The sequence below is a fragment of the Lagopus muta genome, chromosome 32 (assembly GCF_023343835.1).
Source record: "Lagopus muta isolate bLagMut1 chromosome 32, bLagMut1 primary, whole genome shotgun sequence".
NCBI lineage: Eukaryota > Metazoa > Chordata > Aves > Galliformes > Phasianidae > Lagopus > Lagopus muta.
Window position 1 is genome coordinate 310,771 of NC_064464.1, and position 68,736 is coordinate 379,506.

A 68,736-nucleotide genomic window follows, 5' to 3' on the forward strand; every position below is an offset into this window, starting at 1 on the left:
TCCAACTGTTTGTGGAAGGCCTCATCAACCTCCTCCTCCTGATCAGGAAGATCAAAAGAATCAGGAAGAGCAAAAATCCAGATTGTAGGAAAAAACACGCATTTGTAGCAGAAAAACCCGTGATTTAAGGGAAAAACAGGGATTTCTGGCAGAAAAAGACATATTTCATGGAAAAACCCCAGTTTTAATGGAAAAGCAGGGATTTCTGTCAGAAAAAGCCATATTTAAGGGGAAAAACAGGGATTTCTAAGAGAAAAAGGCGTATTTCAGAGGAAAAACCCAGATGTAAGGGACAAAACAGATTTCTAGGAGGAAAAGACGTATTTAATGAGAAATAGCCCAGATTTAATGGAAAAACAGGGATTGATGGTAGAAAACCCCAGATTGAAGGGCAAAACAGGGATTTCTTCCAGGAAAAGCCATATTCAATGGGAAAAGCAGGGATTTCTCAGAGAAAAAGCCATATTTAATGGGAAAAGACCCCAGATTTAAGGGGAAAAACAGGCATCTCTAGGAGAAAACCCCAGATTTAAGGGGAGAAACAGGGATTTCCGTGAGAAAAAGCCATATTTAATGGGAAAAGACCCCAGATTTAAGGGGCAAAACAGGGATTTATGGTAGGAAACCCCAGATTTAATGGGAAAAACCCAGATTTAAGGAGAAAAGCAGGGTTTTATGGTAGAAAATTGCAGATTTGAGGGGAAAAAACGGATTTCTAGAAGAAAAAGCCAAATTTAAGGGGAAAAACCCCAGATTTAAGGGACAAGCAGGGATTTCCAGCAGAAAAAAAACCCATATTTAAGGTAAAAAACCCCAGATTAAATGGAAAACCAGGGATTCTGGGGGAGAAAACCCCAGATTTCAGGGGAAAAGCAGGGATTTCGAGCAAAAAAGACCATATTTAAAAAGAAAAAACCCAGATTTAATGGAAAAACAGGGATATTTAGGAGAAAACCCTAGATTTAAGGGGAAAAACAGGGATTTCTAGGAGAAAAAGCCATATTTAAGAGCAAAAACCCAGATTGTAGGGAAAAAACATGCATTTGTAGCAAAAAAATCCGTATTTAAGGTGCACAGCAGGGATTTCTAGCAGAAAAAGCCATATTTAATGGGAGAAACCCCTGATTTGAGGGGCACAACAGGGATTTCTGGCAGAAAAATCCATATTTAAGGGGAAAAACCCGAGATTTAGGGGGAAAAGCAGGGATTTCTGGCAGAAAAATCCATATTTAAGGGGAAAAACAGGGATTTCTAGAAGAAAAAGCCAGATTGAAGGGGAAAAATAGGGATTTCTGGCAGGAAAAGCCATATTTAAGTGGAAAAAGCCTAGATTTAATGGGAAAAACAGGGATTTCTGGGGGAAAAAAAAACCAAGACCTAATTGAAAAACAGGAATTTCTCTCAGGAAAAGCCATAGTTAAGGGGGAAGAACCTGAGATTTAAGGGGACAAACGGGGATTTATGGTAGAAAACCCGAGATTTAAGGGGAAAAACAGGGATTTCTTGCAGAAATGTTTTGTTTGTATATATTAAGCATGATGTAGTGATGTAGAATAACGGGGGGAATGTCATGGTTTTGTGCTTTGGGTTCTCAGCATTGCACACCATCTCATCATGTCATGCACTGGGGGTTTGGCTGCTGATGCTCAAGTTGCGGGTGCCTGTCTGGAGGAGAAGAACCACGTTTCCCCAGGGGGCTTTGCGGTCAGCAAGGACACACAGCTCCTGGCCAAGTCCCCTGATGTTCTCGTCTTCGCCTGCGCTTCTCCGCCTGCTTTTCTTCCTGGGCTCAACTGGACTGCAGTTCTCAGCTCAGCGCTGTGGTGAGGCCTATCCACCTTTCAGACACACTCTCTCTCTCTCTCGCTCTCATTCTATTTTGCTGATACCATATTTAGTAAATTAGTTTGTTGCACCTCAGATCATTGCCACTGTTTTTAATCATTTTGGGTTCCCGTTTCCCTTTTCCGGTCCCGCGGATCCCTCCGCCCCGCTGGTCATGGAACCGGGCCGAAGCAGCCCATCAAGCACTGACATTGAGGCATCTCCACTTGAGAGCTGGATAGAGAGCGGGGAGAGAAAGAAAGGGGAAGGGAGGGGAGAGGAGGAGAGGGGAACAGAGGGGAAGGAAGGAAGAAAGGGAAGGAAAAGGGCAGTGTGAAGGGGAAGAGAAGGAAGAGAAAAGGAAAGGAAAAGCCAAGAGAAGAAAGGAAGAGAAAGGAAAAGGAAAGGGAAGAGAAAGAAGGGAAAGGAAAAGGGGGAGGAAGGAGAAGGAGAGAAGGAGAAAAGTCGCGCGGCTCCGGCGCCATCCGAGAGGAATCCGGCCCCACTCCACCCCCAGGCCCCGGCCGCCCGCAGGCCGCCCATAGCAACGTGACGCCGCAGGCGGTTGCTAGGGCCCGGGCCGGAAGTGCTTCGTGCCGGCGGAGAGCACTTCCGGGGCGGCGCGGCTCGGAGCGGTGAGCGGGGCCGGGAGGAGCGGGCTCCGTGCCGGGAACCGGGTCGGGCCTCGGCGCGGGGGCATAGAGGGGCTGTCGGGGGAGGAGCTGGCGGCGCCGCCGGCAGCCAGAGGCGGGTCCCGGCTGGCGGCTTAGCGGGCCGCGCGGCCTCGCGAGGGCTGCGGGTGCCGGGGCGCAGCCCGAGGCGAACGGGGCGGCTCCCGGGCGGCGGCAGCGCCGCGCTCCGTCGCGCGGTGGGAGCCGTCGCGCTGCGATCCGGTGCCGTCGCTCTTCGTTTGGACGTGGCGGGGAAGCCGGCGTCTCGCTCGCTCTCGCTGAGCGTCGTTTTCATGGCGGTGGTCCTTGGAGATGGCGGCGGGGAAGCGCGGGGCTCCGTCCGGATGGCGAGTTTGGCTTTTGGCCTCGCTCGGTGGAGTTTTGCTTTCGGCCCGGAGTGCGCCGGCAGGAGGCTGCGGATGGCGGGGCCTGATGGTGCAGCAAGGATGGCGATGGGCTCCTGTGGCTGCGGCGTCGGCCGGCCGGAAAAGCGTGGCTGGAGTCTGATTCCTTTTCTGATTGCCTTTTCTGATGCACTGTTGTGCGTTGGTGTTTCAGGTGTGTGAATAAGGACTCCCCGCTGGAATTTGTGCCGAGCAAAGCTGGACGAGGAGTGGATCCACGCACGTGCCTGGTACTCTGTTTGAGTGGGGGAGGAGCAGGCACGGCTGAAGGTTTGTCCCTGGCTCTGGATGTCAGTGAGCGGGATGAGTGCGGGCTGAAGTTCTGTGTGATTCTGTTTGTTGCTTGGGAAGGGCTGCCCTGATGGATTGGTGGGAGGGAGGGCGGGTGAGAGAGATGTGAAAGCGGCAAGCAGTGAGGAGCGCGCGTGGCGTCTCTGCCCGCTTTGGTGGCGCTGTTCTTAGTCTTTGGGCGCACAGTGAGGCTGTGTCCAGCGTCCCAATTCAAAGGCAGGATTCGATCCAGTCTCAGCCCATCCGTCCCAGGCAAACGCTTCTCTGAGCTGGTCCTCTGAGCCAGCAGCGTCAGGGATTTCAGTGTGTGTGTGTGTGTGTGTGTGTGTGTGTCAGTAGCTGGCAGCACTTGAAGTTGGGAAGGCCTTGGTGTGTTTTTATGTTGCCAATAGGATGCCACCCTTGAGCTGCATTAGAAGCAAGCGTTCGTGTGTGGGGCTGGTCACAGTTGGACTCGGTGGCCTTTGTGGGTCCTGTCCAGCCTTGGCTGCTCTCTGGTTGTATGAGCAGAGGCTGGGGCTGATTTGGCGCAAGCTCCCATTCTGCGTTCGGCATCGGAGGTGCTGTCAGGAGCCGAGCTGGGTGCCGTGGGGGGCAGCTCCCAGTGAACGTGTTGGCCCACGCAGCCGCTGCAGGCTGTGCTTTTGCTGGTTTGGCACAAAGCCCCGCTCGGTCCGTATGGACGCAGCCACGGTGGCAAGAAGAGCGAGCAGGTGCTTTCCCAGCCGTGTCTCAGCACAGCAGCCAGAGCTTCCTGCGCACGGCCGTAGCGCTCCCGCTGCTCTCGGCAGGCACGGCAGCCTGCGTCCCGCATCAGGTGTCTGCCTGTTAGCCTGGTTTTCCCTCGTCCCCTGCCAAGAGAAAGTGCAAAGCAGAGAAGCTGTGTGGGAGCTGGCAGAAGCTGCCCCCGCTGATGTAGGCTGCAGGGCTTTATAAGCGAGGCGAGTAACAAACAGCCTTGCTGAGGAAGCTTGTTCCCTATACTGTATTCCCTCAGAGACTCAGAAAGTTTTGTTGAGAACTCCCTTGGATGTATTTACGTAAGTAATGTTTGAGTGCCCAGACGCTCACTGTTTGAGCCGCAGGAAGAGGCGCTGGGTGCTGAAATGGAAGCCGGGGCTTCTGTCTCCCCGCAGGCAGGCACCGTCAGGTCTGATCTGGAGCGCGCTGTTGTTTGCGCTGACCTCAGGAGATCCCTGAGCGTGCCCTGAGTGTTGTGTGCTGCGTGGCCCAGCACCAGAAGGGGATTCCCACGTGGCAGGAGAGAGAGGGCGAAGGAGGCCGAGGGCCCTTTTCTCGGGGCCGGCTCCTGTGTGGCCTCTTGCTTGCCGGAGAGAAGGGCTGCCCGCTGGGCACAGGGGGTGCCTTCTAGCTGCCGTCCCGTGCCCTGTCCTGCAGCCCCCTCCTCATGCTATGTGGAACGCCATGGCCAGCAGTGCGGCTGCCATTTTAGAACCTTCGCCGCATCACAGCCGTCACCTTGGTCACCGCTGCCCCGGCCAACGCACTCGCCTCTGAGAGCTCTGGCAGCCATGTCAGGAGCAAAGAGAGCGAGGGGTGAAGCTTGCCCAATTTCCAATAGGAAGGGAGAGCTGGGGGCCCCAGAAGCGAAGAGGAGGAGGGGGGCCGCCTTGAAGATCAAGCGGAGGAGGAAGGAAAAGAGAGTGCGTTTCCATCGCGCCTGGACCAGCGCTGTGACCACCTCCGTGGAGCCCATGGAGGTGGATCCACCTCTGGATGAGCCCATGGAGGTGGATCCACCTCCGGATGAGCCCATGGAGGTGGATCCGCCTGCGGCACAGCTGGCCTGGCACCACACCACCGTGCCAGGCCCCGCATCGGCGCCGTCCCACCGCCGCTGGTCCAGGCGCTCGGCTCCCTACCCGCTGCGCGGCCCCCGCCCCCAGCATTAGCTGGGTGGCATTAGTTTCCATCAGCTCCTCCTCTGGAGCCAATTCTGCGGGCCCCCAGCTCCATCTTCACCCTGTTATGTCCCCGTCCCTGTTTTTCTTGTTGATTTTAGTGTTAAGTTTAGTGTTAGTGTTAGGAGTAGGTTATTGTTCATGTTTTAGAGTTAGGTATAGGTTACTCGTAGTCTTTTAGTGTTAGGCATAGGTTCCTGTTCTTCTGTTCGAGTTAGGCATAGGTTAGTTGTAGTCTTTTAGTGTTAGGCATAGGTTCCTGTTCATACTTGACAGTTAGGGGTGGATTGCTGGTGTCAGGTGGAAGTGAGCAGCGCTCACTCGGTAAGCACACGGCTGATTGATCGTGCGAAGACATGAGTGCGAGTGCCGTGAGCACGGAGGCCCGATGGCATCTTGGATGGATTGAATTTGCAGCTTGTGACTTTTGTGTTGCAGACCGTCGAGGAGCAGAGTGTGAGTGGCTGCGACCTTGCGTTGGGCCTCAGGAGAACAGTGTGTGACTGTGTCTCGAGCATCCTGCGTGGCCGTTGCCAGGTAGGTGTGCCTTCCTTTGCAGTAAGCAGTGCTTAGGCGTGAGCCCAGCTCATCCCCCTGTCCTCAGCAGGTGGGCTTTCTGCGTGCTTTATTGCTGTGCTTGGTGCCGTCCGGCACAGCAGCAGCAAGGCCGTGAACACGTACGTAGCCAGGTAGATGCAAATGTGCAAGTGATGGTATGAATACTCTTGTTGTTAGTGTTCATGAGACAGTGGTCGTGCGTGTGTGATCAAGCTCAGGGAGAAGTTGATTCTTGCGTGTTCAGCTGTTGCTGAAATGCAAGTTTGGCGTCCCTGCTTGTGGTTGGGTCGGAAGACCAAGGATATGTTCAGAGCACGTCTGTGAGTCAGGCTGGGAGGTTTTGCTAGCAGGAAGTCACAGCGTCGGAGCGCACGAATGGAATGATGGCTCTCGTTTCCCCCTTGTAGAAAGCAGCCTCCTGGAGAGCAGCAGAGCAGCAGGCTGTCTGCGCTATGGCCGCTGAACTGCATTTCTCGCCCCGTGAGATCCCTGAGCCCACGCTGATGGAGAACGTGCTGCGCTCCGGCCTCTTCTTTGGAGCCGTTTTGCAGCTTGTGTGCGTGCTGGCCATAACCCTGCCAGTTCCCAAGTGCCCAGAGACAGTAAGTAGCGCTCTGTTTGATAGAGGTTGATAGAAATGCTGAGGAAATGGGCTGGGAGGGAAGCAGCTGGAGCCGTGGCCTACGGTAGCGCGCCGCGGCATTGCTGAGAGTGCGGCAGTTTGTTCTGTCCTTCCTTGGGCGTGCGTGCTGTTCCTGGTGGCACGCAAGGAGCCTGGAGGTGCAAGCTCATCTTATGGTGGTGCTGCTGCTGGTGCTGCTGGTGCTGCTGCTTCTGTGGGCTGTGAGTGGCAGGCAGGGCGTCCCCCTGTGCAGGGACTGCCTTGCAGGCAAGGCCTGTAGACTGTAGCTTCCGTGGGATTTTGGGGAACAAGAGAGAGGTGGAGTTTCTGTTGTGCCCTGATGTCAGGAAGGCAGTGTGCAGCAGTGGCACCCAAAGCTGCCCAGTCAGGTGTCTTGAGCTCCCAAAGCGAGCTGTCAGGCAATTGTCAGAAAGTTCCCTGACTGTTTGTGAATTGATTCCTGTAGGACTGGGACGGCTTGGAGTCTAAGACTTGGGAGACGGTGAAGAAACCAAAGGCAAGTGCTGCACAGCTAAGCAAGAAAGCCAAGAAGGAAAGCAAAAAGCAACGGTGAGGGCTTGAGCGCTAAGCCTCAAAGGCCAAAGGAAGCAGCGGGAATGCTTGCTGAGAGGTGCTCCAAAGGCAGCGCACTGTCCGTCTGGTTTTGTGGCGTGGCCGTGCTTTCCCTTGCCCGGACATTGGAGAGGAACTGAGGAAGCTGGAAGGGCTTCTGATGCGTGACAAACAAATCGGACTTTGCCTGTGCGGGATTTCATGTGTGGCAAGAGCTGGGGACGCCGCATTCCTTCAGGGTCCTTCAGCTCGATAGCTGTTTCAGAATGTTGATGATGAGGTGAACTTACCGCATGTGGTTGGTCATGAGCGGTATCCAGGCTATTTTATTTTCTGTTGACATATCTACAAAAGGCAACCCAAATCCCTTTGTTTAAAATAAAAGGGAAAGCAACCTTTTACACCTGGTGCTGCCTCTTTCAGTAGCTGGTCCAAACATGCCTGGCTTGGGCTGGCAGTGGCAGGGCGATGAACCGGCCGGCTTCACGTCCCTCCGTGGAGATGGAGCTGCTTTTCCCGCGTTTCCATGTTGGTCTTGCCAAGTGGTGGCCTTTCAGCCAACGCGTAAGTGCTAGCGAAGCGTGTGAGCATCAGCTTGCTCTGTGAGGCCTGAGAGCAACAAAAGGAGAGGAAGCAGCGCGCGAGGAAGCAAGGTGTCCCTGCACTCAGCCCCTTGAGCTTGTCTCTCCAGCTTGCCTGGTGACTTTTTCAGCCTTGTGTAGCACTGACTGTTCCTGCTTGCCCTGGGAAGGCCAGCTGCAGCTGCGGGCAGCCGTGGCCTGCACGTCAGGCTCCCGTTGAGCCGCGAGGAGTTCAAGTGCGGGTGGGCTGGTGTGAAGAGCAGCGCTGGGAGTGGGGCAGGAGGAGAGGGCAGCGGGAGGGCTGCAGGTGAGCGCGCCTCGGGCCCAGAGCTCAGGCGTGAGCCGGGAGGGCAGCGAGCCGTGCTGCGCTGCTTCAGCTGCAATGGCTTTGAGCGCGTCATGGGCAGCGCCGCGTGTTGAGCGTCTGGGTGCTGCGAGGGCACCTTGCTGAGCCGGAGCCCGAGAGAGGACAGGAGAGGAGAGCAGAGGAGAGGCTGCACGTCAAGAGTGTCTGCCTGCCATTTTGGCTTGGCGCGTCGGCGTCTTCCTCCTTCCACGAAGGAGCCTGCACGGTGCACTGGGTCCAGCGTGCTACACGGCACTGCCTTCTGCTGCCTGCCTGCCTGCCCGCCTGCCTGCCTACTGCCCTGCTGGAGGGGAAAGAGCGGATTGTCGGGCTGCGTGCAGCCAAGGAGCTGGCTGCCAAGGAGGGAAACGGAGTATTGAGGAGCGGTTAGTGCGTGTTAGGTTTGGGTGTGGATGCAGCGGGGGCTGAGTCACCTCCATCAGCTGGTGGGGGCTGGGGCCGAGCCCGGTGCATGGGGCTGCGCTGTGGGCAGGAGGGCTGCGGGGCTGGGGCAGTGGTGTGGGTGCAGCACATGGGGTCGTGAGAGGGCGTGCAGCAGGGAGGGCGTTGGGCCCGAGCCGCGCTCGTGTTTGTGGCAGCACAGGGGCTGCAGGGGATGGCAGGAGCGCAGAGCAGAGCGGGGAGAGCCGGGCTGTATGAAGGCCAGGGCATGAAATCTTGCCTTGGCAGCTACGTAGCTGCTGAGCTTTTCCCCCAAGTCTTCAGACTGTGGGGTGATAAGGCTCCGCAGCAAAGGCAGCCGGGCCCTCCTGATACTTGGGGGTTAGGAAAGGGCAAAACAAATGAGTGTCTTTCAAGAGCACAAAGCAGTGAAGCAGAGCACAAGCCATTTATTGCCTGCGTAGGTGATCTTCTCCAGGCATGTCCATTGGAGATGTGCAGACTGAGTGTGGACAGAAAGCAAAGGGAAGGGAAGGGAGAGGAGGGGAAGAAAGTAAGAAATGAAAGGAAAGAGAAAGGGAAATGTGAAGGGGAAGAGAGAAAGAGAAAAGGAAAGGAAGAGAAAAGAGAAGCAAGGCAAAGAAAAGAAAGGCAAAGGAAAGCAAAAGGGGGCAAAGGGAAAAGGCAGAGAAGGAGAAGAAGACAAGTTGCATGCCGCCGGCGCCAGCCGAGGGGAATCCGGCAGCGGACCCCCGCAGCTGCCGCTCCCCCTCCTGCAGGCCCCGGGCCGCCCCCAGGCCGGCCTTAGCAACGTGAGGCCGCAGGCGGTTGGTAGGGCCGGGGCAGGAAGTGCTTCGTGGCGGCGGAGAGCACTTCCGGGGCAGCGCGGCATGGCGGCGCCGGGCCGGTGAGCGGGGCCGGGAGGAGCGGGCTGTGTGCTGGGAGCGGGGTCGGGCCTCGGTGCGGGGGCATGGAGGGGCGCTCGGGGGAGGAGCTGGCGGTGCTGCCGGCACGCAGAGGCGATGCGTGCGGCGCCGGCGAGTGGTGCGGGGTCGGGGGGCAGCTTCCTCTCAGGGAAGGCCGTGCGAGTGCGGAGCTTTGTTGGTGTTTCGGGCGTGTGAAGGAGGAGGCCCCGTAGGGCCTAGTTGTGGCCACAAAGCCCGGGCGGGCAGTGGAGCAAGGCGCCCGGGTGCTGTGTTGGCCGGAGGGTGCGGAGCTGGAAGAAGGTTTGTCAAATATGATGGAGAGCAGCTCAGCAATTACCTCAACCAGCTCCTTCAGAATCCTGGGATGCACACCATCTGGCACCATGGACTTGTACGCATTCAGTCCTTGACAGCAGCCCTGCAGAGAAGGACCTGGGGGTCCTGATGGATGAAAAGCTTAACATGAGCCAGCAGTGTGCCCTTGCAGCTCAGAAAGCAAGTGGCATCCTGGGCTCCATCAGAAGAGGGGTGGCCAGCAGGGACAGGGAGGTGATTGTCCCCTTCTACTCTGCTCTTGTGAGGCCCCTCTGGAGTACTGTGTCCAGGTCTGGAGCCCCCAGTACAAGAAAGACAGGGAGCTGTTGGAGAGGGTCCAGAGGAGGGCCACAGAAATGATTGGAGGGCTGGAGCACCTCCCCTACAAAGACAGGCTGAGGGAGCTGGGCTTGTTCAGCCTGGGGAAAAGAAGGCTGCGGGGTGACCTCATTGCAGCGTTCCAGTACCTAAAGGGAGCCTACAAACAGGAGGGGAGTCAACTCTTTACAAGGGTAGATAACTGCAGGACAAGGGGAAATGGTTTTAAGTTGAAGGGGGGAAGATTTAGGTTGGGTATCAGGGGGAAGTTCTTTACTATGAGAATGGTGAGGTGCTGGAACAGGCTGCCCAGAGAGGTGGTGGATGCCCCATCCCTGGAGGTGTTCAAGGCCAGATTGGATGGGGCCCTGGGCAGCCTGGTCTGGTATTAAACATGAAGGCTAGTGGCCCTGCATGTGGCAGGGGGCTTGGAGATTCATGATCCTTGAGGTGCCTTCCAAGCTGGGCCATTCTGTGATTCTGTGAAGATGTGCTTCCTGTGGACGTCCGTTGTCGGGCCGAGCCAGGGCTGCAGTTGTGTGTGATTGTGTTTGTTGCTTGGGAGAAGTGCTGCCTTAGTAGGCTGGGGGGGAGGGAGAGGGAGATTTTCAGACTGGCATCAGTCAGGAGCGCGGCACGTTTCTGCGTGCTTTGCTCATGCTGTTGTGTGGGTCCCCGCGAAGCATGGGTGAGCCAGGGTGGCCCCGTGTGTGTGTGCCAGCATTGTGCGCGGGTTTGGAATGGAGTCAGAGTGATTGTAATGACAATGCAGCTGGCGGTATTTCTGGTAGGGAATGGTTGAATCCCCAGCCGTGAGGCGCAAGAAGAGGCGCTGGATGCTAAGGTGGAAAGCGGAGCTTGTGTGTGCCAGGAGGCAGGCGTGGTGAGGTGCGCTTTGGAGCGTGCTGTTGTTGGCGCTGGGCTCGGGAGGCCCCTGAACATGGCGCTGTGTGCTGCGTGTGCCAGCCCCAAGAGATTCCCGTGTGGAAGAAGGGAGAGGATGAAGGAGGCCGAGGGCCCTTTTCTCGGGGCCGGCTCCTGTGTGGCCTCTTGCTTGCCGGAGAGAAGGGCTGCCCGCTGGGCACAGGGGGTGCCTTCTAGCTGCCGTCCCGTGCCCTGTCCTGCAGCCCCCTCCTCATGCTATGTGGAACGCCATGGCCAGCAGTGCGGCTGCCATTTTAGAACCTTCGCCGCATCACAGCCGTCACCTTGGTCACCGCTGCCCCGGCCAACGCACTCGCCTCTGAGAGCTCTGGCAGCCATGTCAGGAGCAAAGAGAGCGAGGGGCGAAGCTTGCCCAATTTCCAATAGGAAGGGAGAGCTGGGGGCCCCAGAAGCGAAGAGGAGGAGGGGGGCCGCCTTGAAGATCAAGCGGAGGAGGAAGGAAAAGAGAGTGCGTTTCCATCGCGCCTGGACCAGCGCTGTGACCACCTCCGTGGAGCCCATGGAGGTGGATCCACCTCCGGATGAGCCCATGGAGGTGGATCCACCTCCGGATGAGCCCATGGAGGTGGATCCGCCTGCGGCACAGCTGGCCTGGCACCACACCACCGTGCCAGGCCCCGCATCGGCGCCGTCCCACCGCCGCTGGTCCAGGCGCTCGGCTCCCTACCCGCTGCGCGGCCCCCGCCCCCAGCATTAGCTGGGTGGCATTAGTTTCCATCAGCTCCTCCTCTGGAGCCAATTCTGCGGGCCCCCAGCTCCATCTTCACCCTGTTATGTCCCCGTCCCTGTTTTTCTTGTTGATTTTAGTGTTAAGTTTAGTGTTAGTGTTAGGAGTAGGTTATTGTTCATGTTTTAGAGTTAGGCATAGGTTACTCGTAGTCTTTTAGTGTTAGGCATAGGTTCCTGTTCTTGAGTTAGGCATAGGTTAGTTGTAGTCTTTTAGTGTTAGGCATAGGTTCCTGTTCTTCTGTTCGAGTTAGGCATAGGTTAGTTGTAGTCTTTTAGTGTTAGGCATAGGTTCCTGTTCATACTTGACAGTTAGGGGTGGATTGCTGGTGTCAGGTGGAAGTGAGCAGCGCTCACTCGGTAAGCACACGGCTGATTGATCGTGCGAAGACATGAGTGCGAGTGCCGTGAGCACGGAGGCCCGATGGCATCTTGGATGGATTGAATTTGCAGCTTGTGACTTTTGTGTTGCAGACCGTCGAGGAGCAGAGTGTGAGTGGCTGCGACCTTGCGTTGGGCCTCAGGAGAACAGTGTGTGACTGTGTCTCGAGCATCCTGCGTGGCCGTTGCCAGGTAGGTGTGCCTTCCTTTGCAGTAAGCAGTGCTTAGGCGTGAGCCCAGCTCATCCCCCTGTCCTCAGCAGGTGGGCTTTCTGCGTGCTTTATTGCTGTGCTTGGTGCCGTCCGGCACAGCAGCAGCAAGGCCGTGAACACGTACGTAGCCAGGTAGATGCAAATGTGCAAGTGATGGTATGAATACTCTTGTTGTTAGTGTTCATGAGACAGTGGTCGTGCGTGTGTGATCAAGCTCAGGGAGAAGTTGATTCTTGCGTGTTCAGCTGTTGCTGAAATGCAAGTTTGGCGTCCCTGCTTGTGGTTGGGTCGGAAGACCAAGGATATGTTCAGAGCACGTCTGTGAGTCAGGCTGGGAGGTTTTGCTAGCAGGAAGTCACAGCGTCGGAGCGCACGAATGGAATGATGGCTCTCGTTTCCCCCTTGTAGAAAGCAGCCTCCTGGAGAGCAGCAGAGCAGCAGGCTGTCTGCGCTATGGCCGCTGAACTGCATTTCTCGCCCCGTGAGATCCCTGAGCCCACGCTGATGGAGAACGTGCTGCGCTCCGGCCTCTTCTTTGGAGCCGTTTTGCAGCTTGTGTGCGTGCTGGCCATAACCCTGCCAGTTCCCAAGTGCCCAGAGACAGTAAGTAGCGCTCTGTTTGATAGAGGTTGATAGAAATGCTGAGGAAATGGGCTGGGAGGGAAGCAGCTGGAGCCGTGGCCTACGGTAGCGCGCCGCGGCATTGCTGAGAGTGCGGCAGTTTGTTCTGTCCTTCCTTGGGCGTGCGTGCTGTTCCTGGTGGCACGCAAGGAGCCTGGAGGTGCAAGCTCATCTTATGGTGGTGCTGCTGCTGGTGCTGCTGGTGCTGCTGCTTCTGTGGGCTGTGAGTGGCAGGCAGGGCGTCCCCCTGTGCAGGGACTGCCTTGCAGGCAAGGCCTGTAGACTGTAGCTTCCGTGGGATTTTGGGGAACAAGAGAGAGGTGGAGTTTCTGTTGTGCCCTGATGTCAGGAAGGCAGTGTGCAGCAGTGGCACCCAAAGCTGCCCAGTCAGGTGTCTTGAGCTCCCAAAGCGAGCTGTCAGGCAATTGTCAGAAAGTTCCCTGACTGTTTGTGAATTGATTCCTGTAGGACTGGGACGGCTTGGAGTCTAAGACTTGGGAGACGGTGAAGAAACCAAAGGCAAGTGCTGCACAGCTAAGCAAGAAAGCCAAGAAGGAAAGCAAAAAGCAACGGTGAGGGCTTGAGCGCTAAGCCTCAAAGGCCAAAGGAAGCAGCGGGAATGCTTGCTGAGAGGTGCTCCAAAGGCAGCGCACTGTCCGTCTGGTTTTGTGGCGTGGCCGTGCTTTCCCTTGCCCGGACATTGGAGAGGAACTGAGGAAGCTGGAAGGGCTTCTGATGCGTGACAAACAAATCGGACTTTGCCTGTGCGGGATTTCATGTGTGGCAAGAGCTGGGGACGCCGCATTCCTTCAGGGTCCTTCAGCTCGATAGCTGTTTCAGAATGTTGATGATGAGGTGAACTTACCGCATGTGGTTGGTCATGAGCGGTATCCAGGCTATTTTATTTTCTGTTGACATATCTACAAAAGGCAACCCAAATCCCTTTGTTTAAAATAAAAGGGAAAGCAACCTTTTACACCTGGTGCTGCCTCTTTCAGTAGCTGGTCCAAACATGCCTGGCTTGGGCTGGCAGTGGCAGGGCGATGAACCGGCCGGCTTCACGTCCCTCCGTGGAGATGGAGCTGCTTTTCCCGCGTTTCCATGTTGGTCTTGCCAAGTGGTGGCCTTTCAGCCAACGCGTAAGTGCTAGCGAAGCGTGTGAGCATCAGCTTGCTCTGTGAGGCCTGAGAGCAACAAAAGGAGAGGAAGCAGCGCGCGAGGAAGCAAGGTGTCCCTGCACTCAGCCCCTTGAGCTTGTCTCTCCAGCTTGCCTGGTGACTTTTTCAGCCTTGTGTAGCACTGACTGTTCCTGCTTGCCCTGGGAAGGCCAGCTGCAGCTGCGGGCAGCCGTGGCCTGCACGTCAGGCTCCCGTTGAGCCGCGAGGAGTTCAAGTGCGGGTGGGCTGGTGTGAAGAGCAGCGCTGGGAGTGGGGCAGGAGGAGAGGGCAGCGGGAGGGCTGCAGGTGAGCGCGCCTCGGGCCCAGAGCTCAGGCGTGAGCCGGGAGGGCAGCGAGCCGTGCTGCGCTGCTTCAGCTGCAATGGCTTTGAGCGCGTCATGGGCAGCGCCGCGTGTTGAGCGTCTGGGTGCTGCGAGGGCACCTTGCTGAGCCGGAGCCCGAGAGAGGACAGGAGAGGAGAGGAGAGCAGAGGAGAGGCTGCACGTCAAGAGTGTCTGCCTGCCATTTTGGCTTGGCGCGTCGGCGTCTTCCTCCTTCCACGAAGGAGCCTGCACGGTGCACTGGGTCCAGCGTGCTACACGGCACTGCCTTCTGCTGCCTGCCTGCCTGCCCGCCTGCCTGCCTACTGCCCTGCTGGAGGGGAAAGAGCGGATTGTCGGGCTGCGTGCAGCCAAGGAGCTGGCTGCCAAGGAGGGAAACGGAGTATTGAGGAGCGGTTAGTGCGTGTTAGGTTTGGGTGTGGATGCAGCGGGGGCTGAGTCACCTCCATCAGCTGGTGGGGGCTGGGGCCGAGCCCGGTGCGTGGGGCTGCGCTGTGGGCAGGAGGGCTGCGGGGCTGGGGCAGTGGTGTGGGTGCAGCACATGGGGTCGTGAGAGGGCGTGCAGCAGGGAGGGCGTTGGGCCCGAGCCGCGCTCGTGTTTGTGGCAGCACAGGGGCTGCAGGGGATGGCAGGAGCGCAGAGCAGAGCGGGGAGAGCCGGGCTGTATGAAGGCCAGGGCATGAAATCTTGCCTTGGCAGCTACGTAGCTGCTGAGCTTTTCCCCCAAGTCTTCAGACTGTGGGGTGATAAGGCTCCGCAGCAAAGGCAGCCGGGCCCTCCTGATACTTGGGGGTTAGGAAAGGGCAAAACAAATGAGTGTCTTTCAAGAGCACAAAGCAGTGAAGCAGAGCACAAGGCATTTATTGCCTGCGTAGGTGATCTTCTCCAGGCATGTCCATTGGAGATGTGCAGACTGAGTGTGGACAGAAAGCAAAGGGAAGGGAAGGGAGAGGAGGGGAAGAAAGTAAGAAATGAAAGGAAAGAGAAAGGGAAATGTGAAGGGGAAGAGAGAAAGAGAGAAGGAAAGGAAGAGAAAAGAGAAGCAAGGCAAAGAAAAGAAAGGCAAAGGAAAGCAAAAGGGGGCAAAGGGAAAAGGCAGAGAAGGAGAAGAAGACAAGTTGCATGCCGCCGGCGCCAGCCGAGGGGAATCCGGCAGCGGACCCCCGCAGCTGCCGCTCCCCCTCCTGCAGGCCCCGGGCCGCCCCCAGGCCGGCCTTAGCAACGTGAGGCCGCAGGCGGTTGGTAGGGCCGGGGCAGGAAGTGCTTCGTGGCGGCGGAGAGCACTTCCGGGGCAGCGCGGCATGGCGGCGCCGGGCCGGTGAGCGGGGCCGGGAGGAGCGGGCTGTGTGCTGGGAGCGGGGTCGGGCCTCGGTGCGGGGGCATGGAGGGGCGCTCGGGGGAGGAGCTGGCGGTGCTGCCGGCACGCAGAGGCGATGCGTGCGGCGCCGGCGAGTGGTGCGGGGTCGGGGGGCAGCTTCCTCTCAGGGAAGGCCGTGCGAGTGCGGAGCTTTGTTGGTGTTTCGGGCGTGTGAAGGAGGAGGCCCCGTAGGGCCTAGTTGTGGCCACAAAGCCCGGGCGGGCAGTGGAGCAAGGCGCCCGGGTGCTGTGTTGGCCGGAGGGTGCGGAGCTGGAAGAAGGTTTGTCAAATATGATGGAGAGCAGCTCAGCAATTACCTCAACCAGCTCCTTCAGAATCCTGGGATGCACACCATCTGGCACCATGGACTTGTACGCATTCAGTCCTTGACAGCAGCCCTGCAGAGAAGGACCTGGGGGTCCTGATGGATGAAAAGCTTAACATGAGCCAGCAGTGTGCCCTTGCAGCTCAGAAAGCAAGTGGCATCCTGGGCTCCATCAGAAGAGGGGTGGCCAGCAGGGACAGGGAGGTGATTGTCCCCTTCTACTCTGCTCTTGTGAGGCCCCTCTGGAGTACTGTGTCCAGGTCTGGAGCCCCCAGTACAAGAAAGACAGGGAGCTGTTGGAGAGGGTCCAGAGGAGGGCCACAGAAATGATTGGAGGGCTGGAGCACCTCCCCTACAAAGACAGGCTGAGGGAGCTGGGCTTGTTCAGCCTGGGGAAAAGAAGGCTGCGGGGTGACCTCATTGCAGCGTTCCAGTACCTAAAGGGAGCCTACAAACAGGAGGGGAGTCAACTCTTTACAAGGGTAGATAACTGCAGGACAAGGGGAAATGGTTTTAAGTTGAAGGGGGGAAGATTTAGGTTGGGTATCAGGGGGAAGTTCTTTACTATGAGAATGGTGAGGTGCTGGAACAGGCTGCCCAGAGAGGTGGTGGATGCCCCATCCCTGGAGGTGTTCAAGGCCAGATTGGATGGGGCCCTGGGCAGCCTGGTCTGGTATTAAACATGAAGGCTAGTGGCCCTGCATGTGGCAGGGGGCTTGGAGATTCATGATCCTTGAGGTGCCTTCCAAGCTGGGCCATTCTGTGATTCTGTGAAGATGTGCTTCCTGTGGACGTCCGTTGTCGGGCCGAGCCAGGGCTGCAGTTGTGTGTGATTGTGTTTGTTGCTTGGGAGAAGTGCTGCCTTAGTAGGCTGGGGGGGAGGGAGAGGGAGATTTTCAGACTGGCATCAGTCAGGAGCGCGGCACGTTTCTGCGTGCTTTGCTCATGCTGTTGTGTGGGTCCCCGCGAAGCATGGGTGAGCCAGGGTGGCCCCGTGTGTGTGTGCCAGCATTGTGCGCGGGTTTGGAATGGAGTCAGAGTGATTGTAAAGACAATGCAGCTGGCGGTATTTCTGGTAGGGAATGGTTGAATCCCCAGCCGTGAGGCGCAAGAAGAGGCGCTGGATGCTAAGGTGGAAAGCGGAGCTTGTGTGTGCCAGGAGGCAGGCGTGGTGAGGTGCGCTTTGGAGCGTGCTGTTGTTGGCGCTGGGCTCGGGAGGCCCCTGAACATGGCGCTGTGTGCTGCGTGTGCCAGCCCCAAGAGATTCCCGTGTGGAAGAAGGGAGAGGATGAAGGAGGCCGAGGGCCCTTTTCTCGGGGCCGGCTCCTCTGTGGCCTCTTGCTTGCCGGAGAGAAGGGCTGCCCGCTGGGCACAGGGGGTGCCTTCTAGCTGCCGTCCCGTGCCCTGTCCTGCAGCCCCCTCCTCATGCTATGTGGAACGCCATGGCCAGCAGTGCGGCTGCCATTTTAGAACCTTCGCCGCATCACAGCCGTCACCTTGGTCACCGCTGCCCCGGCCAACGCACTCGCCTCTGAGAGCTCTGGCAGCCATGTCAGGAGCAAAGAGAGCGAGGGGCGAAGCTTGCCCAATTTCCAATAGGAAGGGAGAGCTGGGGGCCCCAGAAGCGAAGAGGAGGAGGGGGGCCGCCTTTAAGATCAAGCGGAGGAGGAAGGAAAAGAGAGTGCGTTTCCATCGCGCCTGGACCAGCGCTGTGACCACCTCCGTGGAGCCCATGGAGGTGGATCCACCTCCGGATGAGCCCATGGAGGTGGATCCACCTCCGGATGAGCCCATGGAGGTGGATCCGCCTGCGGCACAGCTGGCCTGGCACCACACCACCGTGCCAGGCCCCGCATCGGCGCCGTCCCACCGCCGCTGGTCCAGGCGCTCGGCTCCCTACCCGCTGCGCGGCCCCCGCCCCCAGCATTAGCTGGGTGGCATTAGTTTCCATCAGCTCCTCCTCTGGAGCCAATTCTGCGGGCCCCCAGCTCCATCTTCACCCTGTTATGTCCCCGTCCCTGTTTTTCTTGTTGATTTTAGTGTTAAGATTAGTGTTAGTGTTAGGAGTAGGTTATTGTTCATGTTTTAGAGTTAGGCATAGGTTACTCGTAGTCTTTTAGTGTTAGGCATAGGTTCCTGTTCTTCTGTTCGAGTTAGGCATAGGTTAGTTGTAGTCTTTTAGTGTTAGGCATAGGTTCCTGTTCATACTTGACAGTTAGGGGTCGATTGCTGGTGTCAGGTGGAAGTGAGCAGCGCTCACTCGGTAAGCACACGGCTGATTGATGGTGCGAAGACATGAGTGCGAGTGCCGTGAGCACGGAGGCCCGATGGCATCTTGGATGGATTGAATTTGCAGCTTGTGACTTTTGTGTTGCAGACCGTCGAGGAGCAGAGTGTGAGTGGCTGCGACATTGCGTTGGGCCTCAGGAGAACAGTGTGTGACTGTGTCTCGAGCATCCTGCGTGGCCGTTGCCAGGTAGGTGTGCCTTCCTTTGCAGTAAGCAGTGCTTAGGCGTGAGCCCAGCTCATCCCCCTGTCCTCAGCAGGTGGGCTTTCTGCGTGCTTTATTGCTGTGCTTGGTGCCGTCCGGCACAGCAGCAGCAAGGCCGTGAACACGTACGTAGCCAGGTAGATGCAAATGTGCAAGTGATGGTATGAATACTCTTGTTGTTAGTGTTCATGAGACAGTGGTCGTGCGTGTGTGATCAAGCTCAGGGAGAAGTTGATTCTTGCGTGTTCAGCTGTTGCTGAAATGCAAGTTTGGCGTCCCTGCTTGTGGTTGGGTCGGAAGACCAAGGATATGTTCAGAGCACGTCTGTGAGTCAGGCTGGGAGTTTTTGCTAGCAGGAAGTCACAGCGTCAGAGCGCAGGAATGGAATGATGGCTCTCGTTTCCCCCTTGTAGAAAGCAGCCTCCTGGAGAGCAGCAGAGCAGCAGGCTGTCTGCGCTATGGCCGCTGAACTGCATTTCTCGCCCCGTGAGATCCCTGAGCCCGCGCTGATGGAGAACGTGCTGCGCTCCGGCCTCTTCTTTGGAGCCGTTTTCCAGCTGGTGTGCGTGCTGGCCATAACCCTGCCAGTTCCCAAGTGCCCAGAGACAGTAAGTAGCGCTCTGTTTGATAGAGGTTGATAGAAATGCTGAGGAAATGGGCTGGGAGGGAAGCAGCTGGAGCCGTGGCCTACGGTAGCGCGCCGCGGCATTGCTGAGAGTGCGGCAGTTTGTTCTGTCCTTCCTTGGGCGTGCGTGCTGTTCCTGGTGGCACGCAAGGAGCCTGGAGGTGCAAGCTCATCTTATCGTGGTGCTGCTGCTGGTGCTGCTGCTTCTGTGGGGTGTGAGTGGCAGGCAGGGCGTCCCCCTGTGCAGGGACTGCCTTGCAGGCAAGGCCTGTAGACTGTAGCTTCCGTGGGATTTTGGGGAACAAGAGAGAGGTGGAGTTTCTGTTGTGCCCTGATGTCAGGAAGGCAGTGTGCAGCAGTGGCACCCAAAGCTGCCCAGTCAGGTGTCTTGAGCTCCCAAAGCGAGCTGTCAGGCAATTGTCAGAAAGTTCCCTGACTGTTTGTGAATTGATTCCTGTAGGACTGGGACGGCTTGGAGTCTAAGACTTGGGAGACGGTGAAGAAACCAAAGGCAAGTGCTGCACAGCTAAGCAAGAAAGCCAAGAAGGAAAGCAAAAAGAAACGGTGAGGGCTTGAGCGCTAAGCCTCAAAGGCCAAAGGAAGCAGCGGGAATGCTTGCTGAGAGGTGCTCCAAAGGCAGCGCACTGTACGTCTGGTTTTGTGGCGTGGCCGTGCTTTCCCTTGCCCGGACATTGGAGAGGAACTGAGGAAGCTGGAAGGGCTTCTGATGCGTGACAAACAAATCGGACTTTGCCTGTGCGGGATCTCATGTGTGGCAAGAGCTGGGGACGCTGCATTCCTTCAGGGTCCTTCAGCTCGATAGCTGTTTCAGAATGTTGATGATGAGGTGAACTTACCGCATGTGGTTGGTCATGAGCGGTATCCAGGCTATTTTATTTTCTGTTGACATATCTACAAAAGGCAACCCAAATCCCTTTGTTTAAAATAAAAGGGAAAGCAACCTTTTACACCTGGTGCTGCCTCTTTCAGTAGCTGGTCCAAACATGCCTGGCTTGGGCTGGCAGTGGCAGGGCGATGAACCGGCCGGCTTCACGTCCCTCCGTGGAGATGGAGCTGCTTTTCCCGCGTTTCCATGTTGGTCTTGCCAAGTGGTGGCCTTTCAGCCAAAGCGTAAGTGCTAGCGAAGCGTGTGAGCATCAGCTTGCTCTGTGAGGCCTGAGAGCAACAAAAGGAGAGGAAGCAGCGCGCGAGGAAGCAAGGTGTCCCTGCACTCAGCCCCTTGAGCTTGTCTCTCCAGCTTGCCTGGTGGCTTTTTGAGCCTTGTGTAGCACTGACTGTTCCTGCTTGCCCTGGGAAGGCCAGCTGCAGCTGCGGGCAGCCGTGGCCTGCACGTCAGGCTCCCGTTGAGCAGCGAGGAGTTCAAGTGCGGGTGGGCTGGTGTGAAGAGCAGCGCTGGGAGTGGGGCAGGAGGAGAGGGCAGCGGGAGGGCTGCAGGTGAGCGCGCCTCGGGCCCAGAGCTCAGGCGTGAGCCGGGAGGGCAGCGAGCCGTGCTGCGCTGCTTCAGCTGCAATGGCTTTGAGCGCGTCATGGGCAGTGCCGCGTGTTGAGCGTCTGAGTGCTGCGCGGGCACCTTGCTGAGCCGGAGCCCGAGAGAGGAGAGGAGAGGAGAGGAGAGGAGAGCAGAGGAGAGGCTGCACGTCAAGAGTGTCTGCCTGCCATTTTGGCTTGGCGCGTCGGCGTGTTCCTCCTTCCACGAAGGAGCCTGCACGGTGCACTGGGTCCAGCGTGCTACACGGCACTGCCTTCTGCTGCCTGCCTGCCTGCCCGCCTGCCTGCCTACTGCCCTGCTGAAGGGGAAAGAGCGGATTGTCGGGCTGCGTGCAGCCAAGGAGCTGGCTGCCAAGGAGGGAAACGGAGTATTGAGGAGCGGTTAGTGCGTGTTAGGTTTGGGTGTGGATGCAGCGGGGGCTGAGTCACCTCCATCAGCTGCTGGGGGCTGGGGCCGAGCCCGGTGCGTGGGGCTGCGCTGTGGGCAGGAGGGCTGCGGGGCTGGGGCAGTGGTGTGGGTGCAGCACATGGGGTCGTGAGAGGGCGTGCAGCAGGGAGGGCGTTGGGCCCGAGCCGCGCTCGTGTTTGTGGCAGCACAGGGGCTGCAGGGGATGGCAGGAGCGCAGAGCAGAGCGGGGAGAGCCGGGCTGTATGAAGGCCAGGGCATGAAATCTTGCCTTGGCAGCTACGTAGCTGCTGAGCTTTTCCCCCAAGTCTTCAGACTGTGGGGTGATAAGGCTCCGCAGCAAAGGCAGCTGGGCCCTCCTGATACTTGGGGGTTAGGAAAGGGCAAAACAAATGAGTGTCTTTCAAGAGCACAAAGCAGTGAAGCAGAGCACAAGCCATTTATTGCCTGCGTAGGTGATCTTCTCCAGGCATGTCCATTGGAGATGTGCAGACTGAGTGTGGACAGAAAGCAAAGGGAAGGGAGGGGAGAGGAGGGGAAGAAAGTAAGAAATGAAAGGAAAGAGAAAGGGAAATGTGAAGGGGAAGAGAGAAAGAGAGAAGGAAAGGAAGAGAAAAGAGAAGCAAGGCAAAGAAAAGAAAGGCAAAGGAAAGCAAAAGGGGGCAAAGGGAAAAGGCAGAGAAGGAGAAGAAGACAAGTTGCATGCCGCCGGCGCCAGCCGAGGGGAATCCGGCAGCGGACCCCCGCAGCTGCCGCTCCCCCTCCTGCAGGCCCCGGGCCGCCCCCAGGCCGGCCTTAGCAACGTGAGGCCGCAGGCGGTTGGTAGGGCCGGGGCAGGAAGTGCTTCGTGGCGGCGGAGAGCACTTCCGGGGCAGCGCGGCATGGCGGCGCCGGGCCGGTGAGCGGGGCCGGGAGGAGCGGGCTGTGTGCTGGGAGCGGGGTCGGGCCTCGGTGCGGGGGCATGGAGGGGCGCTCGGGGGAGGAGCTGGCGGTGCTGCCGGCACGCAGAGGCGATGCGTGCGGCGCTGGCGAGTGGTGCGGGGTCGGGGGGCAGCTTCCTCTCAGGGAAGGCCGTGCGAGTGCGGAGCTTTGTTGGTGTTTCGGGCGTGTGAAGGAGGAGGCCCCGTAGGGCCTAGTTGTGGCCACAAAGCCCGGGCGGGCAGTGGAGCAAGGCGCCCGGGTGCTGTGTTGGCCGGAGGGCGCGGAGCTGGAAGAAGGTTTGTGAAGATGTGCTTCCTGTGGACGTCCGTTGTCGGGACGAGGCAGGGCTGCAGTTGTGTGTGATTGTGTTTGTTGCTTGGGAGAAGTGCTGCCTTAGTAGGCTGGGGGGGAGGGAGAGGGAGATTTTCAGACTGGCATCAGTCAGGAGCGCGGCACGTTTCTGCGTGCTTTGCTCATGCTGTTGTGTGGGTCCCCGCGAAGCATGGCTGAGCCAGGGTGGCCCCGTGTGTGTGTGCCAGCATTGTGCGCGGGTTTGGAATGGAGTCAGAGTGATTGTAATGACAATGCAGCTGGCGGTATTTCTGGTAGGGAATGGTTGAATCCCCAGCCGTGAGGCGCAAGAAGAGGCGCTGGATGCTAAGGTGGAAAGCGGAGCTTGTGTGTGCCAGGAGGCAGGCGTGGTGAGGTGCGCTTTGGAGCGTGCTGTTGTTGGCGCTGGGCTCGGGAGGCCCCTGAACATGGCGCTGTGTGCTGCGTGTGCCAGCCCCAAGAGATTCCCGTGTGGAAGAAGGGAGAGGATGAAGGAGGCCGAGGGCCCTTTTCTCGGGGCCGGCTCCTCTGTGGCCTCTTGCTTGCCGGAGAGAAGGGCTGCCCGCTGGGCACAGGGGGTGCCTTCTAGCTGCCGTCCCGTGCCCTGTCCTGCAGCCCCCTCCTCATGCTATGTGGAACGCCATGGCCAGCAGTGCGGCTGCCATTTTAGAACCTTCGCCGCATCACAGCCGTCACCTTGGTCACCGCTGCCCCGGCCAACGCACTCGCCTCTGAGAGCTCTGGCAGCCATGTCAGGAGCAAAGAGAGCGAGGGGCGAAGCTTGCCCAATTTCCAATAGGAAGGGAGAGCTGGGGGCCCCAGAAGCGAAGAGGAGGAGGGGGGCCGCCTTTAAGATCAAGCGGAGGAGGAAGGAAAAGAGAGTGCGTTTCCATCGCGCCTGGACCAGCGCTGTGACCACCTCCGTGGAGCCCATGGAGGTGGATCCACCTCCGGATGAGCCCATGGAGGTGGATCCGCCTGCGGCACAGCTGGCCTGGCACCACACCACCGTGCCAGGCCCCGCATCGGCGCCGTCCCACCGCCGCTGGTCCAGGCGCTCGGCTCCCTATCCGCTGCGCGGCCCCCGCCCCCAGCATTAGCTGGGTGGCATTAGTTTCCATCAGCTCCTCCTCTGGAGCCAATTCTGCGGGCCCCCAGCTCCATCTTCAACCTGTTATGTCCCCGTCCCTGTTTTTCTTGTTGATTTTAGTGTTAAGTTTAGTGTTAGTGTTAGGAGTAGGTTATTGTTCATGTTTTAGAGTTAGGCATAGGTTACTCGTAGTCTTTTAGTGTTAGGCATAGGTTCCTGTTCTTGAGTTAGGCATAGGTTAGTTGTAGTCTTTTAGTGTTAGGCATAGGTTCCTGTTCATACTTGACAGTTAGGGGTCGATTGCTGGTGTCAGGTGGAGGTGAGCAGCGCTCACTCGGTAAGCACACGGCTGATTGATGGTGCGAAGACATGAGTGCGAGTGCCGTGAGCACGGAGGCCCAGTGGCATCTTGGATGGATTGAATTTGCAGCTTGTGACTTTTGTGTTGCAGACCGTCGAGGAGCAGAGTGTGAGTGGCTGCAACCTTGTGTTGGGCCTCAGGAGAACAGTGTGTGACTGTGTCTCGAGCATCCTGCGTGGCCGTTGCCAGGTAGGTGTGCCTTCCTTTGCAGTAAGCAGTGCTTAGGCGTGAGCCCAGCTCATCCCCCTGTCCTGAGCAGATGGGCTTTCTGCGTGCTTTATTGCTGTGCTTGGTGCCGTCCGGCACAGCAGCAGCAAGGCCGTGAACACGTACGTAGCCAGGTAGATGCAAATGTGCAAGTGATGGTATGAATACTCTTGTTGTTAGTGTTCATGAGACAGTGGTCGTGCGTGTGTGATCAAGCTCAGGAAGAAGTTGATTCTTGCGTGTTCAGCTGTTGCTGAAATGCAAGTTTGGCATCCCTGCTTGTGGTTGGGTCGGAAGACCAAGGATATGTTCAGAGCACGTCTGTGAGTCAGGCTGGGAGTTTTTGCTAGCAGGAAGTCACAGCGTCGGAGCGCACGAATGGAATGATGGCTCTCGTTTCCCCCTTGTAGAAAGCAGCCTCCTGGAGAGCAGCAGAGCAGCAGGCTGTCTGCGCTATGGCCGCTGAACTGCATTTCTCGCCCCGTGAGATCCCTGAGCCCACGCTGATGGAGAACGTGCTGCGCTCCGGCCTCTTCTTTGGAGCCGTTTTGCAGCTTGTGTGCGTGCTGGCCATAACCCTGCCAGTTCCCAAGCGCCCAGAGACAGTAAGTAGCGCTCTGTTTGATAGAGGTTGATAGAAATGCAGAGGAAATGGGCTGGGAGGGAAGCAGCTGGAGCCGTGGCCTACGGTAGCGCGCCGCGGCATTGCTGAGAGTGCGGCAGTTTGTTCTGTCCTTCCTTGGGCGTGCGTGCTGTTCCTGGTGGCACGCAAGGAGCCTGGAGGTGCAAGCTCATCTTATCGTGGTGCTGGTGCTGGTGCTGCTGGTGCTGCTGCTTCTGTGGGCTGTGAGTGGCAGGCAGGGCGTCCCCCTGTGCAGGGACTGCCTTGCAGGCAAGGCCTGTAGACTGTAGCTTCCGTGGGAGTTTGGGGAACAAGAGAGAGGTGGAGTTTCTGTTGTGCCCTGATGTCAGGAAGGCAGTGTGCAGCAGTGGCACCCAAAGCTGCCCAGTCAGGTGTCTTGAGCTCCCAAAGCGAGCTGTCAGGCAATTGTCAGAAAGTTCCCTGACTGTTTGTGAATTGATTCCTGTAGGACTGGGACGGCTTGGAGTCTAAGACTTGGGAGACGGTGAAGAAACCAAAGGCAAGTGCTGCACAGCTAAGCAAGAAAGCCAAGAAGGAAAGCAAAAAGAAACGGTGAGGGCTTGAGCGCTAAGCCTCAAAGGCCAAAGGAAGCAGCGGGAATGCTTGCTGAGAGGTGCTCCAAAGGCAGCGCACTGTACGTCTGGTTTTGTGGCGTGGCCGTGCTTTCCCTTGCCCGGACATTGGAGAGGAACTGAGGAAGCTGGAAGGGCTTCTGATGCGTGACAAACAAATCGGACTTTGCCTGTGCGGGATCTCATGTGTGGCAAGAGCTGGGGACGCTGCATTCCTTCAGGGTCCTTCAGCTCGATAGCTGTTTCAGAATGTTGATGATGAGGTGAACTTACCGCATGTGGTTGGTCATGAGCGGTATCCAGGCTATTTTATTTTCTGTTGACATATCTACAAAAGGCAACCCAAATCCCTTTGTTTAAAATAAAAGGGAAAGCAACCTTTTACACCTGGTGCTGCCTCTTTCAGTAGCTGGTCCAAACATGCCTGGCTTGGGCTGGCAGTGGCAGGGCGATGAACCGGCCGGCTTCACGTCCCTCCGTGGAGATGGAGCTGCTTTTCCCGCGTTTCCATGTTGGTCTTGCCAAGTGGTGGCCTTTCAGCCAAAGCGTAAGTGCTAGCGAAGCGTGTGAGCATCAGCTTGCTCTGTGAGGCCTGAGAGCAACAAAAGGAGAGGAAGCAGCGCGCGAGGAAGCAAGGTGTCCCTGCACTCAGCCCCTTGAGCTTGTCTCTCCAGCTTGCCTGGTGGCTTTTTCAGCCTTGTGTAGCACTGACTGTTCCTGCTTGCCCTGGGAAGGCCAGCTGCAGCTGCGGGCAGCCGTGGCCTGCACGTCAGGCTCCTGTTGAGCCGCAAGGAGTTCAAGTGCGGGTGGGCTGGTGTGAAGAGCAGCGCTGGGAGTGGGGCAGGAGGAGAGGGCAGCGGGAGGGCTGCAGGTGAGCGCGCCTCGGGCCCAGAGCTCAGGCGTGAGCCGGGAGGGCAGCGAGCCGTGCTGCGCTGCTTCAGCTGCAATGGCTTTGAGCGCGTCATGGGCAGCGCCGCGTGTTGAGCGTCTGAGTGCTGCGCGGGCACCTTGCTGAGCCGGAGCCCGAGAGAGGAGAGGAGAGGAGAGCAGAGGAGAGGCTGCACGTCAAGAGTGTCTGCCTGCCATTTTGGCTTGGCGCGTCGGCGTGTTCCTCCTTCCACGAAGGAGCCTGCACGGTGCACTGGGTCCAGCGTGCTACACGGCACTGCCTTCTGCTGCCTGCCTGCCTGCCCGCCTGCCTGCCTACTGCCCTGCTGAAGGGGAAAGAGCGGATTGTCGGGCTGCGTGCAGCCAAGGAGCTGGCTGCCAAGGAGGGAAACGGAGTATTGAGGAGCGGTTAGTGCGTGTTAGGTTTGGGTGTGGATGCAGCGGGGGCTGAGTCACCTCCATCAGCTGCTGGGGGCTGGGGCCGAGCCCGGTGCGTGGGGCTGCGCTGTGGGCAGGAGGGCTGCGGGGCTGGGGCAGTGGTGTGGGTGCAGCACATGGGGCCGTGAGAGGGCGTGCAGCAGGGAGGGCGTTGGGCCCGAGCCGCGCTCATGTTTGTGGCAGCACAGGGGCTGCAGGGGATGGCAGGAGCGCAGAGCAGAGCGGGGAGAGCCGGGCTGTATGAAGGCCAGGGCATGAAATCTTGCCTTGGCAGCTACGTAGCTGCTGAGCTTTTCCCCCAAGTCTTCAGACTGTGGGGTGATAAGGCTCCGCAGCAAAGGCAGCCGGGCCCTCCTGATACTTGGGGGTTAGGAAAGGGCAAAACAAATGAGTGTCTTTCAAGAGCACAAAGCAGTGAAGCAGAGCACAAGCCATTTATTGCCTGCGTAGGTGATCTTCTCCAGGCATGTCCATTGGAGATGTGCAGACTGAGTGTGGACAGAAAGCAAAGGGAAGGGAGGGGAGAGGAGGGGAAGAAAGTAAGAAATGAAAGGAAAGAGAAAGGGAAATGTGAAGGGGAAGAGAGAAAGAGAGAAGGAAAGGAAGAGAAAAGAGAAGCAAGGCAAAGAAAAGAAAGGCAAAGGAAAGCAAAAGGGGGCAAAGGGAAAAGGCAGAGAAGGAGAAGAAGACAAGTTGCATGCCGCCGGCGCCAGCCGAGGGGAATCCGGCAGCGGACCCCCGCAGCTGCCGCTCCCCCTCCTGCAGGCCCCGGGCCGCCCCCAGGCCGGCCTTAGCAACGTGAGGCCGCAGGCGGTTGGTAGGGCCGGGGCAGGAAGTGCTTCGTGGCGGCGGAGAGCACTTCCGGGGCAGCGCGGCATGGCGGCGCCGGGCCGGTGAGCGGGGCCGGGAGGAGCGGGCTGTGTGCTGGGAGCGGGGTCGGGCCTCGGTGCGGGGGCATGGAGGGGCGCTCGGGGGAGGAGCTGGCGGTGCTGCCGGCACGCAGAGGCGATGCGTGCGGCGCCGGCGAGTGGTGCGGGGTCGGGGGGCAGCTTCCTCTCAGGGAAGGCCGTGCGAGTGCGGAGCTTTGTTGGTGTTTCGGGCGTGTGAAGGAGGAGGCCCCGTAGGGCCTAGTTGTGGCCACAAAGCCCGGGCGGGCAGTGGAGCAAGGCGCCCGGGTGCTGTGTTGGCCGGAGGGCGCGGAGCTGGAAGAAGGTTTGTGAAGATGTGCTTCCTGTGGACGTCCGTTGTCGGGACGAGGCAGGGCTGCAGTTGTGTGTGATTGTGTTTGTTGCTTGGGAGAAGTGCTGCCTTAGTAGGCTGGGGGGGAGGGAGAGGGAGATTTTCAGACTGGCATCAGTCAGGAGCGCGGCACGTTTCTGCGTGCTTTGCTCATGCTGTTGTGTGGGTCCCCGCGAAGCATGGCTGAGCCAGGGTGGCCCCGTGTGTGTGTGCCAGCATTGTGCGCGGGTTTGGAATGGAGTCAGAGTGATTGTAATGACAATGCAGCTGGCGGTATTTCTGGTAGGGAATGGTTGAATCCCCAGCCGTGAGGCGCAAGAAGAGGCGCTGGATGCTAAGGTGGAAAGCGGAGCTTGTGTGTGCCAGGAGGCAGGCGTGGTGAGGTGCGCTTTGGAGCGTGCTGTTGTTGGCGCTGGGCTCGGGAGGCCCCTGAACATGGCGCTGTGTGCTGCGTGTGCCAGCCCCAAGAGATTCCCGTGTGGAAGAAGGGAGAGGATGAAGGAGGCCGAGGGCCCTTTTCTCGGGGCCGGCTCCTCTGTGGCCTCTTGCTTGCCGGAGAGAAGGGCTGCCCGCTGGGCACAGGGGGTGCCTTCTAGCTGCCGTCCCGTGCCCTGTCCTGCAGCCCCCTCCTCATGCTATGTGGAACGCCATGGCCAGCAGTGCGGCTGCCATTTTAGAACCTTCGCCGCATCACAGCCGTCACCTTGGTCACCGCTGCCCCGGCCAACGCACTCGCCTCTGAGAGCTCTGGCAGCCATGTCAGGAGCAAAGAGAGCGAGGGGCGAAGCTTGCCCAATTTCCAATAGGAAGGGAGAGCTGGGGGCCCCAGAAGCGAAGAGGAGGAGGGGGGCCGCCTTTAAGATCAAGCGGAGGAGGAAGGAAAAGAGAGTGCGTTTCCATCGCGCCTGGACCAGCGCTGTGACCACCTCCGTGGAGCCCATGGAGGTGGATCCACCTCTGGATGAGCCCATGGAGGTGGATCCACCTCCGGATGAGCCCATGGAGGTGGATCCACCTCCGGATGAGCCCATGGAGGTGGATCCGCCTGCGGCACAGCTGGCCTGGCACCACACCACCGTGCCAGGCCCCGCATCGGCGCCGTCCCACCGCCGCTGGTCCAGGCGCTCGGCTCCCTATCCGCTGCGCGGCCCCCGCCCCCAGCATTAGCTGGGTGGCATTAGTTTCCATCAGCTCCTCCTCTGGAGCCAATTCTGCGGGCCCCCAGCTCCATCTTCAACCTGTTATGTCCCCGTCCCTGTTTTTCTTGTTGATTTTAGTGTTAAGTTTAGTGTTAGTGTTAGGAGTAGGTTATTGTTCATGTTTTAGAGTTAGGCATAGGTTACTCGTAGTCTTTTAGTGTTAGGCATAGGTTCCTGTTCTTGAGTTAGGCATAGGTTAGTTGTAGTCTTTTAGTGTTAGGCATAGGTTCCTGTTCATACTTGACAGTTAGGGGTCGATTGCTGGTGTCAGGTGGAAGTGAGCAGCGCTCACTCGGTAAGCACACGGCTGATTGATCGTGCGAAGACATGAGTGCGAGTGCCGTGAGCACGGAGGCCCAGTGGCATCTTGGATGGATTGAATTTGCAGCTTGTGACTTTTGTGTTGCAGACCGTCGAGGAGCAGAGTGTGAGTGGCTGCGACCTTGTGTTGGGCCTCAGGAGAACAGTGTGTGACTGTGTCTCGAGCATCCTGCGTGGCCGTTGCCAGGTAGGTGTGCCTTCCTTTGCAGTAAGCAGTGCTTAGGCGTGAGCCCAGCTCATCCCCCTGTCCTGAGCAGATGGGCTTTCTGCGTGCTTTATTGCTGTGCTTGGTGCCGTCCGGCACAGCAGCAGCAAGGCCGTGAACACGTACGTAGCCAGGTAGATGCAAATGTGCAAGTGATGGTATGAATACTCTTGTTGTTAGTGTTCATGAGACAGTGGTCGTGCGTGTGTGATCAAGCTCAGGAAGAAGTTGATTCTTGCGTGTTCAGCTGTTGCTGAAATGCAAGTTTGGCATCCCTGCTTGTGGTTGGGTCGGAAGACCAAGGATATGTTCAGAGCACGTCTGTGAGTCAGGCTGGGAGTTTTTGCTAGCAGGAAGTCACAGCGTCGGAGCGCACGAATGGAATGATGGCTCTCGTTTCCCCCTTGTAGAAAGCAGCCTCCTGGAGAGCAGCAGAGCAGCAGGCTGTCTGCGCTATGGCCGCTGAACTGCATTTCTCGCCCCGTGAGATCCCTGAGCCCACGCTGATGGAGAACGTGCTGCGCTCCGGCCTCTTCTTTGGAGCCGTTTTCCAGCTTGTGTGCGTGCTGGCCATAACCCTGCCAGTTCCCAAGTGCCCAGAGACAGTAAGTAGCGCTCTGTTTGATAGAGGTTGATAGAAATGCTGAGGAAATGGGCTGGGAGGGAAGCAGCTGGAGCCGTGGCCTACGGTAGCGCGCCGCGGCATTGCTGAGAGTGCGGCAGTTTGTTCTGTCCTTCCTTGGGCGTGCGTGCTGTTCCTGGTGGCACGCAAGGAGCCTGGAGGTGCAAGCTCATCTTATCGTGGTGCTGCTGCTGGTGCTGCTGGTGCTGCTGCTTGTGTGGGCTGTGAGTGGCAGGCAGGGCGTCCCCCTGTGCAGGGACTGCCTTGCAGGCAAGGCCTGTAGACTGTAGCTTCCGTGGGAGTTTGGGGAACAAGAGAGAGGTGGAGTTTCTGTTGTGCCCTGATGTCAGGAAGGCAGTGTGCAGCAGTGGCACCCAAAGCTGCCCAGTCAGGTGTCTTGAGCTCCCAAAGCGAGCTGTCAGGCAATTGTCAGAAAGTTCCCTGACTGTTTGTGAATTGATTCCTGTAGGACTGGGACGGCTTGGAGTCTAAGACTTGGGAGACGGTGAAGAAACCAAAGGCAAGTGCTGCACAGCTAAGCAAGAAAGCCAAGAAGGAAAGCAAAAAGAAACGGTGAGGGCTTGAGCGCTAAGCCTCAAAGGCCAAAGGAAGCAGCGGGAATGCTTGCTGAGAGGTGCTCCAAAGGCAGCGCACTGTACGTCTGGTTTTGTGGCGTGGCCGTGCTTTCCCTTGCCCGGACATTGGAGAGGAACTGAGGAAGCTGGAAGGGCTTCTGATGCGTGACAAACAAATCGGACTTTGCCTGTGCGGGATCTCATGTGTGGCAAGAGCTGGGGACGCTGCATTCCTTCAGGGTCCTTCAGCTCGATAGCTGTTTCAGAATGTTGATGATGAGGTGAACTTACCGCATGTGGTTGGTCATGAGCGGTATCCAGGCTATTTTATTTTCTGTTGACATATCTACAAAAGGCAACCCAAATCCCTTTGTTTAAAATAAAAGGGAAAGCAACCTTTTACACCTGGTGCTGCCTCTTTCAGTAGCTGGTCCAAACATGCCTGGCTTGGGCTGGCAGTGGCAGGGCGATGAACCGGCCGGCTTCACGTCCCTCCGTGGAGATGGAGCTGCTTTTCCCGCGTTTCCATGTTGGTCTTGCCAAGTGGTGGCCTTTCAGCCAAAGCGTAAGTGCTAGCGAAGCGTGTGAGCATCAGCTTGCTCTGTGAGGCCTGAGAGCAACAAAAGGAGAGGAAGCAGCGCGCGAGGAAGCAAGGTGTCCCTGCACTCAGCCCCTTGAGCTTGTCTCTCCAGCTTGCCTGGTGACTTTTTCAGCCTTGTGTAGCACTGACTGTTCCTGCTTGCCCTGGGAAGGCCAGCTGCAGCTGCGGGCAGCCGTGGCCTGCAAGTCAGGCTCCTGTTGAGCCGCAAGGAGTTCAAGTGCGGGTGGGCTGGTGTGAAGAGCAGCGCTGGGAGTGGGGCAGGAGGAGAGGGCAGCGGGAGGGCTGCAGGTGAGCGCGCCTCGGGCCCAGAGCTCAGGCGTGAGCCGGGAGGGCAGCGAGCCGTGCTGCGCTGCTTCAGCTGCAATGGCTTTGAGCGCGTCATGGGCAGCGCCGCGTGTTGAGCGTCTGAGTGCTGCGCGGGCACCTTGCTGAGCCGGAGCCCGAGAGAGGAGAGGAGAGGAGAGGAGAGCAGAGGAGAGGCTGCACGTCAAGAGTGTCTGCCTGCCATTTTGGCTTGGCGCGTCGGCGTGTTCCTCCTTCCACGAAGGAGCCTGCACGGTGCACTGGGTCCAGCGTGCTACACGGCACTGCCTTCTGCTGCCTGCCTGCCTGCCCGCCTGCCTGCCTACTGCCCTGCTGAAGGGGAAAGAGCGGATTGTCGGGCTGCGTGCAGCCAAGGAGCTGGCTGCCAAGGAGGGAAACGGAGTATTGAGGAGCGGTTAGTGCGTGTTAGGTTTGGGTGTGGATGCAGCGGGGGCTGAGTCACCTCCATCAGCTGCTGGGGGCTGGGGCCGAGCCCGGTGCGTGGGGCTGCGCTGTGGGCAGGAGGGCTGCGGGGCTGGGGCAGTGGTGTGGGTGCAGCACATGGGGCCGTGAGAGGGCGTGCAGCAGGGAGGGCATTGGGCCCGAGCCGCGCTCGTGTTTGTGGCAGCACAGGGGCTGCAGGGGATGGCAGGAGCGCAGAGCAGAGCGGGGAGAGCCGGGCTGTATGAAGGCCAGGGCATGAAATCTTGCCTTGGCAGCTACGTAGCTGCTGAGCTTTTCCCCCAAGTCTTCAGACTGTGGGGTGATAAGGCTCCGCAGCAAAGGCAGCCGGGCCCTCCTGATACTTGGGGGTTAGGAAAGGGCAAAACAAATGAGTGTCTTTCAAGAGCACAAAGCAGTGAAGCAGAGCACAAGCCATTTATTGCCTGCGTAGGTGATCTTCTCCAGGCATGTCCATTGGAGATGTGCAGACTGAGTGTGGACAGAAAGCAAAGGGAAGGGAGGGGAGAGGAGGGGAAGAAAGTAAGAAATGAAAGGAAAGAGAAAGGGAAATGTGAAGGGGAAGAGAGAAAGAGAGAAGGAAAGGAAGAGAAAAGAGAAGCAAGGCAAAGAAAAGAAAGGCAAAGGAAAGCAAAAGGGGGCAAAGGGAAAAGGCAGAGAAGGAGAAGAAGACAAGTTGCATGCCGCCGGCGCCAGCCGAGGGGAATCCGGCAGCGGACCCCCGCAGCTGCCGCTCCCCCTCCTGCAGGCCCCGGGCCGCCCCCAGGCCGGCCTTAGCAACGTGAGGCCGCAGGCGGTTGGTAGGGCCGGGGCAGGAAGTGCTTCGTGGCGGCGGAGAGCACTTCCGGGGCAGCGCGGCATGGCGGCGCCGGGCCGGTGAGCGGGGCCGGGAGGAGCGGGCTGTGTGCTGGGAGCGGGGTCGGGCCTCGGTGCGGGGGCATGGAGGGGCGCTCGGGGGAGGAGCTGGCGGTGCTGCCGGCACGCAGAGGCGATGCGTGCGGCGCCGGCGAGTGGTGCGGGGTCGGGGGGCAGCTTCCTCTCAGGGAAGGCCGTGCGAGTGCGGAGCTTTGTTGGTGTTTCGGGCGTGTGAAGGAGGAGGCCCCGTAGGGCCTAGTTGTGGCCACAAAGCCCGGGCGGGCAGTGGAGCAAGGCGCCCGGGTGCTGTGTTGGCCGGAGGGCGCGGAGCTGGAAGAAGGTTTGTGAAGATGTGCTTCCTGTGGACGTCCGTTGTCGGGACGAGGCAGGGCTGCAGTTGTGTGTGATTGTGTTTGTTGCTTGGGAGAAGTGCTGCCTTAGTAGGCTGGGGGGGAGGGAGAGGGAGATTTTCAGACTGGCATCAGTCAGGAGCGCGGCACGTTTCTGCGTGCTTTGCTCATGCTGTTGTGTGGGTCCCCGCGAAGCATGGCTGAGCCAGGGTGGCCCCGTGTGTGTGTGCCAGCATTGTGCGCGGGTTTGGAATGGAGTCAGAGTGATTGTAATGACAATGCAGCTGGCGGTATTTCTGGTAGGGAATGGTTGAATCCCCAGCCGTGAGGCGCAAGAAGAGGCGCTGGATGCTAAGGTGGAAAGCGGAGCTTGTGTGTGCCAGGAGGCAGGCGTGGTGAGGTGCGCTTTGGAGCGTGCTGTTGTTGGCGCTGGGCTCGGGAGGCCCCTGAACATGGCGCTGTGTGCTGCGTGTGCCAGCCCCAAGAGATTCCCGTGTGGAAGAAGGGAGAGGATGAAGGAGGCCGAGGGCCCTTTTCTCGGGGCCGGCTCCTCTGTGGCCTCTTGCTTGCCGGAGAGAAGGGCTGCCCGCTGGGCACAGGGGGTGCCTTCTAGCTGCCGTCCCGTGCCCTGTCCTGCAGCCCCCTCCTCATGCTATGTGGAACGCCATGGCCAGCAGTGCGGCTGCCATTTTAGAACCTTCGCCGCATCACAGCCGTCACCTTGGTCACCGCTGCCCCGGCCAACGCACTCGCCTCTGAGAGCTCTGGCAGCCATGTCAGGAGCAAAGAGAGCGAGGGGCGAAGCTTGCCCAATTTCCAATAGGAAGGGAGAGCTGGGGGCCCCAGAAGCGAAGAGGAGGAGGGGGGCCGCCTTTAAGATCAAGCGGAGGAGGAAGGAAAAGAGAGTGCGTTTCCATCGCGCCTGGACCAGCGCTGTGACCACCTCCGTGGAGCCCATGGAGGTGGATCCACCTCCGGATGAGCCCATGGAGGTGGATCCACCTCCGGATGAGCCCATGGAGGTGGATCCACCTCCGGATGAGCCCATGGAGGTGGATCCGCCTGCGGCACAGCTGGCCTGGCACCACACCACCGTGCCAGGCCCCGCATCGGCGCCGTCCCACCGCCGCTGGTCCAGGCGCTCGGCTCCCTATCCGCTGCGCGGCCCCCGCCCCCAGCATTAGCTGGGTGGCATTAGTTTCCATCAGCTCCTCCTCTGGAGCCAATTCTGCGGGCCCCCAGCTCCATCTTCAACCTGTTATGTCCCCGTCCCTGTTTTTCTTGTTGATTTTAGTGTTAAGTTTAGTGTTAGTGTTAGGAGTAGGTTATTGTTCATGTTTTAGAGTTAGGCATAGGTTACTCGTAGTCTTTTAGTGTTAGGCATAGGTTCCTGTTCTTGAGTTAGGCATAGGTTAGTTGTAGTCTTTTAGTGTTAGGCATAGGTTCCTGTTCATACTTGACAGTTAGGGGTCGATTGCTGGTGTCAGGTGGAAGTGAGCAGCGCTCACTCGGTAAGCACACGGCTGATTGATCGTGCGAAGACATGAGTGCGAGTGCCGTGAGCACGGAGGCCCAGTGGCATCTTGGATGGATTGAATTTGCAGCTTGTGACTTTTGTGTTGCAGACCGTCGAGGAGCAGAGTGTGAGTGGCTGCGACCTTGTGTTGGGCCTCAGGAGAACAGTGTGTGACTGTGTCTCGAGCATCCTGCGTGGCCGTTGCCAGGTAGGTGTGCCTTCCTTTGCAGTAAGCAGTGCTTAGGCGTGAGCCCAGCTCATCCCCCTGTCCTGAGCAGATGGGCTTTCTGCGTGCTTTATTGCTGTGCTTGGTGCCGTCCGGCACAGCAGCAGCAAGGCCGTGAACACGTACGTAGCCAGGTAGATGCAAATGTGCAAGTGATGGTATGAATACTCTTGTTGTTAGTGTTCATGAGACAGTGGTCGTGCGTGTGTGATCAAGCTCAGGAAGAAGTTGATTCTTGCGTGTTCAGCTGTTGCTGAAATGCAAGTTTGGCATCCCTGCTTGTGGTTGGGTCGGAAGACCAAGGATATGTTCAGAGCACGTCTGTGAGTCAGGCTGGGAGTTTTTGCTAGCAGGAAGTCACAGCGTCGGAGCGCACGAATGGAATGATGGCTCTCGTTTCCCCCTTGTAGAAAGCAGCCTCCTGGAGAGCAGCAGAGCAGCAGGCTGTCTGCGCTATGGCCGCTGAACTGCATTTCTCGCCCCGTGAGATCCCTGAGCCCACGCTGATGGAGAACGTGCTGCGCTCCGGCCTCTTCTTTGGAGCCGTTTTCCAGCTTGTGTGCGTGCTGGCCATAACCCTGCCAGTTCCCAAGTGCCCAGAGACAGTAAGTAGCGCTCTGTTTGATAGAGGTTGATAGAAATGCTGAGGAAATGGGCTGGGAGGGAAGCAGCTGGAGCCGTGGCCTACGGTAGCGCGCCGCGGCATTGCTGAGAGTGCGGCAGTTTGTTCTGTCCTTCCTTGGGCGTGCGTGCTGTTCCTGGTGGCACGCAAGGAGCCTGGAGGTGCAAGCTCATCTTATCGTGGTGCTGCTGCTGGTGCTGCTGGTGCTGCTGCTTGTGTGGGCTGTGAGTGGCAGGCAGGGCGTCCCCCTGTGCAGGGACTGCCTTGCAGGCAAGGCCTGTAGACTGTAGCTTCCGTGGGAGTTTGGGGAACAAGAGAGAGGTGGAGTTTCTGTTGTGCCCTGATGTCAGGAAGGCAGTGTGCAGCAGTGGCACCCAAAGCTGCCCAGTCAGGTGTCTTGAGCTCCCAAAGCGAGCTGTCAGGCAATTGTCAGAAAGTTCCCTGACTGTTTGTGAATTGATTCCTGTAGGACTGGGACGGCTTGGAGTCTAAGACTTGGGAGACGGTGAAGAAACCAAAGGCAAGTGCTGCACAGCTAAGCAAGAAAGCCAAGAAGGAAAGCAAAAAGAAACGGTGAGGGCTTGAGCGCTAAGCCTCAAAGGCCAAAGGAAGCAGCGGGAATGCTTGCTGAGAGGTGCTCCAAAGGCAGCGCACTGTACGTCTGGTTTTGTGGCGTGGCCGTGCTTTCCCTTGCCCGGACATTGGAGAGGAACTGAGGAAGCTGGAAGGGCTTCTGATGCGTGACAAACAAATCGGACTTTGCCTGTGCGGGATCTCATGTGTGGCAAGAGCTGGGGACGCTGCATTCCTTCAGGGTCCTTCAGCTCGATAGCTGTTTCAGAATGTTGATGATGAGGTGAACTTACCGCATGTGGTTGGTCATGAGCGGTATCCAGGCTATTTTATTTTCTGTTGACATATCTACAAAAGGCAACCCAAATCCCTTTGTTTAAAATAAAAGGGAAAGCAACCTTTTACACCTGGTGCTGCCTCTTTCAGTAGCTGGTCCAAACATGCCTGGCTTGGGCTGGCAGTGGCAGGGCGATGAACCGGCCGGCTTCACGTCCCTCCGTGGAGATGGAGCTGCTTTTCCCGCGTTTCCATGTTGGTCTTGCCAAGTGGTGGCCTTTCAGCCAACGCGTAAGTGCTAGCGAAGCGTGTGAGCATCAGCTTGCTCTGTGAGGCCTGAGAGCAACAAAAGGAGAGGAAGCAGCGCGCGAGGAAGCAAGGTGTCCCTGCACTCAGCCCCTTGAGCTTGTCTCTCCAGCTTGCCTGGTGGCTTTTTCAGCCTTGTGTAGCACTGACTGTTCCTGCTTGCCCTGGGAAGGCCAGCTGCAGCTGCGGGCAGCCGTGGCCTGCACGTCAGGCTCCTGTTGAGCCGCAAGGAGTTCAAGTGCGGGTGGGCTGGTGTGAAGAGCAGCGCTGGGAGTGGGGCAGGAGGAGAGGGCAGCGGGAGGGCTGCAGGTGAGCGCGCCTCGGGCCCAGAGCTCAGGCGTGAGCCGGGAGGGCAGCGAGCCGTGCTGCGCTGCTTCAGCTGCAATGGCTTTGAGCGCGTCATGGGCAGCGCCGCGTGTTGAGCGTCTGGGTGCTGCGCGGGCACCTTGCTGAGCCGGAGCCCGAGAGAGGAGAGGAGAGGAGAGAGGAGAGGAGAGGAGAGGAGAGGAGAGGAGAGGAGAGGAGAGGAGAGGAGAGGAGAGGAGAGGAGAGGAGAGGAGAGGAGAGGAGAGGAGAGGAGAGGAGAGGAGAGGAGAGGAGAGGCTGCACGTCAAGAGTGTCTGCCTGCCATTTTGGCTTGGCGCGTCGGCGTCTTCCTCCTTCCACGAAGGAGCCTGCACGGTGCACTGGGTCCAGCGTGCTACACGGCACTGCCTTCTGCTGCCTGCCTGCCTGCCCGCCTGCCTGCCTACTGCCCTGCTGAAGGGGAAAGAGCGGATTGTCGGGCTGCGTGCAGCCAAGGAGCTGGCTGCCAAGGAGGGAAATGGAGTATTGAGGAGCGGTTAGTGCGTGTTAGGTTTGGGTGTGGATGCAGCGGGGGCTGAGTCACCTCCATCAGCTGCTGGGGGCTGGGGCCGAGCCCGGTGCGTGGGGCTGCGCTGTGGGCAGGAGGGCTGCGGGGCTGGGGCAGTGGTGTGGGTGCAGCACATGGGGTCGTGAGAGGGCGTGCAGCAGGGAGGGCGTTGGGCCCGAGCCGCGCTCGTGTTTGTGGCAGCACAGGGGCTGCAGGGGATGGCAGGAGCGCAGAGCAGAGCGGGGAGAGCCGGGCTGTATGAAGGCCAGGGCATGAAATCTTGCCTTGGCAGCTACGTAGCTGCTGAGCTTTTCCCCCAAGTCTTCAGACTGTGGGGTGATAAGGCTCCGCAGCAAAGGCAGCCGGGCCCTCCTGATACTTGGGGGTTAGGAAAGGGCAAAACAAATGAGTGTCTTTCAAGAGCACAAAGCAGTGAAGCAGAGCACAAGCCATTTATTGCCTGCGTAGGTGATCTTCTCCAGGCATGTCCATTGGAGATGTGCAGACTGAGTGTGGACAGAAAGCAAAGGGAAGGGAGGGGAGAGGAGGGGAAGAAAGTAAGAAATGAAAGGAAAGAGAAAGGGAAATGTGAAGGGGAAGAGAGAAAGAGAGAAGGAAAGGAAGAGAAAAGAGAAGCAAGGCAAAGAAAAGAAAGGCAAAGGAAAGCAAAAGGGGGCAAAGGGAAAAGGCAGAGAAGGAGAAGAAGACAAGTTGCATGCCGCCGGCGCCAGCCGAGGGGAATCCGGCAGCGGACCCCCGCAGCTGCCGCTCCCCCTCCTGCAGGCCCCGGGCCGCCCCCAGGCCGGCCTTAGCAACGTGAGGCCGCAGGCGGTTGGTAGGGCCGGGGCAGGAAGTGCTTCGTGGCGGCGGAGAGCACTTCCGGGGCAGCGCGGCATGGCGGCGCCGGGAGGAGCGGGCTGTGTGCTGGGAGCGGGGTCGGGCCTCGGTGCGGGGGCATGGAGGGGCGCTCGGGGGAGGAGCTGGCGGTGCTGCCGGCACGCAGAGGCGATGCGTGCGGCGCCGGCGAGTGGTGCGGGGTCGGGGGGCAGCTTCCTCTCAGGGAAGGCCGTGCGAGTGCGGAGCTTTGTTGGTGTTTCGGGCGTGTGAAGGAGGAGGCCCCGTAGGGCCTAGTTGTGGCCACAAAGCCCGGGCGGGCAGTGGAGCAAGGCGCCCGGGTGCTGTGTTGGCCGGAGGGCGCGGAGCTGGAAGAAGGTTTGTGAAGATGTGCTTCCTGTGGACGTCCGTTGTCGGGACGAGGCAGGGCTGCAGTTGTGTGTGATTGTGTTTGTTGCTTGGGAGAAGTGCTGCCTTAGTAGGCTGGGGGGGAGGGAGAGGGAGATTTTCAGACTGGCATCAGTCAGGAGCACGGCACGTTTCTGCGTGCTTTGCTCATGCTGTTGTGTGGGTCCCCGCGAAGCATGGCTGAGCCAGGGTGGCCCCGTGTGTGTGTGCCAGCATTGTGCGCGGGTTTGGAATGGAGTCAGAGTGATTGTAATGACAATGCAGCTGGCGGTATTTCTGGTAGGGAATGGTTGAATCCCCAGCCGTGAGGCGCAAGAAGAGGCGCTGGATGCTAAGGTGGAAAGCGGAGCTTGTGTGTGCCAGGAGGCAGGCGTGGTGAGGTGCGCTTTGGAGCCTGCTGTTGTTGGCGCTGGGCTCGGGAGGCCCCTGAACATGGCGCTGTGTGCTGCGTGTGCCAGCCCCAAGAGATTCCCGTGTGGAAGAAGGGAGAGGATGAAGGAGGCCGAGGGCCCTTTTCTCGGGGCCGGCTCCTCTGTGGCCTCTTGCTTGCCGGAGAGAAGGGCTGCCCGCTGGGCACAGGGGGTGCCTTCTAGCTGCCGTCCCGTGCCCTGTCCTGCAGCCCCCTCCTCATGCTATGTGGAACGCCATGGCCAGCAGTGCGGCTGCCATTTTAGAACCTTCGCCGCATCACAGCCGTCACCTTGGTCACCGCTGCCCCGGCCAACGCACTCGCCTCTGAGAGCTCTGGCAGCCATGTCAGGAGCAAAGAGAGCGAGGGGCGAAGCTTGCCCAATTTCCAATAGGAAGGGAGAGCTGGGGGCCCCAGAAGCGAAGAGGAGGAGGGGGGCCGCCTTTAAGATCAAGCGGAGGAGGAAGGAAAAGAGAGTGCGTTTCCATCGCGCCTGGACCAGCGCTGTGACCACCTCCGTGGAGCCCATGGAGGTGGATCCACCTCCGGATGAGCCCATGGAGGTGGATCCACCTCCGGATGAGCCCATGGAGGTGGATCCACCTCCGGATGAGCCCATGGAGGTGGATCCGCCTCCGGATGAGCCCATGGAGGTGGATCCGCCTGCGGCACAGCTGGCCTGGCACCACACCACCGTGCCAGGCCCCGCATCGGCGCCGTCCCACCGCCGCTGGTCCAGGCGCTCGGCTCCCTATCCGCTGCGCGGCCCCCGCCCCCAGCATTAGCTGGGTGGCATTAGTTTCCATCAGCTCCTCCTCTGGAGCCAATTCTGCGGGCCCCCAGCTCCATCTTCACCCTGTTATGTCCCCGTCCCTGTTTTTCTTGTTGATTTTAGTGTTAAGTTTAGTGTTAGTGTTAGGAGTAGGTTATTGTTCATGTTTTAGAGTTAGGCATAGGTTACTCGTAGTCTTTTAGTGTTAGGCATAGGTTCCTGTTCTTGAGTTAGGCATAGGTTAGTTGTAGTCTTTTAGTGTTAGGCATAGGTTCCTGTTCTTCTGTTCGAGTTAGGCATAGGTTAGTTGTAGTCTTTTAGTGTTAGGCATAGGTTCCTGTTCATACTTGACAGTTAGGGGTCGATTGCTGGTGTCAGGTGGAAGTGAGCAGCGCTCACTCGGTAAGCACACGGCTGATTGATCGTGCGAAGACATGAGTGCGAGTGCCGTGAGCACAGAGGCCCGATGGCATCTTGGATGGATTGAATTTGCAGCTTGTGACTTTTGTGTTGCAGACCGTCGAGGCACGAAATGGAGTACGGGCTCAGGGGAGCAATGGGTGCCTGTGTCACAACCTTCCTGAGCTCCCCTTGCAAGGTAGGTGTGCCTTACTCTGCGCTGCGGCACTGCTGTTCAAACACAGCTGGTGGCACTTTCTGCAGCAGGTCTGCTTGCTGTTAAGCTTTGCCCTTCTTTTGTGTCCTCCTGTCCTTTTCAGCTCCTGCTCCCCTCGCCTGCAAGTGGAGCAATGCTCAGGTTTGAGGAATCGTTTCCTTGGCAGGCGGTAAAAGACGACGCGGCTGCAAGTTTCGTGTCCTTGTTTGTCATTGGGTCAGTAGAGCAAGGAGATGCTCAGAACAGCTCTAAGTCAGCCTGGAACAGCAGCGTGCGCGAGAGAATAACGACTCCTTCTCCCCTCTTGTAGAAAGCAGCCTCCTTGAGAGCAGGAGAGCAGCTGCTGTGTGGTGCTGAAGGGCATTTCTCCCAGCTGAGATCCCTGAGCCCACACTGGCGGAGAACGTGCTGCACCACCATCTCTTCTGCAGGGCCGCTTTGCAGCTGCTCTGTGCGCTGGCTGTAATCGTGCCGGTTTCCAGGTGCCATAAGCCAGTAAGTCGTGCTCTCTGAGGCTGATAGAAAGGCATGGGCAATGGGCAGGGAGGGAACAATCTGCAGCTGTGGCCTACGGTGCTGTGCCCGGCACTGCTGAGAGTGCCGTCATTTGTCCTGCCCTTCCTTCCATTGCGCGTGTTCCTGATGCACGCCAGGAGCCTTGGGGTGCTGCTCATCTGCTGTGCTGTGCTGTGTGTGCTGCCAGGCAGTGTCCAAGCCCTGTGCAGGCGCTGCCCTGCAGGAGATGGCTTTGGGTTCTGGTTTATGTGGGACTTTTGGGCAGGAGACAGAGGTGAAGTTTCTGGTGTGCCCTGATAGCAGGAAGGCCGTTTGCAGTGCTGGCAGCCAAAGCTGCCCGGGCGGTGCCTTGAGCTCCCCACACGAGCTGTCAGCCACTTGTTAGCTGTGAAGGTTCCCTGACCGTTTGTGCCTTGATTCTTGTAGGACTGGCACAGTCTTGGGACTCAGTCTGGCGAGGCAGTGAAGAAAGCCAAGGCAAGTGCTGCTCTGCTGAGGAAGAAAGCCCAGAAGGAGAGCAAAAAGAACCGAGCAGGGCTTGAGCAAGAAGGCCCACAGGACACTGGGATCAGCTGGAATGCTTCCTCGGAGGTGGCACCAAAGGCAGCGGACTGAGTCCAGTTTTGTGGCATGACTGTGCTTTCTCTGTCATGGACAGTGCAGCGGAACTGAGGCACCTGGAAGGGAAGGGCTTGTGCTGCGTTCCCAGCAAGGAGGGATTGCCAGAGCCAGGTCTTCAGCTATGGCAAGAGGTGGAGAGGCTGTGTTCCTTCAGGCTGCGTCTCTTCAGGGCCAGGGCCGGTCTAGTGTGAGATTCAAGTATGGCTAGCCGGGCCTGGAGGGAGAGGAGCTGACATAGCCACAGGGTCAGGCTTCTCCTTGTGTCTGGCTGGAGGCTGATTGACTCATTGCTAAGCAGAAACCCTGGGCGCTGGGGTTTCATTTTGGGCTGTGTTGATATAAATACAACCCAGAGCCTTTTGTATTGAATAAAAGCAAAACCAACTTTTTCCACACGGTGCTGCCTCTTTCCATAGCTGGTCAAAAGGTGCCGTGCTTGGGCTGGCATCACAGGGCCGTGAACCAGTCAGCTCTGCCCTGAAATTCTGCTGGTTTTCCCCCATTTCCTTGTTGGTCTTCCCAATGGGTGGCCTTTCAGCCCACCTGTAGCTGCTGCCCACAGGCTGTGAGCCTGCCCTTGCTCTCCAAGGACCGCCAGCAAAAGCACGAAGGAGGGGAAGCAGCCCGGGAGGAAGAAAGGTGTCCCTGCACTCAGCCCCTGGAGCTTGCCTCTCTTCCTGGTGGCTTTTTCAGCCCTGCGCTGTGCTGAGGGTTGCTTTTTGCCCCGGGAAGCCCAGCTGCACGCGGGCAGCCTTGGGCTGCACATCAGCCTGGCATTGGGGCACGAGGAGTGGAGGTGTGGGGGGGATGGTGTGAAGAGCAGCGCTGGGAGCGGGGAGGAGGAGAGGGCAGCGGGTGGGCGGCAGGGGAACGTGCCTCGGAGCAGAGCTCAGCCTCGAGGCTGGGCGACACGGAGCCGTGCTGCGCTGCTCAAGTGCGGTACGGCAGCGCCGCGTGTTGTGCCAGGGCGCTTTGCTGAGTCCAGGGGCGGGACGGAGCTGCAGCTGGCCAATGAGAGGCACGAATGGGCCGGAACTGGCCCTGACCGATGAGTGGCCGGAGGCGGCGTGGAGCTGCGATGGTGGAGGGGCTCGTGGTGTTTTTGTGGCAGAAAATCCCAGATTTCAAGGGAACGCCTGGGATTGTTGGCAGAAAACCCTTTAATCCCTGTTTTTCCCCTTAAATCTGGGGTTTTCTCCCAGAAATCCCTGTTTTTCCCCTTAAATCTGGCTTTTCACTCCCAGAAATCCCTGTTTTTCCCAATAAATGTGTCTTTTTCTCCCAGAAATCCCTGTTTTTTCCCCTTAAATCTGGGCTTTTCTCCCTGAAATCCCAGTTTTTCCACTTAAATCTGGCTTTTATCTCCCACAAATCCTAGTTTTCCCCCTTAAATCTGGATTTTTCTCCCAGAAATCCATTTTCCCCCTAAATCCGGGTTTTTCTCCCAGAAATCCCATTTTTTCTCCTTAAATCTGGGGTTTTCTCCCAGAAATCTCCGTTTTTCCCCTTAAATTGGGGGTTTTTCCTCTTAAATATGGCTTTTCCACCTATGAAATCCCAGTTTTCCCCCTTAAATCTGGGGTTTTCTCCCAGAAATCCCTGTTTTTTCCACTTAAATCTGGATTTTTCACCCAGAAATTCCTGCTTTTGCCCTTAAATCTGGGGTTTTCTCCCAGAAATCCCATTTTCCCCCTTAAATTTGGGTTTTCTCCCACAAATCCCTGTTTTCCCCCTTAAATCTGGGGTATTCTCCCAGAAATCCCTGTTTTTCCACTGAAATTGGGGGGTATTCCTCTTAAATATGGCTTTTCCTGCTATGAAATCCCAGTTTTTCCCCTTAAATCTGGCATTTTCGCCATGAGAGGCGACTGCTTTGCCCAGTGTTTTCCTGTCGCTCCTTGCAGTTCCTGCATTTGAATTACTGCACGATGATGTGCTGTTTCAACTGCTCCTCGTACCTCTGCATCATCTGCAGACTGTGCTGCCAGGGCCCTGATGGAGTGGTGGAACGCTGCTGGTGCTGGGTGGAGGCCAAGGCCCCTTTCTATCAACTGGCTTCCAGCTGAGCTTTTGCCAGTGCTCGCAGCCCTCTCTGCCTGGCCCTTGGGGTGGTTTTGTGCCCACCTCGTAGCCCCCTTTTTTAGCTGGTATGTCGTCCACTTGCCTGTTGTGAGAGAGAGTGAGGAAAGCCTTACAGAGGTGGAGAGAAACAGAATTCACCGCTGTTTTCTCTCCCACCAAACTTCCCCTCCCCCCGTACACAGCTGTCACATTGGTACCCAGTTTCCCCTTTGTTCTCTGTCACCCTTTCCCTTCACGAGTCTGGGGACGACTCCTATTTTGTTTGTATCTGTTAAGCATGATGTAGAATAAGGGGGGGGAACGTCCTGGTGCTACGCTTTGGGTTCTCAGCATTGCACACCATCTCATCATGTCATGCACTGGGGGTTTGGCTGCTGATGCTCAAGTTGCGGGTGCCTGTCTGGAGGAGAAGAACCACGTTTCCCCAGGGGGCTTTGCGGTCAGCAAGGACACACAGCTCCTGGCCAAGTCCCCTGATGTTCTCGTCTTCGCCTGCGCTTCTCCGCCTGCTTTTCTTCCTGGGCTCAACTGGACCGCAGTTCTCAGCTCAGCGCTGTGGTGAGGCCTATCCACCTTTCAGACACACTCTCTCTCTCGCTCGCTCTCATTCTATTTTGCTGATACCATATTTAGTAAATCAGTTTGTTGCACCTCAGATCGTTGCCACTGTTTTCAATCATTTTGGGATCCCCTGTTTCCCTTTTCCGCCCTGCTGCTCATGGAACCGGGCCAAACCAGGCCATCAAGTGCTGCCATCGAGGCATCTCCACTTCAGAGCTGGATAGAGAGCGGGGAGAGAAAGAAAGGGGAAGGGAGGGGAGAGGAGGAGAGGGGAATGGAGCCTGAAGCCTGGAGGAGAGGCAATGTCACCGCGGTGTTCAAAAAGGGCAAGAAGGAAGAGCCAGGCAATGATGGGCCAGCCAGCCTCACCTCTGTCCCTGGAAAGGTGATGGAACAGCTGTGCTGGATGCCATCTCCTGACAATGGAAGAAAAGGTTATCAGGAGTAGTCAGCACGGGTTCACAAAGGGGAGGTTGTGCTTAACCAACCTGGTAGCCTTCTATGATGTTGTCTCTGGCTGGGTGGATGGGGGCAGAGCAGTGGATGTAGTCTATCTTGATTTCAGCAAGGCATTTGATACTGTCCCCCACGACATCCTTATAACAAAGCTGAGGAAGTGTGGGATAGATGAGTGGACAGTGAGGTGGGCTGAGAACTGGCTGACTGGCAGAGCACAGAGGGTCGTTGTTGGTGGTGCAGAATCCGGTTGGAGGCCTGTAACTAGCGGTGTTCCTCAGGGGTCTGTGCTGGGTCCGGTCTTGTTCAACATCTTCATCAATGACCTTGATGAGGGGATAATGGCCACCCTCAGCAAGTTTGCTGATGATACGAAGTTGGGAGGATTGGCTGAAGGCCGTGCTGCCATTCAGCAAGACCTGCACAGGCTGAGAGCTGGGCACAAAAAACGGGATGAGGTTTAACAACAGCAAGTGTAGAGTCCTGCATCTGGGGAGGAATAATTCCATGCAGCAGTACAGGTTGGGGGATGAGCTGCTGGAGGGGAGCTCTGCAGAGAGGAACCTGGGTGTCCTGGTGGACGACAGGTCGGCCATGAGCCAGCAGTGTGCCCTTGTGGCCAAGACCATTTAAGTACATCCCACACCATTACAGAATATCCCAGCACCATCCCACAACATCCCAGCAAATCCCAGTACAACCCAGCACCATCCCAGCCCCATCCCAGCACCTTCCCACACCATCCCAGCCCCAAACCAGCACCAGCCCAGGACATTCCAGCACCAGCCCACCGCATCCCAGCATATCCCAAAACCATCACACACCTTCCCAGAACATCCCAGCAGATCCCAGCACATCCCAGCAGATCACAGCAAATCCCAGCGTCATCCCACACCATCCCTGAACAACCCAGCACCATCCCAGCAACATCCCACAACATCCCAGCACAACCCAGACATCCCATACTATTCCACAACATCACAGCACCTTCCCAGCACCATCCCAGCTGCATCCCACAATATCCCAGTACATTGCAGCACCATCCCACAACATGCCAGCCCGTCCCATCCCCATCCCAGCACAATCCCACACCACCCCAGTTCATCTTACACCATCCCAGCACATTCCAGCACCATTTAAGCACATCCCAGCACATCCCACACCATTACAGAACATACCATCACATCCCAGCACATCGCAGCACCATTCCAGCACATTCCAGCCCCATCCTTGCACATTCCCACACCATCCCAGCACATTGCAGCACATGCCAGCACCACCCCACAACATCCCAGCAAATCCCAGCCACATCCCACACAATCCCTGCACAACCCAGCACCATCCCAGCTACATCCCACACCATCCCAGTACATTGCAGCACCATCCCACAACATGCCAGCCTGTCCCTGCCCCATCCCAGCACAACCCAGCACGTTCCACACAATTCCATACCATCCCAGCACGTCCCAGCCCAATCCCAGCCCCATCCCAGCACATCCCAGCACCAGCCCACTGCATCACAGCATATCCCAGAAACATCCCAAACCTTCCCAGAACCATTCCAGCACATCCCAGCTCATCTCAGAACCATCCCAGCACATTCCCACTTCGTCCCAGCACAACCCAGCACCATTCAAGCACATCCCAGCACATCCCACACCATTACAGAACATACCATCACATCCCAACACATCCCAGCACCGTTCCAGCACATCCCCACCTCATCCTTGCACATTCCCACACCATCCCAGCACATTCCAGCACATCCCAGAACATCCCAGCACCATCCCACAACACCCAGGCATGTCCAAGGACGATCCCAGCACATCTCATCTCAGCTGCTGCATCCTACAACATCCCAGCACATCACAGCACAACCCAGCACCATCCCAGCTGTATCCCACACCTTCCTAGGACATTCCAGCACCATCCCACAACATCGCAGCTGGTCCCAGCCCCATCCAGGCACAACCCAGCACGTCCCGCACAATTCCACACCATCCCAGCACCTTCCCAGCACATCCCAGCACCAGCCCACAACATCCAAGCATATCCCAGAACCATCCCACACCTTCCCAGCACCATCCCAGAACACACCAGCACATCCCAGCACATCCCAGCCACATCCCATCACCTTTCCACACCATCCCAGCACAACCCAGGACCTTCTGACACCTTCCCAGCTCATTCCAGCACATCCCAGCACATCCCAGCATCATCCCATGCCATCCCTGCACAACCCAGCACCATCCAAGTACATTCCAGCACCATGAAGCACATCCCAGCACAGCCCAGGTCCATCCCCGCACCATCCCAGTACATCCCAGCCTATTCCAGTGAATCCCAGTACCATCCCACTGCATCCCAGCAACATCCCAGCACATCCCAGCACATCACTGCCACATCACAGCCCCATCCCACACCATCTCACGCCATCACAGAACATCCCAGCACATCCCAGACCCATACCAGCCCCATCCCAGTACGTCCCAGCACATCCCACCACCATCCCATCACAATCCCACACCATCCCAGCACATCCCAAGACATTCCCACACCATCCAAGCACATGCCAGAACATCCCAGTTCCATGCCAGCAAATCCCAGTACATCCCAGCTCATCCCACACCATCCCAGCCCTATCCCATCCCATCCCATCCCAGCAACATCCCAGGCCATTCCTAGCACATCCCAGCACATCCCAGCCCCATCCCAGCACATCGTGCACTATTCCATACCTTCCCTGCACATCCGAACACATCCCAGCCCCATCCCAGCACCTGTATCCCACCCAGGTATCCATCTAGAAACTCAGCTTCCCCAGTCTGTCAGTGAACAGACACAAAGACACCCACCGTGCGCTGCCTTCTCCTCCACCATTTCCTTCAGGACATGGCAGAGCCTCTGCGGATATTCTCCAATTCTCCATGCCTCTCTCCGTCTCTCAGGACCTGAACACAAAGCACGAAAATACATTGCAGACAAACAAAGGACTGAACTGAATGGACTTTGGGTGAAGTCAATACAGACAACAGCCACCCCTGGGACGCCTGTGGGGCTCCAGCACGGCAGGCAGACAAGGATTTTGGCCCGGCCTTCCCTGCAGGCACTTCTGCACCCAAAGGCTGAGGACAACTTTCCATCACACGCTGCCATCTACGCAGCTGCGGAGCAGAGTTATACAAGTTGCAGAGCTGCCAGGAGGGCAGCTGGCTGGCGCTCAGCATCCCAGCACCATCTCAGCACCATTCCAGCACATCCCACACCATGACAGAGCATCCCAGCACCATCTAAGCACCATTCCAGCACATCCCACACCATGACAGAACATCCCAGCACCATCTCAGCACACACCAGCACAATCCCACAACATCGCAGCATGTCGAAGGATGATCCCAGCACATCTCAGGCCCATCCCAGCACAACCCAGACAGCCCATACTATTTCTCACTTTCCCAGCACCTCCCAGCCCCATCACACACCATCCCACACCATCCCAGAACATCCCAGCACCTTCCCAGCACACATCAGCACCATCCCACAACTCCCCAGCATGTCCAAGGATGATCCCACCACATCCCAGCACATCTCATCCCAGCCGCTGCATCCCACAACATCCCACCACTTCGCAGCACAACCCAGCACCAGCCCACCACATCCCAGCCCCATCCCAGCACCATCGCAGCACAGCCCAGCACCAGCCCACCGCTTCACTGCAAATCCCAGAACCATCCCACAACTTCTCAGCACCATCCCAGACCATCCCAGCATCATCCCAGTACATCTCAGCAACATCCCAGCCCCATCCCAGCACATCCCAGCACCATAACAGTACATCCCAGCATATTCCAGTGAATCCCAGCACCGTCCCAGTGCAACCCAGCAACATCCCAGCCCCATCCTAGCACCATTCCAGCACATCACAGCCCCATCCCACACCATCACAGAACATCACAGTGCATCCCAGCACATCCGAGCCCCATCCCAGTACGTCCCAGCACTTCCCACACCATCCCAGCACATCCCAAGACATTCCCACACCATCCAAGCACATGCCAGAACATCCCAGTTCCATGCCAGCAAATCCCAGTACATCCCAGCTCATCCCACACCATCCCAGCCCCATCCCATCCCATCCCAGGCCAATCCTAGCACATCCCAGCACATCCCAGCCCCATCCCAGCACATCGTGCACTATTCCATACCTTCCCTGCACATCCCAGCACATGCCAACACATCCCAGCCCCATCCCAGCACCTGTATCCCACCCAGGTATCCATCTAGAAGCTCAGCTTCCCCAGTCCTTCAGTGAACAGACAGAAAGACACCCACCGTGTGCTGCCTTCTCCTCCACCATTTCCTTCAGGACATGGCAGAGCCTCTGCGGATATTCTCCAATTCTCCATGCCTCTCTCCGTCTCTCAGGACCTGAACACAAAGCACGAAAATACATTGCAGACAAACAAAGGACTGAACTGAATGGACTTTGGGTGAAGTCAATACAGACAACAGCCACCCCTGGGATGCCTGTGGGGCTCCAGCACGGCAGGCAGCCAAGGATTTTGGCCCGGCCTTCCCTGCAGGCACTTCTGCACCCAAAGGCTGAGGACAACTTTCCATCACACGCTGCCATCTACGCAGCTGCGGAGCAGAGTTATGCAACTTGCAGAGCTGCCAGGTGGGCAGCTAGCTGGCGCTCAGCATCCCAGCACCATCTCAGCACCATTCCAGCACATCCCACACCATCACAGAACATCCCAGCACCATCTAAGCACCATTCCAGCACATCCCACACCATCACAGAACATCCCAGCACCATCTCAGCACCATTCCAGCACATCCCTCACCATCACAGAACATCCCAGCACCATCTCAGCACCATTCCAGCACATCCCACACCATCACAGAGCATCCCAGCACCATCTAAGCACCATTCCAGCACATCCCACACCATGACAGAACATCCCAGCACCATCTCAGCACACACCAGCACAATCCCACAACATCCCAGCATGTCGAAGGATGATCCCAGCACATCTCAGGCCCATCCCAGCACAACCCAGACAGCCCATACTATTTCTCACTTTCCCAGCACCTCCCAGCCCCATCACACACCATCCCACACCATCCCAGAACATCCCAGCACCTTCCCAGCACACATCAGCACCATCCCACAACTCCCCAGCATGTCCAAGGATGATCCCACCACATCCCAGCACATCTCATCCCAGCCGCTGCATCCCACAACATCCCACCACTTCGCAGCACAACCCAGCACCAGCCCACCACATCCCAGCCCCATCCCAGCACCATCGCAGGACATCCCAGAGAAGGGCAGAAGAAGCAGAGAAGGGCTGCCCGCTGGGCACAGGGGGTGCCTTCTAGCTGCCGTCCCGTGCCCTGTCCTGCAGTCCCCTCCTCATGCTATGTGGAACGCCATGGCCAGTAGTGCGGCTGCCATTTTAGAACCTTCGCCGCATCACAGCCGTCACCTTGGTCACCGCTGCCCCGGCCAACGCACTCGCCTCTGAGAGCTCTGGCAGCCATGTCAGGAGCAAAGAGAGCGAGGGGCGAAGCTTGCCCAATTTCCAATAGGAAGGGAGAGCTGGGGGCCCCAGAAGCGAAGAGGAGGAGGGGGGCCGCCTTTAAGATCAAGCGGAGGAGGAAGGAAAAGAGAGTGCGTTTCCATCGCGCCTGGACCAGCGCTGTGACCACCTCCGTGGAGCCCATGGAGGTGGATCCACCTCCGGATGAGCCCATGGAGGTGGATCCGCCTCCGGATGAGCCCATGGAGGTGGATCCGCCTGCGGCACAGCTGGCCTGGCACCACACCACCGTGCCAGGCCCCGCATCGGCGCCGTCCCACCGCCGCTGGTCCAGGCGCTCGGCTCCCTACCCGCTGCGCGGCCCCCGCCCCCAGCATTAGCTGGGTGGCATTAGTTTCCATCAGCTCCTCCTCTGGAGCCAATTCTGCGGGCCCCCAGCTCCATCTTCACCCTGTTATGTCCCCGTCCCTGTTTTTCTTGTTGATTTTAGTGTTAAGTTTAGTGTTAGTGTTAGGAGTAGGTTATTGTTCATGTTTTAGAGTTAGGCATAGGTTACTCGTAGTCTTTTAGTGTTAGGCATAGGTTCCTGTACTTGAGTTAGGCATAGGTTTGTTGTAGTCTTTTAGTGTTAGGCATAGGTTCCTGTTCTTCTGTTCGAGTTAGGCATAGGTTAGTTGTAGTCTTTTAGTGTTAGGCATAGGTTCCTGTTCATACTTGACAGTTAGGGGTCGATTGCTGGTGTCAGGTGGAAGTGAGCAGCGCTCACTCGGTAAGCACACAGCTGATTGATCGTGCGAAGACATGAGTGCGAGTGCCGTGAGCACGGAGGCCCGATGGCATCTTGGATGGATTGAATTTGCAGCTTGTGACTTTTGTGTTGCAGACCGTCGAGGCACGAAATGGAGTTGGGGCTCAGGGGAGCAATGGGTGCCTGTGTCACAACCTTCCTGAGCGCCCCTTGCAAGGTAGGTGTGCCTTACTGTGCGCTGCGGCACTGCTGTTCAAACACAGCTGGTGGCACTTTCTGCAGCAGGTCTGCTTGCTGTTAAGCTTTGCCCTTCTTTTGTGTCCTCCTGTCCTTTTCAGCTCCTGCTTCCCTCGCCTGCAAGTGGAGCAATGATCAGGTTTGAGGAATCGTTTCCTTGGCAGGCGGTAAAAGACGACACTGCAGGGCATTTCTCCCAGCTGAGATCCCTGAGCCCACACTGGTGGAGAACATGCTGCACCACCACCTCTTCTGCAGGGCCGCTTTGCAGCTGCTCTGTGCCCTGGCTGTAATCGTGCCGGTTTCCAGGTGCCATAAGCCAGTAAGTCGTGCTCTCTGAGGCTGATAGAAAGGCACGGGCAATGGGCAGGGAGGGAACAATCTGCAGCTGTGGCCTACGGTGCTGTGCGTGGCACTGCTGAGAGTGCCATCGTTTGTCCTGCCCTTCCTTCCATTGCGCGTGTTCCTGATGCACGCCAGGAGCCTTGGGGTGCTGCTCATCTGCTGTGCTGTGCTGTGCTGTGTGTGCTGCCAGGCAGTGTCCCAGCCCTGTGCAGGCGCTACCCTGCAGGAGATGGCTTTGGGTTCTGGTTTATGTGGGACTTTTGGGCAGGAGACAGAGGTGAAGTTTCTGGTGTGCCCTGATGGCAGGAAGGCAGTTTGCAGTGCTGGCAGCCAAAGCTGCCCGGGCGGTGCCTTGAGCTCCCCACGCGAGCTGTCAGCCACTTGTTAGCTGTGAAGGTTCCCTGACCGTTTGTGCCTTGATTCTTGTAGGACTGGCACAGTCTTGGGACTCAGTCTGGCGAGGCAGTGAAGAAAGCCAAGGCAAGTGCTGCTCTGCTGAGGAAGGAAGCCCAGAAGGAGAGCAAAAAGAACCGAGCAGGGCTTGAGCGAGAAGGCCCACAGGACACTGGGATCAGCTGGAATGCTTCCTCGGAGGTGGCACCAAAGGCAGCGGACTGAGTCCAGTTTTGTGGCATGGCTGTGCTTTCTCTGTCATGGACAGTGCAGCGGAACTGAGGCACCTGGAAGGGAAGGGCTTGTGCTGTGTTCCCAGCAAGGAGGGCTTGCCAGAGCCAGGTCTTCAGCTATGGCAAGAGGTGGAGAGGCTGTGTTCCTTCAGGCTGCGTCTCTTCAGGGCCAGGGCCGGTCTAGTGTGAGATTCAAGTATGGCTAGCCAGGCCTGGAGGGAGAGGAGCTGACGTAGCCACAGGGTCAGGCTTCTCCTTGTGTCTGGCTGGAGGCTGATTGACTCATTGCTAAGCAGAAACCCTGGGCGCTGGGGTTTCATTTTGGGCTGTGTTGATATAAATACAACCCAGAGCCTTTTGTATTGAATAAAAGCAAAACCAACTTTTTCCACACGGTGCTGCCTCTTTCCATAGCTGGTCAAAAGGTGCCGTGCTTGGGCTGGCATCACAGGGCCGTGAACCAGTCAGCTCTGCCCTGAAATTCTGCTGGTTTTCCCCCATTTCCTTGTTGGTCTTCCCAACGGGTGGCCATTCAGCCCACCTGTAGCTGCTGCCCACAGGCTGTGAGCCTGCCCTTGCTCTCCAAGGACCGCCAGCAAAAGCACGAAGGAGGGGAAGCAGCCCGGGAGGAAGAAAGGTGTCCCTGCACTCAGCCCCTGGAGCTTGCCTCTCTTCCTGGTGGCTTTTTCAGCCCTGCGCTGTGCTGAGGGTTGCTTTTTGCCCCGGGAAGCCCAGCTGCACGCGGGCAGCCTTGGGCTGCACATCAGCCTGGCATTGGGGCACGAGGAGTGGAGGTGTGGGGGGGATGGTGTGAAGAGCAGCGCTGGGAGCGGGGAGGAGGAGAGGGCAGCGGGTGGGCGGCAGGGGAACGTGCCTCGGAGCAGAGCTCAGCCTCGAGGCTGGGCGACACGGAGCCGCGCTGCGCTGCTCAAGTGCGGTACGGCAGCGCCGCGTGTTGTGCCAGGGCGCTTTGCTGAGTCCAGGGGCGGGACGGAGCTGCAGCTGGCCAATGAGAGGCACGAATGGGCCGGAACTGGCCCTGACCGATGAGAGTCCGGGGGCGGGACGGAGCTGCCGCTGGCCAATGAGAGGCACGAACGGGCCGGAACTGGCCCTGACCGATGAGTGGCCGGAGGCGGCGTGGAGCTGCAATGGTGGAGGGGCTCGCGGTGTTTTTGTGGCAGAAAATCCCAGATTTCAAGGGAACGCCTGGGATTGCTGGCAGAAAACCCTTTAATCCCGGTTTTTCCCCCAAAATCTCGGGTTTTCTCCCAGAAAGCCCTGTTTTTCCCCTTAAATCTGGGCTTTTCTCCCTGAAATCCCTGTTTTTCCCCTTAAATCTGGGCTTTTCTCCCTGAAATCCCAGTTTTTCCACTTAAATCTGGCTTTTATCTCCCACAAATCCTAGTTTTCCCCCTTAAATCTGGATTTTTCTCCCAGAAATCCATTTTCCCCCTAAATCCGGGTTTTTCTCCCAGAAATCCCATTTTTTCTCCTTAAATCTGGGGTTTTCTCCCAGAAATCTCCGTTTTTCCCCTTAAATTGGGGGTTTTTCCTCTTAAATATGGCTTTTCCACCTATGAAATCCCAGTTTTCCCCCTTAAATCTGGGGTTTTCTCCCAGAAATCCCTGTTTTTCCACTTAAATCTGGATTTTTCACCCAGAAATTCCTGCTTTTGCCCTTAAATCTGGGGTTTTCTCCCAGAAATCCCATTTTCCCCCTTAAATTCGGGTTTTCTCCCACAAATCCCTGTTTTCCCCCTTAAATCTGGGGTATTCTCCCAGAAATCCCTGTTTTTCCACTGAAATTGGGGGGTATTCCTCTTAAATATGGCTTTTCCTGCTATGAAATCCCAGTTTTTCCCCTTAAATCTGGCATTTTCGCCATGAGAGGCGACTGCTTTGCCCAGTGTTTTCCTGTCGCTCCTTGCAGTTCCTGCATTTGAATTACTGCACGATGATGTGCTGTTTCAACTGCTCCTCGTACCTCTGCATCATCTGCAGACTGTGCTGCCAGGGCCCTGATGGAGGGGTGGAACGCTGCTGGTGCTGGGTGGAGGCCAAGGCCCCTTTCTATCAACTGGCTTCCAGCTGAGCTTTTGCCAGTTCTCGCAGCCCTCTCTGCCTGGCCCTTGGGGTGGTTTTGTGCCCACCTCGTAGCTTTCTTTTTTAGCTGGTATGTCGTCCACTTGCCTGTTGTGAGAGAGAGTGAGGAAAGCCTTACAGAGGTGGAGAGAAACAGAATTCACCGCTGTTTTCTCTCCCACCAAACTTCCCCTCCCCCCGTACACAGCTGTCACATTGGTACCCAGTTTCCCCTTTGTTCTCTGTCACCCTTTCCCTTCACGAGTCCGGGGACGACTCCTATTTTGTTTGTATCTGTTAAGCATGATGTAGGATAAGGGGGGGGAACGTCCTGGTGCTACGCTTTGGGTTCTCAGCATTGCACACCATCTCATCATGTCATGCACTGGGGGTTTGGCTGCTGATGCTCAAGTTGCGGGTGCCTGTCTGGAGGAGAAGAACCACGTTTCCCCATGGGGCTTTGCGCTCAGCAAGGACACACAGCTCCTGGCCAAGTCCCCTGATGTTCTCGTCTTCGCCTGCGCTTCTCCGCCTGCTTTTCTTCCTGGGCTCAACTGGACTGCAGTTCTCAGCTCAGCGCTGTGGTGAGGCCTATCCACCTTTCAGACACATTCTCTCTCTCGCTCGCTCTCATTCTATTTTGCTGATACCATATTTAGTAAATCAGTTTGTTGCACCTCAGATCGTTGCCACTGTTTTCAATCATTTTGGGATCCCCTGTTTCCCTTTTCCGCCCTGCTGCTCATGGAACCGGGCCGAACCAGGCCATCAAGTGCTGCCATCGAGGCATCTCCACTTCAGAGCTGGATAGAGAGCGTGGAGAGAAAGAAAAGGGAAGGGAGGAGAGAGGAGGAGAGGGGAATGGAGCCTGAAGACTGGAGGAGAGGCAATGTCACCGCGGTGTTCAAAAAGGGCAAGAAGGAAGAGCCAGGCAATGATGGGCCAGCCAGCCTCACCTCTGTCCCTGGAAAGGTGATGGAACAGCTGTGCTGGATGCCATCTCCTGACAATGGAAGAAAAGGTTATCAGGAGTAGTCAGCACGGGTTCACAAAGGGGAGGTTGTGCTTAACCAACCTGGTAGGCTTCTATGATGTTGTCTCTGGCTGGGTGGATGGGGGCAGAGCAGTGGATGTAGTCTACCTTGATTTCAGCAAGGCATTTGATGCTGTCCCCCACGACATCCTTATAACAAAGCTGAGGAAGTGTGGGATAGATGAGTGGACAGTGAGGTGGGTTGAGAACTGGCTGACTGGCAGAGCACAGAGGGTTGTTGTTGGTGGTGCAGAATCCGGTTGGAGGCCTGTAACTAGCGGTGTTCCTCAGGGGTCTGTGCTGGGTCCGGTCTTGTTCAACATCTTCATCAATGACCTTGATGAGGGGATAATGGCCACCCTCAGCAAGTTTGCTGATGATACGAAGTTGGGAGGATTGGCTGAAGGCCGTGCTGCCATTCAGCAAGACCTGGACAGGCTGAGAGCTGGGCACAAAAAACGGGATGAGGTTTAACAACAGCAAGTGTAGAGTCTTGCATCTGGGGAGGAATAATTCCATGCAGCGGTACAGGTTGGGGGATGAGCTGCTGGAGGGGAGCTCTGCAGAGAGGAACCTGGGTGTCCTGGTGGACGACAGGTCGGCCATGAGCCAGCAGTGTGCCCTTGTGGCCAAGACCATTTAAGTACATCCCACACCATTACAGAACATCCCAGCACCATCCCACAACATCCCAGCAAATCCCAGTACAACCCAGCACCATCCCAGCCCCATCCCAGCACCTTCCCACACCCTCCCACACCCTCCCAGCCCCAAACCAGCACCAGCCCAGGACATTCCAGCACCAGCCCACCGCATCCCAGCATATCCCAAAACCATCCCACACCTTCCCAGAACATCCCAGCAGATCCCAGCACATCCCAGCAGATCACAGCAAATCCCAGCGTCATCCCACACCATCCCTGAACAACCCAGCACCATCCCAGCACCATCCCAGCTCATCCCAGCACAACCCAGACATCCCATACTATTCCACACCATCACAGCACCATCCCAGCTGCATCCCACACATTCCCAGTACATTGCAGCACCATCCCACAACATGCCAGCCCGTCCCATCCCCATCCCAGCACAATCCCACACCACCCCAGTTCATCCCACACCATCCCAGCACATTCCAGCACCATTCAAGCACATCCCAGCACATCCCACACCATTACAGAACATACCATCACATCCCAGCACATCGCAGCACCATTCCAGCACATTCCAGCCCCATCCTTGCACATTCCCACACCATCCCAGCACATTCCAGCACATGCCAGCACCACCCCACAACATCCCAGCAAATCCCAGCCACATCCCACACAATCCCTGCACAACCCAGCACCATCCCAGCCCCATTACACACCATCCCAGTACATTGCAGCACCATCCCACAACATGCCAGCCAGTCCCAGCCCCATCCCAGCACAACCCAGCACGTTCCACACAATTCCATACCATCCCAGCACGTCCCAGCCCCATCCCAGCACATCCCAGCACCAGCCCACTGCATCCCAACATATCCCAGAACCAGCCTACACCTTCCCAGAACCATCCCAACACATCCCAGCTCATCTCAGAAACATCCCAGCACATTCCCACTTCATCCCAGCACAACCCAGCACCATTCAAGCACATCCCAGCACATCCCACACCATTAAAGAACATACCATCACATCCCAGCACATCCCAGCACCGTTCCAGCACATCCCCACCTCATCCTTGCACATTCCCACACCATCCCAGCACATTCCAGCACATCCCAGAACATCCCAGCACCATCCCACAACACCCCAGCATGTCCAAGGACGATCCCAGCACATCTCATCCCAGCTGCTGCATCCTACAACATCCCAGCACATCACAGCACAACCCAGCACCATCCCAGCTGCATCCCACACCTTCCCAGCACATTCCAGCACCATCCCACAACATCGCAGCCGGTCCCAGCCCCATCCAGGCACAACCCAGCACGTCCCACACAATTCCACACCATCCCAGCACCTTCCCAGCACATCCCAGCACCAGCCCACAACATCCCAGCATATCCCAGAACCATCCCACCGCTTCCCAGCACCATCCCAGAACACCCCAGCACATCCCAGCACATCAAAGCCCCATCCCATCACCTTCCCACACCATCCCAGCACAACCCAGGACCTTCTGACACCTTCCCAGCTCATTCCAGCACATCCCACCACATCCCAGCATCATCCCACGCCATCCCTGCACAACCCAGCACCATCCCAGTACATTCCAGCACCATGAAGCACATCCCAGGACAGCCCAGGTCCATCCCCGCACCATCCCAGTACATCCCAGCATATTCCAGTGAATCCCAGTACCATCCCAGTGCATCCCAGCAACATCCCAGCCCCATCCCAGCACATCACTGCCACATTACAGCCCCATCCCACACCATCTCACGCCATCACAGAACATCCCAGCACATCCGAGACCCATACCAGCCCCATCCCAGTAAGTCCCAGCACATCCCACCACCATCCCATCACAATCCCACACCATCCCAGCACATCCCAAGACATTCCCACACCATCCAAGCACATGCCAGAACATCCCAGTTCCATGACAGCACATCCCAGTACATCCCAGGTCATCCCACACCATCCCAGCCCCATCCCATCACATCCCAGCAACATCCCAGGCCATTCCTAGCACATCCCAGCACATCTGAGCTCCATCCCAGCACATCGTGCACTATTCCATACCTTCCCAGCACATCCCAACACATCCCAGCCCCATGCCAGCAACTGTATCCCACCCATGTATCCATCCAGAAACTCAGCTTCCCCAGTCCTTCAGTGAACAGACACAAAGACACCCACCGTGTGCTGCCTTCTCCTCCACCATTTCCTTCAGGACATGGCAGAGCCTCTGCGGATATTCTCCAATTCTCCATGCCTCTCTCCGTCTCTCAGGACCTGAACACAAAGCACGAAAATACATTGCAGACAAACAAAGGACTGAACTGAATGGACTTTGGGTGAAGTCAATACAGACAACAGCCACCCCTGGGATGCCTGTGGGGCTCCAGCACGGCAGGCAGCCAAGGATTTTGGCCCGGCCTTCCCTGCAGGCACTTCTGCACCCAAAGGCTGAGGACAACTTTCCATCACACGCTGCCATCTACGCAGCTGTGGAGCAGAGTTATGCAAGTTGCAGAGCTGCCAGGTGGGCAGCTGGCTGGCGCTCAGCATCCCAGCACCATCTCAGCACCATTCCAGCACATCCCACACCATCACAGAACATCCCAGCACCATCTCAGCACCATTCCAGCACATCCCACACCATGACAGAACATTCCAGCACCATCTCAGCACCATTCCAGCACCATCTCAGCACCATTCCAGCACATCCCACACCATGGCAGAACATCCCAGCACCATCTAAGCACCATTCCAGCACATCCCACACCATGGCAGAACTTCCCAGCACAACCCAGCACATCCCAGCCCCATACCAGCACCATCCAAGGACACCCCAGCACCATTCCACAACATCCCAGCATACCCCAGAACCATCACACACATTCCCAGAACCATCCCAGCACATCCCAGCACCATCGCAACACATTCCCACATGATCCCAGCACATGTCAGCATCATCACAGCACATCCCAGTACCATCCCAGCACATCCCAGCAACATTCAAGCACATCCCAGCATAGCCCAGGTCCATCCCAGAACATCCCAGCACATTCCAGCCCGATCCAAGCACATCCCAGCCCCATACCAGCACAATCCCACACCATCCCAGTTCATCCCACTCCATCCCAGCAGAACCCAGCACCATTCAAGCACATCCCAGCACATCCCACACCATGACAGAACATCCCAGCACCATCTCAGCCCCACCACACACCATCCCACACCATCACAGAACATCCCAGCACCATCTCAGCACACACCAGCACCAGCCCACCACATCCCAGCATGTCCAAGGATGATCCCAGCACATTCCAGCACAACCCAGACATCCCACACTATTCCTCACTTTCCCAGCACCTCCCAGCCCCATCACACACCTTCCAGGAACCATCCCAGCACATCACAGCACATCCCAGCCTCATTGCAGTACCATCCCAGCACATCCAAGTACCATTCCAGCACATCCCAGCACATCCCAGCTCATCCCACGTCATCCCTGCACAACCCAGCACCACTCCAGAACATCCCAGCCCCATCCCAGCACATGCCAGCACCGTCCCAGCACAACCCATACTATTCCACACGATCCTAGCACGATCCCAGCACCATTCCAGCCCCATCACACATCCTCCACGCCATCACAGCACAACCCAGCACCATCCCAGCTGCATCCCACACCATCCCAGTACATTGCAGCACCATCCCACAACATGCCAGCCTGTCCCAGCCCCATCCCAGCACATCCCAGCACCAGCCCACTGCATCCCAACATATCCCAGCACCATCCCAAACCTTCCCAGAACCATCCCAGAACATCCCAGCACATCCCAGCACCAGCCCACTGCATCCCAGAATATCCTAGAACCATCCCAAACCTTCCCAGAACATCCCAGCTCATCCCAGCACCATCCCAGCTCATCCCACTCTATCCCAGCACAACCCAGCACCACTCCACAACATCCCAGCAAGTCCAAGCACAGTCCCAGCACATCACAGCACAACCCAGACATCCCATACTATTCCTCACGATCCCAGCACCTCCCAGCCCCATCACACACCATCCCACAACATCCCAGCACATCCCAGCACCACTCCACAACATCCCAGCAAGTCCAAGCACAGTCCCAGCACATCACAGCACAACCCAGACATCCCATACTATTCCTCACGATCCCAGCACCTCCCAGCCCCATCACACACCATCCCACAACATCCCAGCACATCCCAACCCCTTCCCACAACACCCCAGCATGTCCAAGGATGATCCCAGCACATCCCAGCACATCTCATCCCAGCCGCTGCATCCCACAACATCCCAACACTTCGCAGCACAACCCAGCACCAGCCCACCACATCCCAGCCCCATACCAGCCCCATCGCAGGACATCCCAGCACCAGCCCACCGCTTCACAGCAAATCCCAGAACCATCCCACACCTTCCCAGCACCATCCCAGAACATCCCAGCACATCACAGAACATCCCAGCCTCATTGCAGTATCATCCCAGCACATCCCATCACCTTCCCAGCACAACCCAGAACCTTCCGACACCTTCCCAGCTCATTCCAGCACATCCCAGCATCATCCCACACCATCCCAGCACAACCCAGCATCACTCCAGAACATGCCAGCACCATCCCAGCACAACCCAGACATCCTATACTATTCCACACGACCCCAGCACCATTCCAGCACCTCCCAGCCCCATCACACACCCTCCACACCACCATCCCACACCTTCCCAGCACATCCCAGCCTCATTGCAGTACCATCCCAGCACATCCGAACACATACCAGCTCATTCCAGCACATCCCAGCACCATCCCACGTCATCCCTGCACAACCCAGCATCACTCCAGAACATGCCAGCACATCCCTGCACAACCCAGACATCCCATACTATTCCACACCATCCCAGCACCATTCCAGCACCTCCCAGCCCCATCACACATCCTCCACACCTCCATCACAGCACAAACCAGCACCATCCCAGCGGCATCCCACACCATCCCAGTACATTGCAGCACCATCCCACAACATGCCAGCCTGTCCCAGCCCCATCCCAGCACAACCCAGCACGTTCCACACAACTACATACCATCCCAGCACGTCCCAGCCCCATCCCAGCCCCATCCGAGGACATCCCACCAAATCCCAGCACCAAAACTGCATCATCGCAGCTCATCCCATCACATCTGAGCACCATTCCAGCACAACCCAGACATCCAATACTACTCAACACGATCCCAGCACCATTCCAGCACCTGCCATCCACATCACATATCATCCCACACCATCACAGAACATCCCAGTGCATCCCAGCACATCCGAGCCCCATCCCAGTACGTCCCAGCACATCCCACCACCATCCCATCACAATCCCACACCATCCCAGCACATCCCAAGACATTCCCACACCATCCAAGCACATGCCAGAACATCCCAGTTCCATGTCAGCACATCCCAGTATGTCCCAGTACAACCCAGGTCATCCCACAACATCCCAGCCCCATCCCATCCCAGCAACATCCCAGGCCAGTCCTAGCACATCCCAGCACATCCCAGCCCCATTCCAGCACATCGTGCACTATTCCATACCTTCCCTGCACATCCAGCCCCATCCCAGCACCTGTATCCCATCCATGTATCCATCTAGAAACTCAGCTTCCCCAGTCCTTCAGTGAACAGACACAAAGACACCCACCGTGTGCTGCCTTCTCCTCCACCATTTCCTTCAGGACATGGCAGAGCCTCTGCGGATATTCTCCAATTCTCCATGCCTCTCTCCGTCTCTCAGGACCTGAACACAAAGCACGAAAATACATTGCAGACAAACAAAGGACTGAACTGAATGGACTTTGGGAGAAGTCAATACAGACAACAGCCACCCCTGGGACGCCTGTGGGGCTCCAGCACGGCAGGCAGCCAAGGATTTTGGCCCGGCCTTCCCTGCAGGCACTTCTGCACCCAAAGGCTGAGGACAACTTTCCATCACACGCTGCCATCTACGCAGCTGCGGAGCAGAGTTATGCAAGTTGCAGAGCTGCCAGGTGGGCAGCTGGCTGACACTCAGCATCCCAGCACCATCTCAGCACCATTCCAGCACATCCCACACCATGACAGAACATCCCAGCACCATCTCAGCACCATTCCAGCACCATTCCAGCACATCCCACACCATGACAGAACATCCCAGCACCATCTCAGCACCATTCCAGCACATCCCACACCATGGCAGAACATCCCAGCACAACCCAGCACATCCCAGCCCCATACCAGCACCATCCAAGGACACCCCAGCACCATTCCACAACATCCCAGCATACCCCAGAACCATCCCACACATTTCCAGAACCATCCCAGCACATCCCAGCAACATTCAAGCACATCCCAGCATAGCCCAGGTCCATCCCAGAACATCCCAGCACATTCCAGCCCGATCCAAGCACATCCCAGCCCCATACCAGCACAATCCCACACCATCCCAGTTCATCCCACTCCATCCCAGCACAACCCAGCACCATTCAAGCACATCCCAGCACATCACACACCATTACAGAACATACCATCACATCCCAGCACATCCCACACCATTCCAGCACATTCCAGCCCCATCCTTGCTCATTCCCACACCACTCCAGCACATCCCAGCACATCCCAGCACCACTCCACAACATCCCAGCAAGTCCAAGCACAGTCCCAGCACATCACAGCAAATCCCAGCACATCCCAGCACAACCCAGACATCCCATACTATTCCACACCATCCCAGCACCATTCCAGCACCTCCCAGCCCCATCACACATCCTCCACACCTCCATCACAGCACAAACCAGCACCATCCCAGCGGCATCCCACACCATCCCAGTACATTGCAGCACCATCCCACAACATGCCAGCCTGTCCCAGCCCCATCCCAGCACAACCCAGCACGTTCCACACAACTACATACCATCCCAGCACGTCCCAGCCCCATCCCAGCCCCATCCGAGGACATCCCACCAAATCCCAGCACCAAAACTGCATCATCGCAGCTCATCCCATCACATCTGAGCACCATTCCAGCACAACCCAGACATCCAATACTACTCAACACGATCCCAGCACCATTCCAGCACCTGCCATCCACATCACATATCATCCCACACCATCACAGAACATCCCAGTGCATCCCAGCACATCCGAGCCCCATCCCAGTACGTCCCAGCACATCCCACCACCATCCCATCACAATCCCACACCATCCCAGCACATCCCAAGACATTCCCACACCATCCAAGCACATGCCAGAACATCTCAGTTCCATGCCAGCACATCCCAGTATGTCCCAGTACAACCCAGGTCATCCCACAACAACCCAGCCGCATCCCATCCCAGCAACATCCCAGGCCAGTCCTAGCACATCCCAGCACATCCCAGCCCCATTCCAGCACATCGTGCACTATTCCATACCTTCCCTGCACATCCAGCCCCATCCCAGCACCTGTATCCCATCCATGTATCCATCTAGAAACTCAGCTTCCCCAGTCCTTCAGTGAACAGACACAAAGACACCCACCGTGTGCTGCCTTCTCCTCCACCATTTCCTTCAGGACATGGCAGAGCCTCTGCAGATAATCGCCAATTCTCCATGCCTCTCTCCGTCTCTCAGGACCTGAACACAAAGCACGAAAATACATTGCAGACAAACAAAGGACTGAACTGAATGGACTTTGGGAGAAGTCAATACAGACAACAGCCACCCCTGGGACGCCTGTGGGGCTCCAGCACGGCAGGCAGCCAAGGATTTTGGCCCGGCCTTCCCTGCAGGCACTTCTGCACCCAAAGGCTGAGGACAACTTTCCATCACACGCTGCCATCTACGCAGCTGCGGAGCAGAGTTATGCAAGTTGCAGAGCTGCCAGGTGGGCAGCTGGCTGACGCTCAGCATCCCAGCACCATCTCAGCACCATTCCAGCACATCCCACACCATGACAGAACATCCCAGCACCATCTCAGCACCATTCCAGCACATCCCACACCATCACAGAACATCCCAGCACAACCCAGCACATCCCAGCCCCATACCAGCACCATCCAAGGACACCCCAGCACCATTCCACAACATCCCAGCATACCCCAGAACTATCCCACACATTTCCAGAACCATCCCAGCACATCCCAGCAACATTCAAGCACATCCCAGCATAGCCCAGGTCCATCCCAGAACATCCCAGCACATTCCAGCCCGATCCAAGCACATCCCAGCCCCATACCAGCACAATCCCACACCATCCCAGTTCATCCCACTCCATCCCAGCACAACCCAGCACCATTCAAGCACATCCCAGCATATCACACACCATTACAGAACATACCATCACATCCCAGCACATCCCACACCATTCCAGCACATTCCAGCCCCATCCTTGCTCATTCCCACACCACTCCAGCACATCCCAGCACATCCCAGCACCACTCCACAACATCCCAGCAAGTCCAAGCACAGTCCCAGCACATCACAGCAAATCCCAGCACATCCCAGCACAACCCAGACATCCCATACTATTCCTCACGATCCCAGCACCTCCCAGCCCCATCACACACCATCCCACACCATCCCAGCACATCCCAACCCCTTCCCACAACACCCCAGCATGTCCAAGGATGATCCCAGCACATCCCAGCACATCTCATCCCAGCCGCTGCATCCCACAACATCCCAACACTTCGCAGCACAACCCAGCACCAGCCCACCACATCCCAGCCCCATCGCAGGACATCCCAGCACCAGCCCACCGCTTCACAGCAAATCCCAGAACCATCCCACACCTTACCAGCACCATCCCAGCACATCCCAGCCTCATCGCAGTACGATCCCAGCACATCCCACACCATTCCAGTACATCCCAGCACCATCCCAGCATAACCCAGCACGTCCCAGCACATCCCATCACCTTCCCAGCGCAACCCAGAACCTTCCGACGCCTTCCCAGCTCATTCCAGCACATCCCAGCATCATCCCACACCATCCCAGCACAACCCAGCACCACTCCAGAACATACCAGCACCATCCCAGCACATTCCATCCCCATCCCAGAACAACCCAGACATCCAATACTATTCCACACGACCCCAGCACCATTCCAGCACCTCCCAGCCCCAACACACACCCTCCACACCACCATCACAGCACATCCCAGCACCATCCCAGCTGCATCCCACACCATCCCTGCACATCGCAGCACCATCCCAGCCCCATCTAAGTACAACCCAGCACATCCCATCACGTCTCAGTACAACCCAGCTCATCCCAGCGGCATCCCAGCACAACCCAGACCCATCATCCCATCCATGTATCCATCTAGAAACTCAGCTTCCCCAGTCCTTCAGTGAACAGACACAAAGACACCCACCGTGTGCTGCCTTCTCCTCCACCATTTCCTTCAGGACATGGCAGAGCCTCTGCGGATATTCTCCAATTCTCCATGCCTCTCTCCGTCTCTCAGGACCTGAACACAAAGCACGAAAATACATTGCAGACAAACAAAGGACTGAACTGAATGGATTTTGGGTGAAGTCAATACAGACAACAGCCACCCCTGGGACGCCTGTGGGGCTCCAGCACGGCAGGCAGCCAAGGATTTTGGCCCGGCCTTCCCTGCAGGCACTTCTGCACCCAAAGGCTGAGGACAACTTTCCATCACACGCTGCCCTCTACGCAGCTGCGGAGCAGAGTTATGCAAGTTGCAGAGCTGCCAGGTGGGCAGCTGGCTGGCGCTCAGCATCCCAGCACCATCTCAGCACCATTCCAGCACATCCCACAACATGACAGAACATCCCAGCACCATCTCAGCACCATTCCAGCACATCCCACAACATGACAGAACATCCCAGCACCATCTCAGCACCATTCCAGCACATCCCACAACATGACAGAACATCCCAGCACCATCTCAGCACCATTCCAGCACATCCCACACCATCACAGAACATCCCAGCACCATCTCAGCACACACCAGCACCAGCCCACCACATCCCAGCATGTCCAAGGATGATCCCAGCACATCCCAGCACAACCCAGACATCCCATACTATTCCTCACTTCCCCAGCACCTCCCAGCCCCATCACACACCTTCCCAGCACCATCCCAGAACATCCCAGCACATCACAGCCTCATTGCAGTACCTTCCCAGCACATCCGAGCACCATTACAGCACATCCCACCACATCTCAGCTCATCTCACGTCATCCCTGCACAACCCAGCACCACTCCAGAACATCCCAGCCCCATCCCAGCACATGCCAGCACTGTCCCAGCACAACCCATACTATTCCACACGATCCCAGCACGATCCCAGCACCATTCCAGCACCATCACACATCCTCCACACTGTCACACCACAAACCAGCACCATCCCAGCCCCATCCCACACCATCCCAGTACATTGCAGCACCATCCCACAACATGCCAGCCTGTCCCAGCCCCATCCCAGCACAACCCAGCACGTTCCACACAATTCCATATCAACCCATCACGTCCCAGCACATCCCAGCACCAGCCCACTGCATCCCAACTGTATGGGAACTGCTGAGTCACGGCCTGAACCTCTGATTGATCACCTGAGGTGAGCCATGAGTCAGCCAGAGGAGCACAGGTGAAGGCAATTCACCTGTGCTGCTGGAAGGGGTGGAGCCTGGCTCCACCCCTCCTGGACCTATTTAAGAGCTGGCTACCAGAGGGGAAGGATCTCTTCTGGAGATCCTCCTCTTTGATATCTTCTAGTGAGCTCAACCCAAGGGTAAGCTCTTCTACTTATTCTCTTTTGTGATCCCTGTTTGCTGTGCCTTACTCTTTTGATTATATTGCAATTATAACATCTTGGTTATACACTTTGCCTTACTCTTTTGATTATATTGCAATTATAACATCTTGGTTATACACTTGGCGAGCCAGGCAGGCTGAATATACTAAAATTAACATGTCTTTCCTGTGGAATTTCTATAAATGGGTCAAGGGGGAGAACAATACTCCCCTAGAGAAAATGATTCCAGGGCAGATCCCAGGGTTTGAGGGATCGCCCTATTACGAGTTAGCTGCCATCATTGAAAAATGGGGTCCCTTACGTGTTATGGGCAATCTCTCCCCATATCGCATGGCAGACTATTTTCAAGGACTTGGCAAGGACATTCTCATCACCAAAGAAAGACAATTGGCTGCCTCCATGGTGGCATGGCCACTATTAACCGCTTTAAATCATGCGGACTCAAGAAATAATACTTTAGAAACCGAAAATCAACTTTTGAAAGATCGCATTGAAAAGTTAGAGCACGAACTTGGCGTTTTAACGGGGAAGAAGCCAATTCTACATCTTCCTGTAAGCCAAATTCGTAATATTTCAATAAATGATGACCAGGCTCCTGAATCAACAGACTTCGTTGATCAGGACAACAAGAAATCCAAATCAGACCTTGAATGTCCAATTCAAACTGATCCATTGGAGGTCCGTCCTGTGATAACCCAAAAAACAAAAAAAGTACAGGACAGACCGGCAGGGGTGCCACCTGATCAATGGCCCCCTGCCCAGACTCATTTACATGTGACAGCTCGGCCATACACGGCGACAGAATTAATGGACTTAGTACAACGATTTCGGCAGAAGCCCAGAGAAAGTGTGCCGGCTTGGTTATTGAGACTGTGGGATTCTGGGGCAGAAAGTGTCGTGGTGAATGGCCCAGAAATATCTAAGTTGGCCACCATGACTGTCCATCCTGCTCTTAGGCAAAGGTTATACGTGGGCAATCAATATCGTGATGAAAACCATTCCATATTAGAATGGTTAATGGCGGCCTGCCGTATGGTATGGCCGAATAAATCAGACATACCGTTACATACAGGTATGTGGTCCTCCATGGAGGACCTTCAGAACTATATCCGTGAACTGGGTGTAAGAGAGGCCATCTATGAAGATACATTTGATGGCCCTGATATGGTTAAATTTTCAGCAGGGATGAGAGATTTAATTCTACAACAAGCTCCCTCCCATCTGTACGGTACCTTAGTTTCAATATTAAATCCCCTTGTAGCATCAGAAGCCGTAGTCCAGCAGGTTGCCCAGTTAGTTGCCGATTTGGGAGAAACAGAACGCCTGCGGACTAGGTGCAATATTCGGTTTTTGGAGGAAGCAGAGGTCCTGCCGGTAAATAAAACCAGAATGCCGGCTACTCGAGCTCCTCGATCGGGACCCATAAGGGTATCCCGAAAACAAATGTTTAATGATTTAATTCGGGCTGGGGTCCAATTTGCTAAGATTGACCGCCAGCCCAATCACGTCCTTCTCCAGCTCTGGAGACAACTAAAGGACAATCAAAAATTCCAGAGCTACCCTAAGAAATCCAGGGTAAGAGCTATAGAAAGGGTTCCAACAACAACATGGAACCTAGAAGATTTTATTGTTCCAAACAGGAAAAAGAAGCCACCTCAGGTGTCTCGGGCCACAATGCCTGAGCCATCAGAAGCAAAAGAACTGGCCCTAGCACAATTCATGCAGTGACAAGGGGTGTTAGTCCCCGTAGGGCCTCCAGACGGGACCGGAGGCCCTATGTAGAATTAACGATTTATTGGTCCCGAAAAAATATTCAGAGAGTGATGGCACTAGTAGATACTGGAGCAGAAACATCAATTATCTATGGAGATCCGGAAAAATTTCATGGCGACAGAGTGATGATTGGTGGTTTTGGGGGACAGACTATTCCTGTCACCCAAACATGGTTAAAATTGGGGGTT

At 57.0% G+C, this 68,736-nt stretch overlaps 3 protein-coding genes across 33 annotated transcripts; 2 read left to right on the top strand and 1 right to left on the bottom strand.

Annotated features, from left to right (window-relative positions):
* The first annotated feature begins 3,053 nt into the window (after positions 1-3,053).
* On the top strand, positions 3,054-53,503 carry LOC125686119 (protein MANBAL-like). Of its 31 annotated transcripts, XM_048929800.1 has the most exons (7): positions 3,054-3,169; positions 23,642-24,363; positions 24,850-24,953; positions 40,343-40,424; positions 40,546-40,658; positions 40,753-40,937; positions 41,385-41,500. In XM_048929800.1, exons 2-6 carry the CDS (start codon positions 24,214-24,216, stop codon positions 40,766-40,768), a joined length of 465 nt encoding a protein of 154 aa, XP_048785757.1. In that variant the 5' UTR covers positions 3,054-3,169; positions 23,642-24,213; the 3' UTR covers positions 40,769-40,937; positions 41,385-41,500. The 31 variants fall into 31 exon arrangements, 26 of the variants coding, with proteins under 26 accessions (XP_048785757.1, XP_048785743.1, XP_048785749.1 ...); XM_048929786.1 differs by lacking the exon at positions 41,385-41,500 and adding an exon at positions 51,984-52,098 and having other exon boundaries at positions 40,546-40,937; XM_048929792.1 differs by lacking the exon at positions 23,642-24,363 and adding an exon at positions 5,551-6,272 and having other exon boundaries at positions 40,546-40,937.
* On the top strand, positions 18,716-19,502 carry LOC125686123 (protein MANBAL-like). Its single transcript, XM_048929803.1, has 2 exons — positions 18,716-18,917; positions 19,395-19,502. Exons 1-2 carry the CDS (start codon positions 18,768-18,770, stop codon positions 19,500-19,502), a joined length of 258 nt encoding a protein of 85 aa, XP_048785760.1. The 5' UTR covers positions 18,716-18,767.
* Positions 53,504-54,948: 1,445 nt separating the features above from the next.
* LOC125686121 (uncharacterized) lies at positions 54,949-56,301 on the bottom strand. Its single transcript, XM_048929801.1, has 3 exons — positions 55,341-56,301; positions 55,222-55,268; positions 54,949-55,068 (listed from the first exon to the last, which is right to left on the bottom strand). Exons 1-3 carry the CDS (start codon positions 55,935-55,937, stop codon positions 55,008-55,010), a joined length of 705 nt encoding a protein of 234 aa, XP_048785758.1. The 5' UTR covers positions 55,938-56,301; the 3' UTR covers positions 54,949-55,007.
* Positions 56,302-68,736: the final 12,435 nt, after the last annotated feature.

What these genes read in the sequence shown, in the direction of transcription:
- LOC125686123 (XM_048929803.1), top strand. Translation starts at nt 18,768, where the DNA reads ATGGCCGCTGAACTGCATTTCTCGCCCCGTGAGATCCCTGAGCCCGCG. An exon ending in TTCCCAAGTGCCCAGAGACA is followed by an intron (nt 18,918 to 19,394) that starts GTAAGTAGCGCT and finishes TGATTCCTGTAG; the next exon opens with GACTGGGACGGCTTGGAGTC.
- LOC125686119 (XM_048929778.1), top strand. Translation starts at nt 27,974, where the DNA reads ATGGCGCTGTGTGCTGCGTGTGCCAGCCCCAAGAGATTCCCGTGTGGA. An exon ending in CTCTGGATGAGCCCATGGAG is followed by an intron (nt 28,514 to 50,412) that starts GTGGATCCACCT and finishes GAGCCCATGGAG; the next exon opens with GTGGATCCACCTCCGGATGA.
- LOC125686121 (XM_048929801.1), bottom strand. Translation starts at nt 55,937, where the DNA reads ATGGTCTTGGCCACAAGGGCACACTGCTGGCTCATGGCCGACCTGTCG. An exon ending in ACATCATAGAAGCCTACCAG is followed by an intron (nt 55,269 to 55,340) that starts GTTGGTTAAGCA and finishes TTCCATTGTCAG; the next exon opens with GAGATGGCATCCAGCACAGC. An exon ending in TCACCTTTCCAGGGACAGAG is followed by an intron (nt 55,069 to 55,221) that starts GTGAGGCTGGCT and finishes CTCTCTATCCAG; the next exon opens with CTCTGAAGTGGAGATGCCTC.